At 43.5% G+C, this 71251-nt stretch overlaps 4 protein-coding genes and 1 pseudogene across 8 annotated transcripts; all 5 read left to right on the forward strand.

The window, feature by feature from the left end:
- Positions 1-11448: 11448 nt before the first annotated feature.
- LOC130106836 (blue-sensitive opsin-like) lies at positions 11449-16430 on the forward strand (annotated as a pseudogene).
- A 5316-nt stretch (positions 16431-21746) lies between these two features.
- On the forward strand, positions 21747-28904 carry LOC130106832 (blue-sensitive opsin-like). Of its 2 annotated transcripts, XM_056273101.1 has the most exons (6): positions 21747-21758; positions 25760-26126; positions 26581-26749; positions 27788-27953; positions 28297-28536; positions 28794-28904. In XM_056273101.1, the coding sequence occupies exons 1-6, from the start codon at positions 21747-21749 to the stop codon at positions 28902-28904; spliced, it is 1065 nt and encodes a 354-aa protein (XP_056129076.1). The 2 variants fall into 2 exon arrangements, with proteins under 2 accessions (XP_056129076.1, XP_056129075.1); XM_056273100.1 differs by lacking the exon at positions 21747-21758 and having other exon boundaries at positions 25745-26126.
- Positions 28905-32637: 3733 nt separating this feature from the next.
- Positions 32638-33900, forward strand: LOC130131657 (paraneoplastic antigen Ma2 homolog). The gene has a single exon (XM_056301433.1). It carries the CDS (start codon positions 32638-32640, stop codon positions 33898-33900), a length of 1263 nt encoding a protein of 420 aa, XP_056157408.1.
- A 7909-nt stretch (positions 33901-41809) lies between these two features.
- Positions 41810-48295, forward strand: gnl3l (guanine nucleotide binding protein-like 3 (nucleolar)-like). The gene is made up of 15 exons (XM_056273089.1): positions 41810-41878; positions 41992-42035; positions 42317-42418; positions 42517-42633; positions 42733-42816; positions 43269-43404; positions 43536-43639; positions 43774-43918; positions 44011-44098; positions 44190-44367; positions 44450-44592; positions 45092-45228; positions 45581-45747; positions 47646-47820; positions 48211-48295. The coding sequence occupies exons 1-15, from the start codon at positions 41866-41868 to the stop codon at positions 48276-48278; spliced, it is 1701 nt and encodes a 566-aa protein (XP_056129064.1). The 5' UTR covers positions 41810-41865; the 3' UTR covers positions 48279-48295.
- A 1307-nt stretch (positions 48296-49602) lies between these two features.
- Positions 49603-56960, forward strand: tfe3b (transcription factor binding to IGHM enhancer 3b). 4 transcript variants are annotated; one of them, XM_056273096.1, is made up of 9 exons: positions 49603-49655; positions 51725-51950; positions 52087-52311; positions 52811-52906; positions 53856-53967; positions 54124-54180; positions 54383-54458; positions 54627-54774; positions 55165-56959. In XM_056273096.1, exons 2-9 carry the CDS (start codon positions 51759-51761, stop codon positions 55618-55620), a joined length of 1362 nt encoding a protein of 453 aa, XP_056129071.1. In that variant the 5' UTR covers positions 49603-49655; positions 51725-51758; the 3' UTR covers positions 55621-56959. The 4 variants fall into 4 exon arrangements, with proteins under 4 accessions (XP_056129071.1, XP_056129072.1, XP_056129066.1 ...); XM_056273097.1 differs by having other exon boundaries at positions 49612-49745; positions 54130-54180; positions 55165-56960; XM_056273091.1 differs by having other exon boundaries at positions 49612-49745; positions 55165-56956.
- The last annotated feature ends 14291 nt before the right edge of the window (positions 56961-71251 follow it).

A 71251-nucleotide genomic window follows, 5' to 3' on the forward strand; every position in this document is an offset into this window, starting at 1 on the left:
GCCTTATGACTTTGTATTTGAGGAAGCGAGCCATTCCAGTTAGTGAGCAGTCACATGAGATTCTAGCTAAGCTTATGGGGAAAGCAAGGGACGTGGTGAGGATAAAGCTGCGCAACACATCTGTCGACCACATAGCGAACCCCCACATTATTTTTGATGTACTGAAGCAACACTTTAGTGACTTCACATACTCGAGCATGCCCCTGGCGGACTTTTACAGTACGCTGCCCAAGCCAGGTGAGGACGCTATGGAGTATTGGATTAGGCTTAATAAAACAGTGGAGGTGGCTGACGAATGCTTGAAGTGGCAGGGCCGTAGTATTGAAGAGCCAAGCCACGAGGTAAGCATGATGTTTATCAAACACTGTCCAGATCAGTCTCTTGCCAATGTTTTTAAGTTCAAGTCCGCAGGGAAATGGTCTGCTAGCGAGATCCAGGAGAGGCTTGATGAGCACATGCTGGAGAGGAAGTCCCGTGTTGCTGCAGGTGGACAACGTGAAGCAGGCGCGGTAGAGCGTAGGTTCCATTCACAGGTTCATGTCCCTGTAGTCGACATGGCTCCCGACTTGAGCACGACCGTGCCGGTGGTGCTATCTCCCGTCCCGGCTCATGCGTCATCTCCTATACCATTTTGTGCAAGGTCTCCTACACCGTCTCCTGCACCTGTCTCTGGCGGTGATGATTATATGAGGAGTTTGGTGAGCTTGCTAGACCGTTTGGTCAAAATGCAGACTCAGGTTCCAGTTAGCGCTGCAGTCCGGACACCGACGCAGACTCAACCGCCAGCTAGCGCCGCAGGGCAGGTGTCAGACGCACCGCGGAGGTTGTGCAGGGTTTGTAAGTCTCCGGATCACTCCACATTTTCCCACTGCAGCCGGGAGAACCGATGTATAAACTGTTTGTCTCCTGGTCATTGGAAGAGGGACTGTCCTCACCCTCAGCCGCCCAACCAGCTCCGTTCTCAGCCTGGTGGAAGAGCTGGTCGTCAGTCTCGTCCGTTAAACTACTAAACCCACACCTAGAGAGGGATGGTGTGGGTAATGTAGATGTATCCCTCACTGATGTCTCCGACCTGGCTCACTTGTATGAAGACAAGTGTGCCAAAGCACCTCAGGGTTCGCGTATGGTCATTCAGGCGACACAGAGGATTCAGGCTTTCAGTGACTTGTTCTATGCTCCTGTTCTTGTCAACCAGAGTGTGCAGCTTAATGGCATGTTGGATACTGGCTCTATGTCATGCAGTATCAGTGAAAATGCAGTAGAGAAGCTCCGCTCTGGGGGTGTTTTACCTGAGAAGCAGCAGCCTGAAGAGAACATTGTCTTGATTGGCTGCGGTGGTCTGGAGACTAGGCCTGATGGTTTTTATGACCTCAACATGCAGCTTTATGGTGTTTCCTTTGTCATACCCACTCTGGTCGTGCCCGGTCAGCATGATGATCTGATAGTCGGCACAAACGTCATTAAACATGTGGCCCATGTACTCAAGAGTGGTACTGAGTACTGGGACATCGCGTCCAGACAGGAACATCCGTCTAGTCCTGACGTTGAACAGTTCTTGTCCATGTTCACGAATGTAGAGCGCTGGAGGGGTGGTGCAGTTCCTGAGAAGATAGGTACTGTTAAGCTCACCCAGGCCGTGACACTCTTACCGAGGCACGAGCACTTAGTCTGGGGCAGACTTCCTGCTAAGGTGCCTATGTCAGCTGGAAGCACTGTTGTTGTGGAGCCAACAGACTCCAAGGCCATGCCACGCAGTGTCCTCGTAGGTCGACTTGTCACACCGCTCTGGGGTGATAGGTGGGTACCCATGACTGTTGTCAATCCATCTGACAAAGCCATCACACTGAAAAGGAACTGCAAGTTGGCTGATGTGTTTCCATGCTTGGCGATTGAGGACTTTAATGTTTTCCAGGGACTGCAATCAGTTGCAGGGAGGCATGAGTCCAACGCCACAGATAGTGCCTGTCCCCCTGTCCAGCTGGCTAGGAGTTTGTCAGAGCTCGGACTCAGTGACATTGACCTCAGCTCCTGTCAGGTTAGTGAGGCATGCAAGTCCCAGCTCACTCAGCTGCTCACCGAGTACCATGACATCTTCTCCAGGGACTCTCTGGACTGTGGCGAGGTCACAGGATACACACATCGCATCCATCTGGTGGATGAGTGCCCCTTTCGCTTGCCCTACAGGAGGGTTCCCCCAGCCCACTATCAGAAGTTGAGACAGGTTCTCACTGATATGGAGGAGAAAGGGATTATCCGGAAGTCCTCGAGCGCATACGCTTCACCGCTGGTTATGGTATGGAAGAAGGATGGCGGGCTTCGGATCTGCACTGATTTCAGATGGCTGAATGCTCGGACCTTGAAAGACGCTCATCCCTTGCCACACCAGTCGGACTGTCTTGCCGCGCTGGGTGGTAACTGCCTCTTTAGTACGATGGACCTCACCTCTGGCTTCTTCAACATCCCAATGCATGAAGATGACAAGAAGTACACTGCTTTCACGACTCCCCTTGGGTTGCATGAATACAATCGCATGCCACAGGGCCTTTGTAATAGCCCTGCAGCCTTCATGAGAATGATGATTGGGATCTTTGGGGATCTGAACTTCACGAAGCTTTTGTGCTATCTTGATGATCTTCTTGTCTTCGCGCCGTCAGAGGTTGAGGCTCTGTCGAGGCTCCGCACTGTGTTTCAGAGGTTGAGGGAGAACAACTTGAAACTGGCTCCGAAGAAGTGTCATCTGCTGCAGAAGCGGGTGCGGTTTTTGGGCCACGTGGTTGATGGCGGAGGTGTGTCTGTCGATCCCTCCAAAGTAGAGGTCATCTCCAACATGACAGTGCAGGATCTCATGGAAGGTGATGGGTGCACGCCTTCTGTTCGTAGGATCAAATCTTTCCTTGGTATGGTATTTTACTACCAGCATTTCCTCCCGAACTGCTCCTCCGTGGCTAAGCCCCTGTTCGCCCTTACAGCTGGACAAAAGAGGAGGGGGAGGTCGGCTAAGGATAAGAAGCCCCATGGCAGCTTCCGTAAGCTTACCTCCGCAGACTGGACGGTGGAATGTGGGGAAGCATTTGATCTGTTGAAGACGATGTTACTGGAGTGTGTGGTGCTTGCCCATCCAGACTTTGAGGTGCCTTTCATTTTGTCGGTCGATGCGTCTTTGGACGGACTCGGCGCGGTGCTGTCTCAAGTGCCCCGAGGAGAGTCCAAGGCCAGACCTGTTGGTTTTGCAAGCAAGTCCCTCAGTGCCTCACAGCAGAAGTATCCAGCTCATAGACTGGAGTTCATGGCGCTGAAGTGGAGTGTTTGTGAAAAGTTCAGCCACTGGCTGAAGGGTCAAAGCTTCACCGTTTGGACAGATAATAATCCGCTGACTTATCTCCTAACGAAGCCGAAGCTTGACGCGTGTGAGATCCGCTGGGTGTCTAAGTTGGCGTCTTACACCTTCGATCTCAAACACCTGCCAGGGAAGAAAAACGTGGTGGCGGATGCCTTGAGTCGCGACCCTTTTTCCAAGCCCGTCAGTCAGAGGCTACTTAGGGAGCCCTACCCGGCCCTTGTTCAGGAAGCCGACGGGGTTGAGGGGGACTCTGTGCAGGATGTTTTCAGACTCAGTTGCCAGTCCCAAACACTGAGTAGTGCGCGATCTGGGTTTGCTTGTGATGCAGCTGAGGTCAGGGCTTTTTGTCAAGCCAAATGTGACTGGCCTGATGCATCAGTATTCACAGCACTCAGTTTGGTCCAGCACGTTCAGCATCTGTCGGGTGGTCAGGATACACTGCCAATGTTATCCACCGAGGAGCTCAGGTTGAGTCAGGAGCAGGACCCCTGCATCTCCAAGGTGTTGCCCTTTGTCGCTGTTCGGAAGCGGCCATCGAGGCGTGAGAGGCATGGTGCTGACCAGAAGGTCCTCAGGCTGTTGAAACAGTGGGAGAAGTTGGAAGTCAATGATGGTGTCTTGTACAGGGTGACAAAGGACCCAGTGTCCAAGCAGAGGAGGTCTCAGTATGTTTTACCTCTGAGTTTGAAAGACAAGGCACTGTCTGGCATCCACGATCACGCTGGTCATCAGGGCCAGGACCGTACTCTCTCTCTTGCAAGGCAGCGTTTTTATTGGCCTGACATGGAGAGGGATATCAGAGCATATGTCAGATGCTGTCGGAGATGTGTGTTTGGGAAGACCCCAGAGCCAGCTGCTTGCGCGCCCCTGGAGAGCATTAAAACTTCCGCACCGATGCAGCTTGTGTGTATGGATTTCTGGTCCGCTGAGGACAGTAAGCAGCGGTCAGTCGATGTCTTAGTGGTTACTGACCACTTCACTAAGGTTGCTCACGCGTTCCCCTGCACCAATCAGACAGCGAAGCAGGTCGCCAAGAAACTCTGGGATCATGTATTCTGTGTTTACGGGTTCCCGGAAAGAATACATTCTGACCAGGGCACAAACTTTGAGAGCAACCTGATTGCAGAGCTTCTCAAGTTGGCGGGTGTAGCGAAGTCCCACACGACGGCTTACCATCCTATGGGTAATGGCGGGACAGAGCGGTTTAATCGCACGATGGGGAATATGCTCCGTTCCCTTCCGCTTCAGCAGAAGCAACAGTGGCCTCAGCAGATCCATTCTCTCACGCTCGCGTACAATGCCACTGTTCACGAGACCACGGGTTACGCGCCTTTCTTCCTGATGTATGGGCGTGTCCCAAGACTGCCGGTGGATGTTATGTTCAGGCAGGTTTTGCATGACCCTCACGTTGTTGATTATGACTCTTATGCTCAGTCTCTGCTTTCCTGTCTAAGGAGTGCAATGGAGATCGCTCAGAAGCACTCCACGGCTGAGCAGCAGCATCAGGCGCGACAGTACAACAGACATGCCAAGGGCACTGTCCTGTCTGTCGGGGATCGTGTTTTGGTTGCGAACCAGAGGGAAGAGAAAGTTGGCTGACAAATGGGAGAACGGAGTGTACACGGTTGTCGGTGTCAACCCCAATATCCACGTCTACAAGATTCAGGATGCAGAGGGGCACACCAAGGTGGTGCACAGGAACCGTTTGTTGGAGGTCAACTTCTTGCCCCTTCCTGAGTTAGATCAGGGTGAGGAGTCCAGTACAACCAGTCAGTTGTCTGACTGCGCAGAGTCCGATGAGGAGGACAGTGCAGATGTCCTGACGGTCTCAGGGGATGCAGTGGGGCTAGCAGTCTCATCACTTGGAGACTCGCCTAGATCTGAGTGGGCAGAAGCGGAAGAGTTCATTCCGTCTAGTCTGGTAGTCAGTCCTGTGGGGGCCACTGCTCAGTCTCCACCCAACACACACGCACCACACAACACACATGCACCACACATAGAGGCATCACACTCACTCGATGTAGGTGTTATATCTCACACTGATTCGCACACAGGGGCACCACCCTCACTCGATACAGATGTTGCAGCTCGCACTGTCTCACGCACACAAGTAGAGAGCGATGGTCGGGTTAGGACACGCACAGGGAGGGTGGTGAGGTCAGTGAACAGGTTAATAGAATCTATGGCTCAGATGCCATTTCTACGGAGTGTGAGGGTTTGAACTTTGATGGAGGTTGGAGTCATTCAAACTAGTTTAATGTGAGTTATAAGGTGTCTATCAGACAGGGTTGTTTTGGGCCAAGTGCATGGTGTGGCGTATCAGGCGTCACATTGATCTAGGGGAATACTGAGACTTGATCAACCTCATTATTTTCTGAACCTCGTAACCGAGGTAGCTCCTAAGTTGACTGGAGGACTAGGTCCTTCTTTTCACTTGTGCCAGTAGTCAGTGATGGACTTTTCCTTTCCTCTTTCTCTTTTTATCCTGCTGTCAGGATGTTGGTGAATTTCAGGAGGGGTGAATGTAACCAGGTTAAAATTAATGTTTTTATTTTATTTTGTTTGAGTATGAAATATCACCAAATCCTGTCTGTGTGCTGTTATTTGTGTTTACTACATTTTATTTTATGTCATTATTTACTTTTATGTATGTTTTCCAACGACCGTCATATACGTGTACTGTCGCTTTAAGAGAGAGGTCTTGTGGGTACACGGAAGAGGGAACGCGGGAGAGGCCATTTTTGTTTTGTGGGAGGAGTCTCAAGCAGCAATCGAGCCGAGCCAGACGTTTTTCTTACCGTGGGACAGTTTTGCTGGTTGAGGAGAACGTAACCTTGAGTATCCCTGTAAGAACATACTGCAAGCTGTGGGATAAAATACTTGTTTATCCTTTCTTACATCGGAGTCCCGTGGACGGTTTCTACTTCTAACGCACACGAGTGGAGTCCAGGCAGTGGTTGAACTTCGACCCCCACGTCCGTAAGAAACACCGCTCCCGCTGGAGGACTGGACGGTTGTCGAAGGGTTTGAAACCAAAATAAATGGCAAGGTGGGCCAAATAGAGTCCTGTGTGTCCCCGCTCCTTCCTTGATCATGATGATGATGAGAGACTGAGGGCCCCCCACAACACCTGGGGCCCCACCCAACTAGAACACAACGCAGAGCTAATGATGAGAGTGACGGGCATGCAGCAGGCTGAACAAGCACAGAACAGCATAGGACTGCCCCCGTTACATTATTCTGGTGTTAGTGTGATTCTTGTAATGTTTACTTACTGTGTGTTTTTACTTCAAACCCTGGTTTCAGACCAAATTTCCCTCATTAAACATTCGAGTTTTAAATTGATCTGAGCTTCATTGTTGTTTAAAGCTAATATTTATAGAACCGCTCTCTGGAATTGGAATCAGAATCACAGAATCAGTGTCAAAGTCAGAACAGTTTTATTAGCCAAGTATATTTGCACATACAAGTAATTTAGCTTAGTGGTTGCTTGTGTACTTGTTAAAGACATAAGAAAAATGATAAAGCACAATATAAGGCAATAAAAACAGTAGATAAAACAGAGAAACAGTATATACATACATATATATAAAATAGAATATAAACAACTCCAAAAACAGAGACAGAAGAAAGATGAGATGCGAAACAAATACAGAATACATTATTGCACTGGAAGTATAGTAGTTCACTGTAGTAATTGCACTGTGGAACGTTGCACTATGTTGGATAACATAAATAAATAAATAGATAGATAAATAAATAAACAGAGAGCAGTTGGTGGTAGTGGTGTGTGGTAGTAATGGGGGCGGGGGTGGCAGTAATTAACCATTTAGCAGCTTTATTACACATGGAAGTAGCTGTTCTTGTGGCAGGTGCTTTGAGTCTTTACATTCCAGATCCTCCTTCTAGAGGGGAGCGACTGGAAGATGTGATGAGCTGAGTGAGAATGATCACTGATGATCTTTTCCACCCTTCTTCTTGACCTGGAATTGTAGAGGTCCTGAAGGGTGGACAGGTCACACAGCCAGCAATCCTCTGCCGCTCTGACAACCTGTTGCAGCCTGGCTTCATCCTGGACATTGGCCGACCCATACCAGACAGATACTGAGGAGGAGAGGATGGACTTGATGATGGCGTTGTGAAACTGGACCATCGTCCTCACTGGCAGGTTGAATTTCCTTAGTTGCCTGAGGACAAACATCCTCTGCTATGTCTTTTTTGTGATGGTGCTGATGTGTTCCTCCCATTTCAGTTCCTGGGAGATTGTGGTTCCCAGCTGTGGTGACAACTGATGAGCCCTGGATGATGATCAGTGAGGGGGTGGGGGTGAAGGGGTGGGACTTTTTCCAAAGTCCAATATCATCTCTATAGTTTTGAGGACTTTTAGTTCCAGGTTGTTTTGACTGCACCATGAAGTCAAGTGTTCAATCTCCTGTCTGTATGTTGACTCATCATTGTTGCAGATGAGGCCAATAACTGTCATGTTGATTGAGAAGTATAGAGAAGGTCAGAAAGAGTTACATTGTGTCTTTGTGGATTTAGAGAAAACATATGACAGGGTGCCGAGAGAGGAGGTGTGGTATTGTTTGAGGAATTTGGGAGCTGCAGAGAAGTATGTAGGAATGATGCAGGATATGTATGAGTGAAGTGTTACAGTGTTGAGATGTGCGGTTGGAATGACAGATGGGTTCAAGGTGGAGGTGGGATTACATCAAGGATCGGCTCTGAGTCCTTTCTTGTTTGCAGTGGTGATGGATAGGTTGATGGACGAGATCAGGCAGGAGTCTCTATGGACTATGTATGATATTCGTGGATGGCATTGTGATCTGTAGTGAGAGTAGGGGAGCAGGTTGAGGGGAGCCTGGAGAGGTGGAGGTATGCACTGAAGAGAAGAGGAATGAAAGTCAGTCGGAGCAAGACGAAATACATATGCGTGAAGAAGAGGGAGGGCAGTGGAAAGGTGGGTGGAGCAGAAGGCATCAGAAGGGTGGAGGGGGTGGAGAAGTGTCAGGAGTGATTTGCGACAGAATGGCTTAAGGTAAGGCTACTCCTCTGATTCCATATTTTTGTAGTTTTATTAATAATAAGTCATGGTCAACCCGTATCAAATGCTTTTTTTAGATCTAAGAATACTCCTACAGCATATTCTTTCTTTTCTTTATCGGTTGTTATCTCTTCCACAAAATCAATGAGTGCAGATGATGTAGTCCTATTGGTTCTAAATCCATATTGTTGTTCACACAGTACATTATGTTTTGTGATAAAGTCATCCAAACTTGAGTAGAATATTTTGTCCAGTATTTTAGAGAATTGTGAAAGCAAAGAAACAGGTCTGTAATTTGAGAGTGTGTGTCTATCTCCAGCCTTGTATATGGGTATGACTTTAACCGTTTTCATTTTACATGGAAAAACACCAGTTTTCAGAAGAGCGGGTGGCAATGTCTGCGTTTTTCTTCGTCAAGTGCTCGTTGAGATACATATTGGTGCCTTTCAGCTTTCTTCCCTGATTGAGCAGTCCTGTTTTTTGTTTTCTGCTCACAAAGCGAATTATTATGGCTGGTTTCACGTTTTTATATTTTTGGGGGAGAGGATGACATACCTCGATATCTGTCCACGTGATAGTGACATACATTGTGATAATGACATACATTAGTTTATTGAGATTATTAGATTACTGAGATTGAGATTATTACAGATTATTGATTTTTATTAAATTGAGGTGGCAGAGAACTCCCCCCCCTTGTCTGTCAGTTTTTCTTTTTCTCTTTTCTATATGTATGTGTATATTATGAGTAATATGTATGGCAAGATATATGTGCAGCCTGTGTACTTATGTCTGTGTATATGGTTTAGGTATAATACATTTATGGATATATAGTATACATATATTTCATGGGTATGTGTATGAAAATGTATAGTGAAAATCAATAAAAAAAATTAGAGAATTAAAAAAAAATAATGACATGCATACCTAATTTTTCCTCATAACAATAGCAAATTCTTCCTGATGATAATAACATTGGATTCTCATGCAATGATTCTGATGCAGCACAATGAGTGCTCCACATTCTGCCTGAATTTGGTACAGGAATGATCACAGAAGATAAAGCTCATCTAGAGTAATACTAACAGCAAGCATCTTACTCCAGGACAAAATGCAAGTGATTAGTAGTCTTACCAGTAGTGATAAAGTAAATTAGCCTGTTCAAATGCGACTTTGTCCCTTGCAAATTGGATCCACTTGAACCAGCTTCAGAGATTAAAATTTGTGTGTGTGTGTGTGTGTGTGTGTGTGCCTGTGATTGTAATTTTTGCCTTATTTGAACCAAGCAAAGTTCCTCAGGGCTTTCATTTCCTCTGTTTTTTTTTTTTTGGCAGTAGGCTTGTAGGACGGTTTGATTTAGGTGGATATCAGGCCAATGCACGTCTTCAGAGACTGATATGTACAGTCAGACATCAACATGTAAGAAACGTGGATGGCAGGGACGCTCATATATGCCATACAAGTCACGCCTAATTGATACAGGGTGAAACTGAACAGTCAATACAAAATATTCATGTTATTTTGGGCAACACTGGTGTTGGATCGATGTATTTGCTGTTTTGTTTTGTTTTGTTTTATTGCTGTCTGTCTTGTATGCCATAGTGCATAATGTTGGCACATGTGGAGATGAAACGGAACCCTTCAGGATTCACACTGGAGTCAAGCAGGGCTGTGTCATTGCTCCTACCATGTTCTCCATTTCCATTTCTGCTATCCTCCATCTTACGGGTAAACACCTGCCTCAAGGAGTCAGAATCATGTACGGAACCAACAGACAACTCCTGAACTTCAACAGATTCAGGGCTAAAAGCAGAACCACCACCATATCCATCATGGAGCTGCAGTATGCTGATGACAATGCCCTCGTGGCCCATTCAGAAGAGGACCTACAGTGCATTCTGAGGAGGATAAGCGGTTTGGATAATGGATGAATGGATAGATGTATTTGTGATGGGCATGGAAATCAATGCCCTTACAGGTGCATGTACTATCCAATACAAGTCAATTTTATTTGTGTAGCCCATTATCACATCTTACAAATTTGCCTCAGTGGGCTTTACAGCAATACAACAGCCTGTCCTTAGACCCTTGCATCAGATAGGGAACAACTCCCTAAAAAACAAAAACAAAAAACCACACACACACAATTGTACACAATTTACAGAATACCACGTTGAAAGAGGATAACATAATTATAATGGAATTATAAGATATATGAAGAATGTGATGAAGAGGATGCCAAGCAGTGTCCAGATGCGACCTGAACAACCTAGGACCTGAGCCATGTGAAGCTGCAGTCTCATCTCAACTACATCCTTGTGAACTTGGTCACTGCCAACCTGTTTCCTTCGTGGGTTCCTTCACTGCCTTCCATTCCTTTTCCAGTAGATACTTGGAACACTAGCATGTAAGATTGAAGGATCTGTTGCTACTCTTGGTGTTTAGCAGAATGATGAGGCACAAGTTGAAAGCGAAGATGTACAAACCAATTGTCTAACAAACAGTGTAGAATTGGTGTAGTCGAGTGATGTACCCATCAACTTTTATGATACTTCACTATGAATATGCATAGATCATATGGATACTGGAGTGGTGATTAAAAAAAATCTTTTCAATGTCCCTCTATCATTACATGTATGATAAGCCTATGGTCTCTTGCCGCGGTAGCATTTGAAAGATGGCTGGTCGTTTGCAAGCCACTCTGTAACTTTGCATTCAAACCTCACCACACATTAGCCTGCTGTGCGTTTACATGGGTCTTTGATTTGACTGCCTCAACACCTCCACTGTTTGGATGGAGGAGTAAATCGTGATACACAGTAAAACACATCACAATTTGATTTATAAACCCACTGATTGTTGCTCTGTTTGCATTTACAAATTGCACACACACATGCAAATACACGCACACACACACATGCAAATACACGCACACACACATGCAAATACATGCACACACACACACACATATGCAGACACAGGTAAACATACAAACACAAACATATTACAAGAAAATAATCCATTTCATTTGACATTTGTACCCGATATACCAACGTGATTGTTGTTCTCCTGCAGGTACATCCCAGAGGACCTGCAGTGTTCTTGTGGACCACATTGGTACACAACAAGCAACACATACAACGAGTCCTATGTGATGTTCCTCTTCTGCTTCTGCTTTGCTGTCCCCTTTGCTACTATTATCTTCTGTTACACCCAACTGCTCATCAAGCTGAAAATGGTGAGGAAAAGTTAAAAAGGACACCCTAACTGGAATGCATAACTTCATGCAGCTAGGGTTAGTGGTTAGAGTTAGGGTTAATGTTTTGGTTAGGGTTAGAAATCTAGTGACTTCTATTTAGTCAAACAAAAAATGTATAAAAGTTGCAATTTATGCTAACGAAGAGTGACTGATCTAGGGTGATCTAAAAGCTATTTTAACTTTTTTTATATGCTATATTAATCCATCCATCCATCCATTATCTAAACTGCCTATCCTGGAGCCTATCCCAGCAGTCATTGGGTGGCAGGCGGGGAGACACCCTGGACAGGCCGTCAGTCAAGTCAAGTCAAGTTTATTATTTAGCACATTTAAAACAACCACAGTTGAACCAAAGACTACACAAGCTTAAATTACAATATAAAATAAGTGACACATATAAATATAAAAATACATATAAAAAGACATAATAAAATAAATAAATCATAATATAAACAATAAAACATAAGAGTAAAAGTATATTTCCACAATAAAAACATGGTGTCAAGCTCAACTTGAATTGAATGCCAGTGAGAAGAGGTAGTTCTTTAACCAAGATTTAAAAGTCTCTAGGGTCTGAGCAGATCTTATGTGTACTGGTAAGTTGTTCCAGAGATCAGGGGCAGCTACTGCAAAGGCTCTGTCACCCCTATTCTTAAGCCTGGATCTCGGAACATGTAAGAGCATCTGGTTTTTTGACCTGAGTGCTCTGACTGGTGTATGATGATGTATTAGTTCAGATAAATAAGATAGTGCCAGCCCATTCAAAGACTTAAAAACAAGCAATAAAATCTTAAACTGGATCCTAAAACAGACATGAAGCCAATGAAGGGAGGCCAGTACAGGCGTTATGTGATCACATCATTTCTTTCCTGTCAGCAGGCGAGCAGCTGCATTTTGTACAAGCTGCAGGCGACAAAGTGACGACTGAGCTACGCCAACATACAATGAGTTACAATAATCCAAACGAGAGGTAATAAATGCATGAATTACCCTTTTAAGATCATTTGGAGGGAGATAGGCCTTTACTTTCCCCAGAAGTGGTGATTGAAAAAAAACTTGTCTTGACTACTGAGCTTATTTGTTTATCAAAGTTACAAGAGCTGTCAAAAAATCACACCAAAATTCCTAACAGAAGAGTAACTGTAGGAAGCTAAAGGGTCAAGAGCGCTATCATAACCATCCAGCAGATCAGGTTGTCCATATACAATAATTTCAGTCTTATCTTGATTTAGTTTCAGGAAATTTAATTCCATCCATGTTTTGACATCCTTTAAACAACTCAGCAAAGCCTGTATAGAATCTCTGCTGTTTGTTTTTATAGGCATATAGATTTGCAAATCATCAGCAAAACAATGAAAAGACATTATGTTTTTTTTAAAATGGACCCCAAGGGCAGCATATACAATGAGAAGGGATGGGGCCCAACATGGAGCCTTGGGGGACCCCACAGTTAAGAGGGGCCATGGCTGAAGAGAATTAGTCTATATGGACAGAAAAGCTTTTATTTGACAGGTAAGACTTGACCCATTCTAGGGCTGTACCTTTAATGCTTACACATAGCTCAAGACATGATAAAAGAATATTATGGTTAACCGTGTTGAAGGCAGCAGTCAGGTCCAAAAGCACCAGAACAGCAGGGTTCCCAGAGTCCACAGTTAAAAGGGTCATTCCATCACAGGGCCCACTCACTCACACACATTTGAGGGGCAATTTAGTATGGCAAATTCACTTGACCTACGTCTTTCGATTGTGAGTGGAAACAGGAGTATCAAACCCACACAGACACGGGGAGGACATGCAAACTCCACACAGAGGACGACCCTAGACAACCCCCAAGATTGGACTACCCCGGGGCTCAAACCCAGGACCTTCTTGCTGTGAGGTGACCATGCTAACCACTGCGCCACCATGCCGCCGCTATATTAATTCCCATGGGGAAATTCCTCTCTTCATTTAACCCAGCTTAGCTGTGTAGCTAGGAGCAGTGAGCAGCTGCTGTGCAGCACCCGGGGACCAACTCCAGTTCGTTTTGCCATGCCTTGGTCAGGGGTACAGCCAGGAGTATTAACCCTAACATGCATGTCTTTTTGATGGTGAGAGGAAACCGGAGTACCTGGAGGAAACGCACTGCAGACACAGGGAGAACATGCAAACTCCACAAAGAGGACAACCTGGGATAAACCCCAAGGTTGGACAACCCCAGGGTTCAAACCCAGGACCTTCTTGCTGTGAGGTGACAACACTAACCACTGTGCCACCAATTTCAACACTCTGTCAGAACCGAATGGAACTGACGGGAAGGAGAGGCAAGAGGCAAGGATGCATATGGGCCTGCCCCTCCCTATTGGGGTTACACATACTTTCAGAATGACAGGAGATATAAAGCATCCCTGTGGCTCAATGAAAACCACTAGTCAATTTTCATTATATTAATGATATGACATTGCCATGATGAGTTAGAGGCAAGTGTCTGTGTATGAGCATGTTTGTGTGTGTATGTGTGTGTGCGTGTGTTTGTGTATGCGTGCATGCGTGTGTGTGTGTGTGTGTTCAACCAAACATTCCTCGGTTCAGCACCAAATAGCAAACCCTTTACAAAACACTCAACCTCACCTTAATCAGTTTTACTTAAACATTAACTTTAACTAATCTCTGGTCAGCTCAGACTCCTTGTCTGAGCCGACACACTGTGCATGCTATATCTCTTAAACATTCAGTTTCTCAAACCCAGGTATTGTGACACCCACGTCTCTCCGTCTTTCATAGGCAGCAAAGGCACAAGCTGATTCTGCATCCACCAAGAAGGCAGAGAAGGAGGTGACCAGGATGGTAGTGGTGGTGATGGTGCTGGGCTTCCTGGATGCCCTACACTTCCTTTGCTCTTTGGATGGTGAACAACCATGGGCAGCCCATTGATTTGAAATATGCATTTCTTCCAAGGCGTCTGCAGTCTACAACCCAGTTATCTATGTCCTCCTTAATCAGCACGTCTGTTCATTATCCATACAAATGCTGCATCTAAATCAGATTGGAAACATTATTGGCAGCCTGTCCAGGGTGTTCCCCTGCCTGCTGCCCAATGACTGCTGGGATAGGCTTCAACATCCCCATGACCCTGACAGCAGGATAAGCAGTTTGGATAATGGATAAATGGAAGGATATTAAAAAAGATTTAAAACTACTATGTATAATCTTTTCAGTGCAGTCAGACACTGAACTGAGAGAGAAACATTTTAATCCTCCATCTTCTGAAGTCTGAATACCAAGTGAAATTCTCTATTGGGAGGTGCTCCAGAGTCAGTAGGATGGAAATAACTACTCTCAGAGTTCAGTTTTAGTTAAGGATAATAAGACATACTGACAGAAAATATGCAATTCATATCTTCCCTTAGCCCTCAATTTTTTATTTATTTTTATTTTCCCCCATTTTTATTCACCAGTTGTATCCAGCCAATTACCCCACTCTTCCGAACTGTCCTGGTCGCTGCGCCGTCCCCTCTGTCGATCTGGGGAGGGCTGCAGACTACCACATTCCTCCTCCGACACATGCCAGCCACTTCTTTTCACCTGACAGTGAGGAGTTTCGTCAGGGGTACATAGCGCGTGGGAGGATCACACTATTCCCCCCAGTTCCCCCTCCCCCTTGAACAGGCGCCCCAACCGACCAGAGGAGGCACTAGTGCAACGACCAGGACATATACCCACATCTGGCTTCCCACCCGCAGACACGGCCAATTGTGTCTGTAGGGACGCCCAAGCAAGCCGGAGGTAACATGGGGATTTGAACCACCGATTTCCATGTTGGTAGGCAGCGAAATAGACCGCCGCACCACCTGGATGCCCTTTTTTTCTTTAAACGTTACTTATGAGAAGCAAAAGTATTGCTGAATCCACATGGTAGTATAAAACATTTGGCAAATGTGGTAATTGGTTTGCAGATTGGAAGAAAGGCAAAAGCTTAGCCTGCCCCGCTTCCGCATCCTGTCAGATCGCACTTGGTGTTACCTCTTCGGGCACAGCTCCGGGCAGGGCCGCAGTTTCTGGGCCTACAGGACACAGCAGACCAAGCTCTCCCAGTCGATCCAGCGCCAGCTCTCCCAGCCATCAAACAAAGACAAACGTATGCCCCTTTTCCACTACATGGTACCAGCTCAACTCGACTCGACTCGACTCGACTCGCAGAGTGTCGTTTTCCATTACCATAACAGTACCCCCTCAGTGTAGCTGGTCTGCATTGATTTTGGTACCCACTCCAGTTTTTTTGGAACGTCGACAAAGGCGGTACCAGAAAAGTGGTAAGTTACCAAAATGCCGGTACTTGCCAGTAATGGAAAACGAAAAAGTCAAGTCGAGTTGAGCCAGTATCATGTAGTGGAAAAGGGGCATTAGACACAGACATGGACAAAGACACTGCATGGACGGTACTGGGTGAGGCAGCTGCAAACGTGAATTTGCGCCCCCATCTTCCCACATCGGTACTGAGTGAGGCTGCTACAATCGTGAATTCTTGTCGCCATCTTCCCACACTGCAAGCGAAAAAATTATCAACTTTTGGTACTATTTTACTGTATAGTCGAGCGGTGTACCACTCACTTATACTTTTATGATGACACTTTTACTTTATTATCAATATTATCAACACTGCCGAGTCCATCTAATTTGTTTATCCACTTTCTGACTTACAGTTTTGCTCCTGCATGATGAAAATGCAGGGGATGGGTGGAGGTGATGAAGAGGAGTCATCAACACAATCAGTGACTGAAGTCTCCAAAACTGAACCTGCTTAGACGGCACATTCATATTATATTACTGTTGCACAGTTGATGTGTAGTGCATGTACTGTAAATATGTACACACGACGATGTTTTGTGAAACAGTTGAAGCTGTATGTTATTGTAGGGAAAGTTGAAACTATTTTTGCACCCAAAAAAGAAAAAGAAAAGAAAAGAAAATCACACCAAAAAAAGAAAATAAAGACAATAAACTACTTACTAAACACTGTGTCCAGATAAGCTGATTCAACTTTCTGGGAATAAATTACTTAAAACTTGCCCAAATGAAGAGCTGCAGGATTATTAGTTATACGTATATCTTGTTGATATAGAAGATGTGTTAGATGCACGATGTGTTCAGTCTTTTGGGTGTAATTCAAGACCATCATTTTGTTATTATTAACATCATTTATATTTTGTAATTTCTGTGATGTTCCAAAATATATAATGGTCCGGTATGTAGCATTATCCTAATCTTAGTCACCATCCTCCTCAGAAACAACCAAATAATATGTATTGCCCTTCCACACCTCGATCTAATTCCTGCACTAAGATAACATTCCCAAATCCTAATGTGCCCTTGCAGTGGAGGGAAGTGGGAAAAACTCCAAGACACATGTTGCAAATCTGGAGTTCAACTAGCAGAGTGGATTACAAATGGTTGAAATCCATGTGATTAGCTGCCTTAACTGTTTTGGTAACCAGATTATCAGATCAGGAACTGTGGTGGTCCCTCTTAAACAAATGGGATTATCCTTATCAAGTGGACTTAGATTTTGGGAATAGTTAGAGCCGGAACCCAGGGTGTGTACTGTGGCCTCTGCACATATTGTAATGCACATGCAGGTGTAACCTGTGTGTAACTTTCCCCTTGTAGTAGGGAATCTATCCTGGGTTTAGCATATACTAAATCTAAATCTGAGGTTCTCTAAAGTATCTTAGACCCAAGATCATACAGTTCAGTCAGTTCCTGCTGTTTAGATTTGCCAAGTGGGGTTTGCAAATAAAGTATTTTTCCATGAGCCAGCAGTTGAATTTTTTGGTGTTTGTAGAATATGCTCTGTTCTTGGCAAGCACCTTCCACGATATGGTATAGTTAATTCCTTTGTCCGCCAAGGACCAAATATGACAGCTTAGGGCTGTTGCATTCCTTATGTGGTTATTTCTCAAGCTGCACATGTGGGTGTTGTACCTGGATTTAATTCTGGCTGCATGTCAAGTATAAACCAGGTTATAACATCCCACAATGCAGGCACTATGGCCAAAAAAGTAACCCCCACCACAATCACCTCCAGCTGCAACTGCCGAGATAAGACATCATGCTCCCTTAATGGTAAATGCCAGGAAGAGAGTGTTGTGTACCAGGCATCGGTAACCAGAATGGACACTGGGAAAGTGGACAATTACATAGGTTTGACCGAGCACACTTTTAAATCCAGGTACAACACCCACATGTGCAGCTTGAGAAATAACCACCTAAGGGATGCAACAGCCGTAAGCCTTCATATTTGGTCGTTGGCGGACAAAGGAATTGACTATACTATATCGTGGAAGGTGCTTGCCAAGAGCAGAGCATATTCTATGAACACCAAAAAATGGTGGAACGAGTTACCAAACTCTGTTCAATCAGCAGAGTCCCCCTCAATCTTTAAGACTAAAGACCCACCTCTTTCGTGAACATCTCTGCACTTGATGGACTGGGGAAAAAAAGCTGCTTCTATGCATTGCCTCTGTGCACTGCCTGTTGGTACCTATGTCCTATCGGACTCGAACTTAGCTTTATGGCATCTACTCATGTTGTTGTCCCCTGCCTAGATCTTTGCTTGTGTCGTATCAGCTCTCAGATGTATGTCGCTTTGGATAAAAGCATCTGCTAAAGGAAATTGTAATTTGTAAATGTGAAAAAATAAAGATGGGCTGCCTTGTGTGCTGTGTATCTTATGCTTCCTTTGCTTTTTGGATAGCGAACAACCATGGGCAGACGCTTGATTTGAGACTGGCCACCATACCTTCATGTTTCTCCAAGGCCTACACAGTCTACAATTCAGTTATCCATGTCTTCCTAAATTAACAGGTTTGTTCATAGTCGTTTAAAAAAAACAATAACAGGCAAAATTATCATACCTGTTTTTCTTGCTGTAGTTCACGTTTAAATGTGGTTCACATTTTGGTCTAATATGTTTTGAATGCAAGGAAAGATGTCAACTGTTGCCAGTTAAAATTGCAATGAACTCCTGCCCTTGAATGTTGAGCATAATGAACCTGAGGAGGGCATGGCAGAGCAGTACACCATTGCGCTACCAAGCCTGCAAAATTAAGGAGGGAGCCCCATGAAAGAATATAAGGAGAAACTCCTCTTACAGTAGCTAATGATGGGTCACTGGGAAAATACCTTGTTAAAAGGTTACTTGTAAAAAACACTTTTTTTAATATGCCTAAAAACAAATAACTTTTTCATGGCTGGAAATAGAAATCATTGTCGTGTATCTGCAGGATAATCGAATTATACAACGATCAAGGTGTATCTTGGTCTTCCTCTTTTATTTGCTAGACCGTAGTAACATTACAAAACGACTGCATTAAGCAGGCACGAAAACACAAGACTGACTCTCTTGCACTTTCACAAGATATGTGACAGGACCAAGTGCCTTTACAATGCACCCAGGCACCCATTTAACATCCCTCCCCCCTGTGGTTTCGAACCAACACCTTCTGTTTTGGTAGGAAGTGTCTGACTTATGCCAACTTATCTGCTTGCTTGGACTGTTGACTGTCCTGTCTCTGTTGCATGGACTCTGTGAAATTAGGTTTGGTGAGAGACAACCTGGTTTTGAATTGATGTCTGAGAAACAATTCTGCAGGTGTTTTCCCTGTAGTAGACTGTGGTGTACTCCTATAACAGAATAGGAAATTGTGTATGCAGTGCTGCAATGTCATATTGCTACTCTTTCTCTTTTCAAGAGCTGTTTTCAGGTTCTGCACCAAACGCTCTGCAGCCCCATTAGAAGCTGGGTGGTAAGGAGAACTCTTCATGTGTTTCACCCCATTGTTTTTCAGGAATGTTTCAAACTCAGCAGATACAATTTGAGGTCCATTATCAGACACAAGTTCGTCTGGAAGACCCCAGGTGGCAAAGTATCCCCTCAAAACTTCTATGGTCTTTTCAGATGTAGTGCTACTCATCAAAGCTACTTCTGGCCAACGTGAATAGCTATCAGTGACCACTAGGAAGTTTAACTTTCCCTTCTGAGCATAATCTATATGTATCCTCTTCCAAGGATGGTTAGGCCAGCTCCAGTTGTGAACAGGAGCTGTGGCAGGTTGGTGTCTGTTTAACTGGCATGTCTGGCAACTGTTTACCAGTGACTCTATGTCAGAATCAAGGTTTGGTCACCAAAAGTGACTACGAGCTGATGCCTTCATCTTTACCATTCCCTGGTGATTTTCATGCAATTCACGTAACATCTGTGGTCTTAACACCTCTGGTATGATTACTCGCACACAGTCAGATTCAACAGTCAGTTCAGTGTTTCTTATGAAGTATGGCCTTAACTCATCTTCATTCAAATGCTTTGGCCAACCATTCAATGTGAAGTGCTTCACTCTCTGTAGTACTGCATCAGTCTTTGTCTGTTTTGAAATCTCTTGTGAGGACACTGGCACTTTATCCAAGAATGAGACCCTAAACACAGAATTATAATCTGAGTCTGTCTCTTGAGTCTGTAGTGGTAAATGCGATAATGCATCCACATTTGCATGTTGTAAGGATGGCTTGTAACGTATGTCATACTGGTATGCTGCTAAAATTAATGACCACGCCAATGTAGGCACTCCAGTCTTGGGCCCTTGTATCTTTAGGAGTGGTTTGTGGTCCGTAAGCAGAGTAAACTTTCGTCCATACAGATAGTCATTAAACTTGGTCACCCCAAAGATGATACTAAGTGCTTCTTTCTCTATATGAGAATAGTTGACTTCCGTTTTAGTGAGTGTTCTAGACACATAGGCTATAGGTTTCTCATTGTTGTCTGGAAACTGATGTGAAATCATGGCACCTATGCTGTAAGGCAAAGAATCACATACCAAAATTACAGACAGTTTAGGATCATAATGTGTAAGCACTGGCGCGGCTACAAGCTGTGCTTTAATACGCTCAAACGCCTCTTGACATTTTCTTGTCCAATCCCACTCTTTATCTTTATGTAGGAGCTCAGTCATAGGCTTAATCTTGCTGGACAGGTTTGGTATAAATTTGCCATAGTAATTGAGAATGGCTAAGTACGACCTCAATTCTATCACATTTTCGGCACAGGAGCTTTGTCAATAGCCTCAGTTTTCTCTTTAATTGGGCGCACACCCTCGGCATTTACATGCCCGAGGTAGGCCACACTGTTCTGAAAGAAGGCGCATTTCTCTTTGTTAAGCCTAAGCCCGTGTTCTACCAGTCTCTGTAACACTTTTTTAAGATTGCGCAGATGTGCGGTGGTATCTGTCCCTGTTATCAAAATATTGTCTAAGTAGCATACCACGCCATCAAGCCCTTGTAATACTTCATCCATAGTGCGCTGGAAAATAGCGAGCGTGCTAGCGACCCCATATAGCAAGCGGTTGCATACATCTCAGCCATGGAAAGAGGCTGTGTTGGATTGGCTACACGTCTACAGGGCCACTCCACACACCACCACTGCCGTCTCACCACATGAACTGCTTTATGGCAGAAGAATGCACACTAAATTGGATATACTGCCCATGCAACCTACTTTGACAGCACAGGGTGACTCTGTGCACAGAATGGTCCAAGAAAAGCAGGCCAAGATGAAGCGCTACACTGACTCCAAACGTGGCACCCACGTGCCTCTCTTTCAGGAGGGAGAGAGGGTTAGGATAAGAATACCTCACCACGTTTCCAAAGCACACCCAGGATTCAGTGGACCAGTGACTGTGGAAAAGAAGGTAGGCACAAGCACCTTCTTGCTTAGCGATGGGGGCAAAAAATTAATGCGTCCCACCTGGCTCCCTTCCCTGCTGCAGCTGAGTATGAACCTGTCAACAATCCTGCTCCAAAATCACATCACACGCACACTCCCCACATCCAGCCACGTGCAAGAAACAAGCCTAGTTGGCATAAGGACTATGTCTCTCACTGAAAGTTTGACTGTAGCTTTAAGCCATTAGATGGCTAGAAAAAGGCATGGGAAAGAGAAAAAATAATATTACAAGCAAGCCTGTTATAAGGGAAACATACTGTCGACAAATCTTTATTTGATGTATACTCTGGTTTTGAAGAATTGACCATGGCCTAGAGAGAAAGATAGTATCAGAAAAAAATGGTAAATGAAACATAATGTTATTGTAGGATTAGAGATGTTAAGGTATATTTTTTACACACTATTAAGTGTTTTGTTACTGTTACCTAATGTTAGTCCATCCATCCATCTATTGTCTAAACCGCTTAGCCTGCTCTCAGGGTTGCTGGAGTCTATTCCAGCAGTCACTGGGTGGCAGGCAGGGAGACACCCTGGACACACACACACACACACACACACACACACACACACACACACACACACACACACACACACACACACACACACACACACACACACACATTCCTAGGGACAATTTAGTACTGCCAATTCACCTGACTTACGGACTGTGGGAGGAAACCGGAGCCCCCGGAGGAAACCCATGCAGACACGGGGAGAACATGCAAACTCCACACAGAGGACGACCCGGGATGACCCACCAAGGTTGGACTATCCTGGGGCTTGAACCCAGGACCTTCCTGCTGTGAGGCAACCGCGCTAACCACTGTGCCACCGTGCCGCCAATGTTAGTCATACTAATGTTAGTCATCTTTGGAAAATAATAAGCAGTGATTACAGAATCGTACTGATGATGCTGATTTGGTAGTAACATTCTTTTACAGAGAGAGATGTTTTGTTCTGTTTATATTGACATTCATGTTACGCTCTTGCACCACTAGGTGGTGCTATGTTAATATGCTGTTTCCTGTTTTGACGTGAAGAGAATGTAATGACGGCTGCCTACATGATCCTTGAGTTAAGTAAACGTCCGTTCTAATCCCACCTGCCTCCTCGTGATTGTGCACCATCCCACACTACAGATATTTTAACAGACTATTCTGTGTAGACATACATAAACCACACATCAAATCATTACATTCTTCTCTATAACCAATATAAACCATTTTCTTAATAACAGGTAAGTCAAAGATGTAACGGTGAAATAATTATGCTACGCGCGCGGCTAACATCTAATGACGTTCTAGGTTATGGTAAGTTAGCAATCAGTTAACTCATGCTATCCGAACATGTAAATGCAGTATAAAAGGATGAAACTCGATTCATTTATCTAAATAAAGCTAGAATCTTGTAGTGAATCAGGGAGGCAGTCTGGGAACCGTCGCTACATTTAACCCATCCTATTGTATAGGAGCAGTAGGCAGCTGCTGACCCTAACATCCATGTATTTTTGATGGTGGGAGGAAACCAGAGCACCCGCAGGAAACCGGGTGGAGGGGAGAACATGCAAACTCCACAAAGAAAGGACCTGGACGACCTGGGGTTAGAACCTAGGACCTTCTTGGCGGCGTGGTGGCCCAGTGGTTCCACGCCGCCAAAAAAGAAGAAGCAACTAGAAACAACAGTCTGAGCCATATCAATATGATGGTAGACATTTGTATTCAACACACACATACACACACACACATACACACACACACACACACACACACACACACACACACACACACACACACACACACACACACACACAGAGTGAGTGATGCATCTAGGTCTGTCTGCTATGTGTGTGAAAGCTATAGTCATGTTTTTCAGGTCTATGTAAGTCAGATTATGAGGTTGCATGGGACAGTGCTGGTCTGTTTTGCATTCAGTGCTACAGTCCCATCATTCACAATGAAACAACTTTATAAATGTGCATGCACCACAGTACCGATCCCAGGCCCTTTTCCAAAAGGCAAGGTTGAGGATGTTAATTTTCCTTGTTCAAAATGTTTCCATTAGTCATTTGTGCGTGTTGTGGGAGAAGGAGTGATCTTCCTCACGGTGAACAATGTCTACATTGAGAGAATGGCTAGAAAACTTCAGGATGCATCTGATAACTTTCAAAATGTCATTGCAACACTTTGGGACTGGAAAATACATCGGATGATAAAATGAAATTATAATATAACTCAGCCATTCAGGGCTGAGCCCTGAAAGCCCTTTAATTAATCAGGACTCAGGAACACTTCGTCATTTCATTTCATGTACTTGTGTACATGAAATGAAACGAAATATCCTTTCCCCCAGCCCACAGCAGTGCAACACAAATACAAAAAACACATATATCAAGCTACAAAAAAAAAAAAAGAAAAAGGCCCTGGTCGAGGATGACTGTATGAACTGCTGGTCTGCATGGGCTAGCCGTTAGCTTAGTCTGCCCCGCCTCCACATCCAGCGCAGCTCCAGGGCAGGGCTGTGGTACCTGGGCCCACCGGACACAGCAGACCAGGCTCCCCCAGCCGATCCAACACCAGCTCCCCCAGCCAGACACACCTCCCCGCACTCCACACAACGATACCAAAAACACAGTGAATGCTAGGCGAGGCCGCCGCCAGACCACCCCCATTGCTATCGGAACTGCCGGTCTGCATGGGCTAGCAGTTAGCTTAGCCTGCCCCGCTTCTGCGTCCTATCAGACCGCCCTCGGTGTTCGGGCACAGCTCCAGGCAGGGCCGCGGTCCCCAGGCCCACAGCACACAGCAGACCAATCTCTCCCAGCCGATCCAGCGCCAGCTCTCCCAGCCATCAAATGAAGATGTGGACAGATGTGGACAAAGAAACGTAAGTTCGCGCCGCCATCTTCCCACACTGGTACTGGGTGAGGCCACTGCAAACGTGATTTCGCACAACCATAGTACTGCATGATACAGCGCCAATTAACTGTCGCTGTAGATACAAGGAAAATAAACTTAGACAACCTGAGTGACATATAGCCTCCAGCAAAAGCAAGAATGCACTCTAGTTGTATAATGTAGATCACTGTGTGCTGTTTTACCGCCTAATTTCGTCAATTAATAAATAAAACAGCATTCTTGCTCTCAAGTTACTGGTCGGTGGTTGACATGTTCTATTGTAATGCTACTGCTCTGCCGTCTTACTTGCCTTTCAATTACCTCACCGGCAGCAGAGGTAAACAACATGTGAAAATACAGGCAGTAGCTTTATGTACTTTTCATTAAGAACTTTATTTCTAGTCCCATTACCTCGTTGTCTTTCTTATCCACTTGGCATCCGTCTACCCTGGATGACAGATGGCTCCTCTTATCTTCTTCCTGACGCTTCTTCCGTTTTTTTGTTTTTGTTTGTTTTTGTTTTTGTTTTTTTGTTTTTGTTTTTTCCTGGGGAGGTTTTGTGTGGGGGTTTTCCTCATCCCAATTGAGGATCTGAGGATAGAGGGTGTTACTCGTTCTTTACTGTATCTGACTGTTTCTCTGTATGAATATTTAGTCCCCTGATACCGTAACTGTAATTTAGGGCTGTGCAAATAAATCCGACTTGACGACTTTGCATTAAATAGATGAATTTGAAAAATTAACCCTGAACTCCTTGGGCAGGCTGTTCGAATGACAAGGGGCCCAAATAAGCATTGACCTGGTCACCTTTCGTACTCAGCCGTGGCTTTCTCAACAATGAGTAAAGCCTAGCCAGTGGCTTTCTCAGGAACAATGAGATCGCCTCTGAACTAAAGCAGACTAGTAAACACAAGTGATTAGTGTCCTTAGCAGCACTAATGAGCAGATTAACTGGTTCACAAACAGTCTCATCTCAGTGAATCAAATTAGATCATCCTTTTTAGCTGGCTTTGTGAAATTTTGTCAGCTTAAAGATGGCACATCTTGTAATTGGATTTCATGATGCATACGTGTGTGCCGTGCACCCCCGTACGTGTGTGTGTGCGTAAATCTGTCTTTTGTGTGTGTGTGTGTGTGTGTGTGTGTGTGTGTGTGTGTGTGTGTGTGTGTGTGTGTGTGTGTGTGTGTGTGTGTGTGTGCGCGCGCTGCATTGTGTGACAAACCAAACCCTAAATCCTTATTACACACCAATTAAAAATGACCTCATTGATATTCTAAGATCCTATAAAAGGACAGCTGGCTCTGCATCAGAGGAAAGAAAAATTCAGATCTTCTTAAACACTCTAAGAGCATCAACTCAGCTTCACTTTAACTTAAAAGCAAAGAAAAAAATAACATCAAAAAGACCTTTTTGGGAAAGGTGGTCAAACAAACAGACCAGCAGAGAAAAATGAGGTCAAATCAGCGTGTGGAGGAGATACCAGAGGACTTCTGGATTCCTGTTCCTCTGGACACCAACAACATTACATCGATGAGCCCCTACCTTGTTCCACAGGACCACCTTGGGAGTCCAGCACTCTTTTATTCGATGTCAGCATTTATGTTCATCTTATTTGTGGTGGGCACCGCCATCAATGTCCTCACCATTGCATGTACTGTCCAATACAAGAAGCTGCGCACCCACCTCAACTACATCCTGGTGAATTTGGCTGTTGCCAACCTCCTCGTCTCCTCTGTGGGTTCCTTCACTTGCTTCTACTGCTTTGCCTTCAGATACATGATCCTTGGTCCACTGGGCTGCAAGATTGAGGGGTTCACAGCTACTATTGGTGGTGAGTTGTATAATACATAGTATACATGCAACCAAGGTACCAACAACTAAAGTCAGTATCACCAAAGAACTCATCATTTATGGCATACATGCCCTTATTCGTTGTCATTACTTTGTATGATTCACTTCAAATGAATGAGGAATGCTGAAAGCCTGAAAACTAATAAAAGGCATTAATTCGGAACACAAATTTATTCCCGCCCATTCCAACCTGGGCATCTCCTCTCCACACTCTGGCTAGCATCTTTGTAAAGTACACAGGCATAGATAGGAGATGTTATCTTTACAAAGTGCACATCTCCAATCGCATCTTTTTTCTTTCTTTTTTTATTATTATTCTTCTAAATATGACGGTCAATCAACTTTTGAAGAAACTAACAAATATCAGCAGGGTATTTATTATTATTTATCATTACATTCAAAACCAGGCTTTTACACCAATCATCTTTTTGCAGGTATGGTCAGCCTCTGGTCTCTCGCAGTGGTGGCCTTTGAGAGATGGCTGGTCATCTGCAAGCCACTGGGTAACTTTGTATTCAAACCTGATCACGCTTTGGCTTGCTGCACGCTCACTTGGATCTTTGCTTTAACGGCTGCAATTCCCCCACTTGTTGGATGGAGTAGGTCAGTGTTATACACCATATCACATAACCACACACTAAATCTGCACACGCTGTCTCTGTATATAATCCTAAATTTAATTTTAATTTTTTTTGGGGGGGGTGGTGTGCTTGTTTTTTATAGGCACTTGCTAAACTGTTTCATCTGTTTTTGCCCATATTCATATCACTAATTTTCCCTTCATTCCTAACAAATACTGGCCAGTGAGTGCACTGCTTTAATAAATGTTGTATACATGCAATTTGTGCGGTGAGCATTGAACCCTGAGTTAAAAGTGTACCATTCGGGCGTCCAGGTAGCGTACCGGTCTATTCCGTTGCCTACCAACACGAGGATCGCTGGTTCAAATCCCCGTGTTACAGGCACAACTGGCCTACAAACACAGTTGGCTGTGTCTGCGGGTGAGAAGCCAGACGTAAGTATGTGTCCTGATCGCTGCACTAGCGCCTCCTCTGGTGGGTCGGGGCGCCTGTTCGGTGGGAACTGGGGGGGAATAGCATGATCGTCCCACGCGCTACGCCCCCCTGGCGAAACTCCTCACTGTCAGGTGAAAAGAAGCGGCTGGCGACTCCAGATGTATCAGAGGAGCCATGTGGTAGTCTGCAGCGCACCCCAGATCAACAGAGGGGGTGGAGCACCGACCGGGTCGGCTCGGAAGAGTAGGAGAGTAGTGGGGAGAAAAAGGAGGGGGAAAAGTACCATTCAGCTTTACTGTTCAAAATCATAATCTTGGAAGTTGATTAAAGGATAACGTGCCTTTTCCGTTAGTTGTAGTTCATCTGGCCTACTTGTTAGCTCTAACTCTGGCTAAACTATCTGCTTATCAATTTCCTTGAAGAGTTCTTCTAAGTCTGGTGGAATGCCATTTACTGGCAAGCTGAAAAAAGAGAAATATATTGTTATTTTGCTCTCTCTCTCTCTCTCACACACACGCACGCGCGCACACACACACACACACACACAAACACACACAAATAATGTATAGCATATTGACGATATTGACTCTTGTCTGATATTATGATTGCTTGTTTCCTCCTGCAGGTACATCCCAGAGGGCCTGCAGTGTTCTTGTGGACCAGACTGGTACACCACCGGCAACAAATTCAACAACGAGTCCTATGTGATGTTCCTCTTCTGCTTCTGCTTTGCTGTCCCCTTTACCACCATTGTATTTTCTTACTCCCAGCTGCTTATAACACTGAAATCAGTGGGTAAACATTTCACGCAACAAAATCAGTTCATAGGTTATTGGAAAATGCTGCTCCATTATTTTAGCAACATTTGCCTTAATTAATTGTTTGGGTGCAATGCAAATACTCCACAAGTTAAATCCATGTTACCAAATATATTGCAAATGAAAATGAGTTGGGGGGGGAGCATTCTGGGTTAATGAGAGTCTTATGATGTTAAATATCTCAGCATATGGATGAAACAGTGATTATATATTTTTTTTTCAAGTATAAGTATGTAAGCACCACCATTTTTCAGATGAATTATGATGTATTTCGTGCAGACCATCTAAAAGACTAACTTCTTCTCTCTTTCAACAGGCAGCAAAGGCACAAGCTGATTCTGCCTCCACCCAGAAGGCAGAGAGGGAGGTGACCAGGATGGTGGTGGTGATGGTGTTTGGCTTCCTAGTGTGCTGGCTACCTTATGCTTCCTTTGCTCTTTGGACCATAAACAACCGTGGGGAGACCTTTGATTTGAGACTGGCCACCATCCCCTCCTGCCTGTCCAAGGCCTCCACGGTCTACAACCCATTTATCTATGTCCTCCTCAATAAACAGGTTTGTTCTCACTGAATTAATATGAATGATTTAAAAGTTATTTTCTGTCTGACGTTCTTATTTCCTTCAGTTAAAAGAATCCAATATATGCTGAGGAGAATAAACACTCTTACCATGGTTGATTTTATTTGGCTGGAAGAGGAGATGTTGCCCTGCTGCTGGATCTCTTCAAAACACAAAAAGTTCAAAAGGAAAATTGGCATAAAATTACCCACGTGTTGTGCTTGGTTTCTAATCACACAGTTTCTGGCTTTCAGTTCCGTTCATGTATGAGGAAGATGCTGGGGATGAGTGGAGGTGATGAAGAGGAGTCATCAACAACAAGTCAGTCATCAGTGACTGAAGTCTCTAAGGTCGGACCTGCGTAGAGTGAATACCCATATCTCATTATCACTGCTGCATCGACGACTTTAATGACCTCTGAGTTGTAAATAATGTTATGTGTACAGATGAAATACAAATGGAATATGTTATACACTGTTGTTCTTACAAGCACAGATAACACATGCAAAGCTTTAATAAAAAATAAAAATAAAAATAAAAACATTGTCAAGATTGAAGAACTGAAAATGTATTGGCTTCAGTAGTAGGTTGCATCTTTTAAGGACTCCCGGTCAGTATGCTTTAAAAAAAATTACATTATTTTGCCATTAAATTACTCTCCATGGTGATTTTTAATACTTAACTTTTTGTATTAGAATTAGAGTTGATTTACACAGTGGGGCTTTTTTTTTGCTCCATGTCTGCAATCAAATCAACCAGGTCCGTGAAAGCCCATGTTAATGATTTGTTCTTGAAGTGCTGCAAGCATACATTTAAAAATGTTTGTACACTACAGATAGAAAACCTTTCATCTATGTTGTTGACTCTACCGCCATCTACTGGCGGTGTGTTTTTCTCAATCGTGCACCCTGGCCTTTTCTGGCTCAGTTAAATACATGTGGAAGGAAAGTGTGACTTTTAATGTAGTAAAGTCATGAAAAATTGAGATTATTATCGTCTTGATGAAGGAGAAATTGGCACAATTTGGCAAAAATTCAGTCACCTTCTTTTTCAAAACTCGTCGTTGTAACTTGAAATGGAGTGTAAAATCCAGAAATATAAAGATAGCTGTGAGTGCAAGGTGATTTATGTGTGGTAGCAATTCATTTCTTAATTCATTCAATGCATTAATTTCATTCATTCAATTAATTCTTTATGGAGAAGCTCCAGAATTAATTACAACAATACAGATTTGAATGTTAACTAGTCTTTAAGGGTGATGCTGGACATTTCAATTAAGAGTCTCCAGTTGTTAAAACTGGTTTGGACAGGAGTATTTTTGCCCAGTTTTTCAGACCTTGATCGACTTGTGACGTTGGAATTGAAATCATTGCATGTTGACTTGGCAGGATTATTTACTTGATAAAAAATGGAAAGGGACTTTACAGTACTAGGTTAATATTTATGAAAGTGTCTCAATTTCATTTTCAATCCCAGAGGTATAACATCTCTCTTCAGGTATTCCTTACAAATTGGTGCCGTGTTTGAGTCAATGTTTTGTCTAAGCTTCACACGGCTGCAAAGGGCAAAGTGGAGCCCTGTATGAACCAAGCGCTAACCTGCACACAAACAAAAGCAGAAGTATGGCAAATCCATCCATCCATTATCCAAACCGCTTATCCTGCTCTCGTGGTCGCGGGCATGCTGCAATTACAAAATTATGAGATTTTATGACATTGGGAAAAATTTCAGATCTAACTGAATTATAGTTTTGTTTTTGTTGTTTTTTTACAATTGCTAACGAGCATTTTCCAATGCCAAATTCACGTTTTCAAAACTCTTCATCTCTCTGCACCAACACGCAGGTTGGTACAACAGTTCATTTCTTTGTGGCGAATTAGGGGGGGGGGGCAGTTCGGGAACCGCCACAGCCGGGACGCGAACCCGTACCTTCCACTCCGCAAGCGTCAACCAGTCGACTGAAGGGTCCGACCCGTTAGTTAAGGACCAACGTGTCTACTTATCCATGCACGTTACACTATGTTTATTGGATTTTTGACCAAAAATGAACAGGGTTGGGCACATATATATTCCACAATGCTACACATCAATGTGCAGAACAAGCAAAAACAAACAAAACCCTGTGGCAGTGACAGCTCTTCCCCCACCCCCTGATTATTTGGAATAATTCTAAGGCACAACGTCTATGAGTAAATAAATAAATAATATAGTTATTTCCATGGAGTCAGGTATTGTTTTTCATGTCAGGGGCCGAGTTAAAACAAATATCGTGCTTATATTGTTTGGATGTTACCAAAGTATGTTAAAACGAGTTCCCAGTTTTTATAAAAATAAAATTCTCTGAGCCACTGACTGAGAATCGCAGCATCTCTAAGCTGAGACGGGACATTATGTTTCGAAGCCACTGACTAAGCATGGGCAGGGCAGCATCCTTCCGTTTGAGCGAAATTGCGCGTCTGACCAAGAGCAAAGCAAAGGCCATCATGCGGCGCTCCGCAGATGTCAGATGAGAGTCATCTCCATCAGTAATGTCAAACAGGGCGATAAGGGCCTGGGTCTAGGTTTTGTTTTAAAATTGTATGTAACCCCAGTTAAAACATGTGGTTATAAGGGATGATGCTATAGTATAATTAGTGTTAAAAACATTTAAATAAGGTTTCGTTTAAAAGGGTTTAAGAAGGTTAAAATCATTTTATAAAGTGTGATGTGTTTTTGTTTATTAAAGAGTATAATGTTTTCCTGGAAACTGTCTAAACCAGCTTTTACGGGGGTTAATGACATGCTGCAGGAGTACAGGTCAGGGAGGTGTTTCGGCCCGGACAAGAGAGGGGAGGGACGGTGGACGACGGAGCCGGAAGGTAGCGGCGAGTGAGCGCGATACAGATAACTTCTGTTGTATGTTAAGTTTAGAGTGCCCAACCTATTGTGTAATTTATATCTTAATATTGTTTACACAGCAGTCGGGGTGAGAGTATAAATTATATATTGTCGGAACGTGAGGAATTTCTACCCGAAATTCAAAGAGCGTTTAGGTGTGTGCTACTGCTAATGCTAAGCGATCGACGTGTAGCCTAGAGTCGGTTCAGTACCCGTGAACGGACATTTGCTAGCTTAAGTTTCACTAGCTCAGTTGAACTGTTCGAGGGGTGAGCTGCTGCTTCCAACCAGAGGGCAGAGCAGAGACCTGGGACGAGGTTTGGAGCAACAGGGCTTCACTCAGCGTTTTTCTGGCGACGCGGGAGAGCGGATAGACGTCAGACGGTGACTGTGCGAGATGCCAACCTGCTGCTAAACCTGCAACCGGGGCGGGTGAAGAAAGACAAACCAGGAACATTGTCTCAGGTACCACACTTGTTCTTTTGCTCACGGAGGAGCGAAGGGGCCATTAAGTTTTGGGCCACAACGATCACAAGCACCGAACCAGGCCTGCAACTTTATATTTTGTGTTAACATAATTTTGGTTTTGCCGGCTTTAAGGGACAGTATCCAGGTGTGTGTGTGGGCCCACGAATTATATTGGTTGAATTTAAGTGACATTGAGATTCTAGGAGAATCAATTTTGGTGTTAAAGTGTAGTGTTTTGTTATGCACTTACAGTGTTGAAAAACATTAAGAGGGTTTTCCTGAAGAAAGGTAAATTTCAGTTTGAAGAACATTCCTATTATTTTTTTTTTCATTTTAAATCAAAACTCTTTCTTTAGTTATGTAAATAATTGAGACTTATTTTTCTATAAAACCTGAGTTGTGTGATTTTATTATACTTACCTGCTTAGAGGGAATGATTTCATATTGAAGGAGACATACAGACACATTTGGTTAGAAATCTTTATTAAAACCATAACTTTAAAGGTATCTTGAAAGGTAATTTCATAATAGGTAGGTTTAAAAAACTGCAGGTGTGTACTGTAAAAAGGGATCCAGGACAATAATTAAAACTGAGTTAATCAGGCTTAAAATTTATTAAAAGAACCCAAAAGCCCTGCCCTTATTAATATAGCTGTTGAGGGGAGCGCTACATAAAATGGAGGCACCGCTGGGATAGTCTTGGATTTCTCAGTTAAACTAAGTCAAAGTACAAAGCTAATTTACAGTGTTAAAATGGAAAGAACTGAATTAGTGCCAGAGCTAAAGAGCTGGTGCCGTGGTGAGGGTTTGGATGAGACTCATGCGCTGATGACCATTGTCCCAGAAGAAGTGGAGATCAGTGAAGTTGAAGAAACCCTTCAAACTTTCAAGTGTTTAGGATGGGTGCGTATCCATGGGAGGAATTTCAGTGCAAGACTAAACCGACAGATAGTCTTGTGTGAGAGCAGAGAGACTGTTAAGGAGGAGAGTGTTCCTCCTGAAGTTGTGCCTATTGATGATGGAGAGGCGTGGGCTATTATCTTAGGAGAGGTGCAGGCAGCCGCTGAAGAATTTAATACTAAACTAAAAGGGTTGCTGCAGGCTGAAGGAAAGACAGTGGAGGACCTTAAATCATTATTACCCAGTGCACCCCCGCCCACTAGTTCCACTGAATCCATCCTTCACGCCATCGGAGATTTGTTGGACAAGGCAACAAAACCAGCTGATGGTGGGAGTTATTGTCGACTACGCATGTTCTCGGGAGCCTTACCAACCCCACCAGGTGAGGAACCCTTTGACCATTGGCTAGAGCAAGCATGGCTTATGGTGGAGGAGACTGAATTCTCTGAGAGAGAGAAAAGACGCAGACTAATGGGAAGCTTGAACGGGCCTGCGCTAGAAATCGTAAAGGTAGCGCGGCACACCAACCCTGATTCCAGCCGAAAGGAGTGCTTAGAAGCCCTCGAAAGTGCTTTTGGAAGTGCTGAGTCTGGAGATGATCTCTACTTCACATTCCAATTGATGCAACAGCAAAAAGGAGAGAAGTTATCGGATTTCCTCAGACGTCTAGAGCGGTCTCTAGCTAAGGTGATTCAAAGAAGTGGCCTCCCTGCTAGCTACATGGATAGAGCCCGATTGGAGCAACTGCTGACGGGTGCTACAGCCCCAGACTTGATGCCGATCCAGCTGCGCTTGAGAGAAAGGAAGGCAGCGCTCCCAAACTTTCTGCAGCTTTTGACTGAGAATTGTGCTGAGGAAGAGTACGAAGCTTATAGGAAGAAGCTCAGTGCCTTAGTATACCAAGTACATGCTAATCCAGAAGTGTATATAAGGCAAGCTGAAATCCAGAGCTTAAAAGCTGAAATAAGAGAGCTAAAGTCAACCGTTGCCTCAGTAGTGACCAAATCAGCCCATGTCAAAGATGATTACATAGAGGATACACCCAGGAGTGCACCACCTGGCCCAGAGAACCGGCAGGACATCGAGCTGGCTGCCTTGAAAAAACAACTGAAATGACTAAATCAGAAAGCTAACAACAAGATGTCTGAGCAAGATGCTACAGTTGCAGTTTCGACCATGGAGGCTTCTAAACAGGTTTCCAACCCCCCGCCCCCCCCCCCCCAAAAAAAGGAGCATCAAAAAGGTCAGAGGAGAATTTCTGCTATCGGTGTGGTGAGAATGGACATTTTGCTACAAAGTGCCACAATCCTGAGAATCAACCTTAAGTTATCAAGAAGCTAATCCACACTCTGAAGGTGACAAAAGACAAACAGCAGTCTGGCGATGCCACTACCAGTAAAGTTAACTGTGAGGTCAAGTAAAGTGCGGTTACCACGTCAGGGCCTGCTGGTATCCCTGAAGGCTTGATTGACCCACCAGCATCGTACCAGTGAAGGTGAATGGACATGGTTGTGATGCCTTGTTTGATAGTGGCTCTCTGGTCACCATTATCTTCGAGTCTTGGTATCAAACTCACCTGTCTGATGTCCCAATACGCCCAGTGTCTGGTCTATCCCTGTGGGGGCTAATTGAATCTGAGCTCAGCTACCCCTACCGTGGGTATGTAGTGGTCGACTTTGAATATCCAGCGAAAGTTGCAGGTGCTGATCAGACTGTGACAGCCCTTGCTCTTATCTGCCCCAAGCCTCGAACCGCTGACCAGGCTCCTGTCATTGTTGGGACTAATGCCAGTCACATCCGACATCTTGTGCAGCAATGTAAAGAAAATGGCATTGACATCACCCAGACACTGGGGATACAAGTATGTTACAGAGATACAGAGCTAACACCACCCAGCACTGCAGCAGCCCTTGAAGAGGAGGATGATATTGGCTGTGTGACATGGAAAGGCCCCGGCCCACTGACTCTACCTCCTGGTGGTGACTGTAGTGCCATCTGAAAAGTCGAGTACAAACGCCAGATTGACAGAGAAATCTTAATGGTGGACTCATCGCCTGTAGCTTCACTCCCAGCTGGTGTACTACTTCAGCCCATGGTGGTGCCCAGTGAAGAAGTGAACGTCAACCATTTCAGAATCTTGGTCCAGAATGAATCCTCGACAGAGACCGTTATACCAGTGGGAACAGTTATTGGTCATATGTATCAGACAGATGCAGTCATTTCCCTCACACCATCCAAGACAGCTGCAACAGAGTTTGATGCTAACCTGATCAACTTTGGAGACTCACCTGTCTCGGAGGAGTGGAGAGAAAGACTCCGTCAAAAGTTATCCACAAGGTCCCAGGAGTTTTCTCTACAGGAATGGGATGTCGGGTTGGCAAAGGGAGTAGAGCACACGATCCGGATGTCAGATCCACGGCCGTTCCAGAAGCGCTCCCGTCGCCTGGCTCCAGCTGATCTTGAAGACGCGAGAAAGCACCTCCAAGAACTGTTGCGTGCAGGGATCATCAAGGAGTCTCGTAGTCCCTATGCATCCCCAATCGTGATTGTTCGCAAAAAGAATGGGACCATGAGGGTGTGTATTGACTACCAATCGTTGAACACCCCAACAATCCCAGATCAGTACACAACACCCTGTATTGATGATGTCCTCGACTCAATGATAGGGAGCAAGTGGTTCTCCGTACTTGATCTGAGGAGCGGCTATTACCAAATTGCCATGGCCGAGGAAGACAAGGAAAAGACGGCATTCATCTGCCCACTGGGGTTCTTCCAGTTCGAGAGGATGCCGCAGGGGATAACTGGAGCTCCAGCCACCTTCCAAAGGTTAATGGAGAAGGCTGTGGGTGACATGAACCTGCTCGAGGTCCTTGTCTACTTCGATGACCTGATTGTGTTTGGAAGAGCATGAAGAGAGACTTCTTAAAGTCCTTGATCGTCTGGCAGAGGTTGGATTGAAGATCTTGGTTGACAAATGTCAATTCCGCCTGCCAAAGGTTAAATACCTTGGACATATTGTGTCGGGCGACGGAGTATCGCCTGACCCAGCCAAGATAGAGGCAGTTACAAATTGGCCACAGCCCACACACCTGAAGGCTCTACAATCCTTCTTAGGGTTCTGCAGCTATTACCGCCGATTCATAGCCAACTATGCAGCCATTGTCAGACCGTTGTCTGAGCTCACAAAAGGCTATGCCCCAACCCAGAGGGGTAAGAAGCAAGACAAAGACAACACAAAGACTTACCTGAAAGAGTCTGAGCCCTTTGGTGAGAGGTGGGGCCAGCCCTGCACTGAGGCGTTCCACAAGATTATCTACTGCCTTACCCACGCATCTGTGTTGGCTTTTGCAGATCCTGACAAGCCATACGTCCTGCGTGTAGACGCCAGCTTAAAAGGGCTTGGAGCCGTCGTCTATCAGGAGCACAGTGAGGGTCTGAGGCCTGTTGCCTTCGCCAGCAAGAAGCTGAAAACATCAGAAAGGAACTACCCAATTCACCAGTTGGAGTTTCTGTCCCTTAAGTGGGCTGTCATGGATAAATTCCATGATTATTTGTACGGGGCCAGATTTACCGTACGTATGGACAATAACCCGCTAACCTATGTGCTCTCGACTGCAAAGCTCAGCGCTGTAGGGCACATATGGCTCTCTGCCTTATCCACCTACGACTTTGATGTCCAGTACCGACCTGGCAGACACAATATAGATGCAGACCTGCTCTCAAGGAATATGCCTGATGAAAGTGAAATGGGAGAACATTCCACAGACTGGTGTGAGATCCATCGGCAAACGAATCTGCATCCTGGCTCCGTGAGCAGTCCACCAAGATATGTGGACCAATTGGGAGCTTCTCCTGATTGTGTGCCTGACATTTATGCTTTCCCCACACACACACACTTAGAGTTAAAGTCATTGGGGCAAATGTCAAAGCAGGAGCTGATTAAAGCTCAGGAAGATGATGCAGTCATCAGATCTGCCATACAAGCTGTAAAACAAGGCAAATGGTCTGAGGAGAATGGATCCAGTCCAGAACTGTCTCATCTCAAAAAGAGATAGGGAAGCTGATGATGAAAGATGGGCTACTCCATCGCCTAAGCAAGCGGCCCTCTGGAGAGGAACTCACTCAACTCGTCTTACCAAGAGAGTTCAGAGAAGTTGTGCTGAAGGCCAAACATGATGATCTGGGGCACCTTGGCATAGAGAGAACTACAGACCTGTTGAGGAGCAGATTCTTCTGGCCTAAACTGGCATAGGATGTGGAGCAGTACATAAAGAACTGCGGAGAGTGTGTCACCCGAAAGACCCCTTGTCATAGAGCAGCGCCATTACATCATATTGTGAGCAGTGGACCTATGGGTCTTGTTTGCATTGATTTCCTGTCCATGGAGCCGGATTCTGCAGGCATTAGCAACGTGTTGGTGGTCACAGATCATTTCACACGCTATGCTCAGGCCTTCCCAAGCAGAAATCAGAAAGCGCAGATGGTTGCGAAGATCCTGGTGGGCAAGTATTTCATACATTATGGACTGCCAGCAAGAATTCATTCAGATCAGGGGAGAGACTTTGAGAGTCAGTTAATCAAAGAGCTCTTGAAGGTGATGGGAATCCGAAAATCATGGACCACTCCATATCACACACAGGGAGACCCGCAGCCCGAAAGATTCAACAGAACTCTACTTTCCATGCTGGGAACCCTGGGCTGTGAGAAGAAATGGCAGTGGAGCAAACACATTGGATACTTGGTTCACGCCTACAACAGTACCAAATGTGATGCTACAGGGTACTCACCCTATTTCTTAATGTTTGGCAGAGAGGCAAGGCTTGTGCTTTGGAACCTCACCTGATGGCAAAGCTGGGGGTTGCCATTCACGCTACGTAGCCAAGTTGAAAGACGACTTGCATAGAGCCTACACGCTTGCCACTGAAGCTGCCGATAAGACTCACCAAAGGAACAAGAGGTCCTATGATAAAAGAGTGGGATTCCAGACATTGGATATCGGCGACAGGGTGTTGCTAAGGAACTTAGGATTGAAAGGGAGACACAAACTGGAGAGTCGGTGAAGTCCTATCCCTTACGTGGTGCTGGGAAAGATAACCAACCTTCCAGTGTACAAAGTAAAACCAGAAGATGGAGGAAGAGGAGTCAAGGCCCTTCATCGTGATCATCTCCTGCCGATTGGACAGCTGGTGAGAATGCCGACATTGAAGACCGAGGACAACTCACACGTCAAAACAAGAGTTGAGACACGAAAGAGATCAAAGAAAGCCTTACCTAAAGCTCAGGAAGATCTTCAAAAGGTTCAGGAATTTGCTGATTCCTCTTCAGACTTGGAATATTGCGGACCCGAGAAACCCTACAGTACCTACCTGAAGGAGATCCTGTGAAAGGAAAGAAATACTGCTGGACAGTCAACCTTCATTCAAAATGACAGTGATTCTTCTCAACAGCCAGATGGAGATTCTGCTGAGGATGGCTTGTCAGAGGAGGACAGTTTAGAGGAGGAACACCGCAGTATGAGAGAAGAGGATGCAGATCAACACTCAGTCCCTGAGGATGAAAGTGATCCCGAGTCTGATAACCCTCACCAGGATGCACACCAGGAGTTAGCTACTAAGCCTGAAGTGATTAGCAGACCTGAAACCCATTCAAAAAGAATCGTGAAATTAGTCATTAAGTTAACTTATGATGAGCCTGGTATGGCAAAAGATCAGCCTCTAACCATTGTGCATAGAGGTGTTATCATTAAGATTGGCAAGAGTTAATTTAAACTACGTCATGCACCCTTTCCACTAGTTCACTTTAAAAAGTTAAGCACATTTGTTTGATGAGGACATCAAAAACAATTAGAAGGGGGAGAATGTAACCCAGTTAAAACATGTGGTTATAAGGGGTGATGCTATAGTATAATTAGTTTTAAAAACATTTAAATAAGGTTTCGTTTAAAAGGGTTTAAGAAGGTTAAAATCATTTTATAAAGTGTGATGTGTTTTTGTTTATTAAAGAGTATAATGTTTTCCTGGAAACTGTCTAAACCAGCATTTACGGGGGTTAATGACATGCTGCAGGAGTACAGGTCGGGGAGGTGTTTCGGCACGGACGAGGGAGGGGAGGGACGGTGGACGACGGAGCCTGACGATAGCGGCGAGTGAGCACGATACAGATAACTTCTGTGTTGTATGTTAAGCTTAGAGTGCCCAACCTATTGTGTAATTTATATCTTAATATTGTTTACACAGCAGTCGGGGTGAGAGTATAAATTATATATTGTCGGAACGTGAGGAATTTCTACCCGAAATTCAAAGAGCGTTTAGGTGTGTGCTACTGCTAATGCTAAGCGATCGACGTGTAGCCTAGAGTCGGTTCAGTACCCGTGAACGGACATTTGCTAGCTTAAGTTTCACTAGCTCAGTTGAACTGTTCGAGGGGTGAGCTGCTGCTTCCAACCAGAGGGCAGAGCAGAGACCTGGGACGAAGTTTGGAGCAACCAGGGCTTCACTCAGCGTGTTTCTGGCGACGCGGGAGAGAGGATAGACATCAGACGGTGACTGTGCGAGATGCCAACCTGCTGCTAAACCTGCTACCGTGACGGTTGAAGAAAGACAAACCGGGAACATTGTCTCAGGTACCACACTTGGTCTTTTGCTCACGGAGGAGCGAAGGGGCCATTAAGTTTTGGGCCACAACGATCACAAGCACCGAACCAGGCCTGCAACTTTATATTTTGTGTTAACATAATTTTGGTTTTGCCGGCTTTAAGGGACAGTATCCAGGTGTGTGTGTGGGCCCACGAATTATATTGGTTGAATTTAAGTGACATTGAGATTCTAGGAGAATCAATTTTGGTGTTAAAGTGTAGTGTTTTGTTATGCACTTACAGTGTTGAAAAACTTTAAGAGGGTTTTCCTGAAGAAAGGGAAATTTCAGTTTGAAGAACATTCCTATTATTTTATTTTTTCATTTTAAATCAAAACTCATTCTTTAGTTATGTAAATAATTTACTTAACTTATTTTTTTATAAAACCTGAGTTGTGTGATTTTATTATACTTACCTGCTTAGAGGGAATGATTTCATATTGAAGGAGACATACAGACACATTTGGTTAGAAATCTTTATTAAAACCATAACTTTAAAGGTAGCTTTAAAGGTAAGTTCATAATAGGTAGGTTTAAAAAACTGCAGGTGTGTACGGTAAAAAGGGATCCAGGACAATAATTAAAACTGAGTTAATCAGGCTTAAAATTTATTAAAAGAACCCAAAAGCCCTGCCCTTATTAATATAACTGTTGAGGGGAGCGCTACATTCAATTTAACCAAATACATAATTAACTAAGGAGGCTCTACTGTAGGCTCGGTTACCTTGCTAATCACGTTTGGACTTCCTCGAACAGTCTGTACATTCCACGACATTCATCGCGCTCTTTGCACCTTAAAACAAAACATCAGTCAAACTACTATATAGGATACAACTATTAACCTCCACACTATAGTATTTGATTGAGAGATGGCATCATTAAGGCATATTTACCCATGGATTTTATTAGATGGACTCAGAATGCATTTCGCCTGCATCTCTCAGCTTACTCAACCGGAAAAAGGACCAGAAACCCCTGAGCACAAGAAGAAATTCGCCAATCTTGCCCTCTAGTGGCACCAGATTGTAACAGCTAAGAGTTAACCCTTTTTATGATCTTTGTTGTTCCCTTAGGTACAATCTTACTTTTTAAAATGGTTTGTACCTATGAATTATATTTAAACATAACAATAACTTTAAATACCTCTTCCCTTGTACTTAGTTAAACCAAAATAAAATCTATTCTCATTTTTATACTGAACATATTTACACAGGGTACATGGAATTTACCACCTGGCTACACATGTTTGTGGCTTTTTTATTACACTTAATACATTATGCTGTAACGAGCACGAATAAGTGGACACGTTAGCATTTGACTAATGGGTCCGACCCTTTAGTTGACTGGTTAACGTTGTCGCTCGCGGTGCAGGAAATACGGGTTCGCGTCCCGGCCGTGACGGCGGTTCCCGGGCTGCTCCCTAATTCGCTACATTGGTGGGAAGGTGAGACAATCCCACTTGTGACGCCATCGGAAGCGCGTGCGCCCAGAGGCGTGAGGGAGCTGATATACTGAAGCGGGGGGGATAGTGCAACGTGCACGGATAAATAGACGCGTTAGCCCTTGGGTAACCGGTCAGACCCTTTAGTCGATTGGTTAACGTTGTCGCCCGCGGTGCAAGAAATACGGGTTCGCGTCCCGGCTGTGGCGGTTCCCGGGCTGCCCCTGTTAGAAGACTAGACTAATACTTTATGTCTATCTCTGCTCAGATGAAGTGGATTATTAAACCGTTATAAAGAATCGTACTGACTACCGAACTTCTGCTGGAGGGGAAAAATGCAGCCTTCGTTTATTCGGTAGGTTGGGGAGAAGAAGAAAATGAACCGCGTCTCAGTGACGTAATCAATCCGCGCATGCAAGCGCAACACCGCCCACTTGTGGACAAACAAAGTCGTAAACAAAATAATAGTACACAGTGACACATAGTCATACAAATACATTGGTGTCATATCTCAACAGCCCCCCTACCCTAATTCGCTGCATTGGTGTCAGGAGTGGGATGGTGAGACCGTGAGGCCATTGGAAACGCGTGCGCCCAGAGGCTTGAGGAAGCTGATATGCCGATGGCTTCACGATCTCACCATGACTAGTCGACTGGTTAACGCTGTCGCCCGCGGTGCAGGAGATACGGGTTCGCGTGGCGGCGGTTGCTGGGCTGCCCCCCTAATTCGCTACATTGTCATATTTTAGTTTGAAATTATTGTTTATGTTAGTCATATTCTTTAGCTTTTTGAGGTTGAACTGATGCCTAAACATTTCATTGTCAGCAATGATTGCCACAATGTATTGTGCGTTTGACAAGTATTTAACAACTTGAAACTTTATCTTGAACTCAAAACATTTATTTCGAAGTCCAACCGGATGTTGTTGATGGCGTCATCCTGTACACGTGGGCGGTTCCTTGCCCCACACGTGAAGCCGAGTAGGAATTAGCCTATCCCCCAAGAAATGTCCAAAGCCAGTGAGTTGTCGCGTAGTAACAACACATTTTACAACGGTATCTTCACGTTTTCTTAAGTCAATTAACACGATTGATGTTTTGCAGTAAATCTGGTTGTTTCTTGCATTTTACAGAACAGAAACGGGCGAAACGCCTCGGCTTCCGTGGAAAAGTCAAGGTAAAATGCTAACGTTAGCATTAGCTGACTTGTTGAGATTAGTAGCGCTGTTAGCTTCTCGGCGACGTTCTCAGAGGATATATTTGCTGGATGTGTAAAGCGCTCTGTTTTTCTTCGGGAAGGAAGAGAAATTGGTTAGAAATTGTTAGTGTCGAAGGGTGTTCACTAATGTTGAGGAGCTGAAAAGCCGAAGTGAGAAGCCACACATCTGAATTGCACTGATGGTGTCTATTTACGATATAGCTTACAATTGCGCTCGTTCTTGTATATCCCTTCTTAAGGCTAAAGATGGACAGATGACTGATGCTTCAGGACGGACAAGAAAAACAACTTTGCAGCATGTTAAAAAACACAAAAAGCAAGAAGAAATTAGGAGGCAAAGGGTGATTCGTCAAAATATTGTCATTGCTGGTTTGTAAAAGAAATTAATCGTGGGTTTTTTCAAAACCTGAACTTTTCAAATCAAATGTTTCACGATCAGCTCCAGGACCTCCAAGAAAAGCAAAGAATATCAAGAGAACAAGAGCTGATGAAGAGGAGAAATTTGTACAGCTTTCAGGATGACATCCTGCAGCGGCAAAGAGAATATGAGCAGAGGGTAAATATCTGACTACTTAAACGAAGTCAACCAAGATACAGTCTGTGGTCATTGTCATGTTTACCATTTTAGTGATTTTGTTTTCGTTTTTTTTTGCAGGAAGCAGACATGCAGAGTTTGGAGAAACATGTCAATTTTGAAAATGAGAATTCAAGAAAGGCATATTATAAAGAATTCAAAAAGGTGGGTAAACAGCAACAATGGCCACCTTCAAATATATCAAAGACAGCAAACACAGGGTTGGCCGTGGTTTATTTGATGAGAGCTACAACTTTTGACTTTTTGGCTTACAAATGGATGTAATTAACAATAATAACCCATTTCGTGTAATACTTACAAAGCTACTGTTGTTGGTTGCCAGTACGGATTTTAAGTAAGACAGAAAATAGGTACAAAATAAAAGTGAAATGTCAATGTACAATACCTTTACCACTAATTAAATTGCTGGCACATGAAGGCTATGTTCAGACTAGCAACATCTGAATCTGAATGCTTTTCTGCAGTCTGTACAGCTAGACGACACATGGAATCAGACTTTTTTGTTCAAATCATATTCTAACCACATCCTATCCCATTGTATCAGAACAGACGGAATGTGTACATTACCTGAATGTGAAATAAATGTGTCTTTCAAGGTGGTGGAGGCCTCAGATGTAATTTTGGAGATTTTGGATGCACGTGACCCTCTTGGCTGCAGATGTCCTCAAGTAGAGCAGGCAGTCATCCAGAGTGGAACAAACAAGAAAATAGTTCTAGTGCTTAATAAAATTGGTAGGTTAACTCAAAGAAATCATGCGTTCTGTTGGTAATATTGCACAGAATGTTTATTAATGCACCTCATTTTTTATTTCTTAATTTTACAATTAAGATTCTTTAAAAAATCACTTCTCTTCTTTATATAGATTTGGTATCAAAGGAAATTGTGGAGAAATGGATCAAGTATCTGCGTAATGAGTTTCCCACTGTGGCTTTTAAAGCCTCCACTCAGCTACAGAACAAGAATTTGGTGTGTGACCTATTATTAAATCTGTTTTTAATCATCTAAAAGTGTGAATGATGCATCAGAATAAGAATATGATTGATTTTAAGTTAAATGTGTTTTTGAAAAATCAAATCCTATGTTCTGGTTCTCATGAGTAGAAGCGCAGTAATGTACCAGTGACTCAAGCCACTAAAGAGCTTCTCAGTAGCAGTGCCTGTGTTGGAGCAGATTGCCTGATGAAACTGCTTGGAAACTATTGTCGCAATCTGGACATCAAGACAGCCATCACTGTCGGTGTTGTGGGTAAGCGCCACATCCATAGTAATATGTCTAAATGCGCTCTACATATACCAATGTTACAAACGGTGTCATCACCAGCTGCTTATGTTTTACAGGCTTTCCCAATGTGGGAAAGAGTAGTTTGATCAACAGTCTGAAACGAGCACGGGCGTGCAGTGTTGGAGCCACTCCTGGGGTAACAAAGTAAGTTTAAATTATTGACACTGTACACTGTATTGTTTTGCAGGCCTGCCAGATGTTTTCCTGTACTCCTAATATACCTAATGGATTGCAGGTGCCTTCAAGAAGTGCATTTGGACAAATACATAAAGCTTCTAGATTGCCCTGGCATCGTCATGGCAACTTCAACAAGCGATGCAGCAATGATCCTTCGTAACTGTGTAAAAATCGAACAGCTCGTAGATCCTATCCCCCCTGTTGAAGCCATTCTTAGACGCTGCAACAAAGCACAGGTATGTAATGTCATATTTCCTGTCATCTGTTACATGATAGTACATAACAAAAATCTACGCAACCATTTTGTTTCAACCGCAGATTATGGACTACTATGGAGTTCCTGACTTCCACACAGCACTGGAGTTCTTGGCGTTGCTTGCTCGGCGCCAAGGCAAATTGAGGAAAGGAGGACTACCAGATAGTGACAAAGCAGCAAAGAGTGTCTTAATTGACTGGACAGGGTCAGTAAAATAAAAACAAATTTTAAGGCAATGCAGGTTTTAAAGCATATTTCATAAACAAAGGGAATTAGAAGTGCTTTATATAAATGTATGAAAAGACTGATAAGAAATACAGAACAAGAAGAAATTCAATACGAAGATATGAAAACAATAAGAAAGAAATGTAAAAGAAGGGATAAAAACAAATAGAATAAAAAGAGCTAAAGTGCAGGATCAAAAAGCTAAGTGAAAAATGGTCAAAGTGCAACTGTCAGTGCAACTGAAGATTCAGTCAAAGGCAATAGCTAATATAAAAGTGTTTAGCCTAGTTCTAAAAGTGATCAGAGTAGGGACAATTCGTATATCATCCGGAAAATTTGTTCCAGCTATTTGTGACATAATAGTCAAATCCTGCTTCACCGTGTGTGTTTGTTGTTTATAAACTGTTGGAAATTAGTCCATGCCTTTCTCCTGTCACACCTTGTAATGCTTTGATTTTTACATATACTTTGTCAAATAGTGGAAGAATCAGTTACTTTACACACCCACCAGAGACGCACACGCTCCCCACCCATGTCAGTGCTGAGATTGTTGCAGAAATGGGCAAAGCTTTTGACTGGGATGAGCTGGAGAGGGGAAATCACGAGGTTCTTGCAGGTGTGTTGCACATGATCCAAAATAATTTCATTAAAATTGCTTTATTGGTCATGGAGTTAACTAAGGGCAATAACATTTTTCATTGTTTTATTGAGTGAGTTGCTTCGTTCTACCCTCTCTAAGAAGTTTACTTATTTGGATCTTCATTGGTGCTTATGATGAACTGATATGTTAGTTGAAGTAGAATTAATACATAGATTTTAGCTGTAAACAAAGGCTGTGCTTGAGATGATTTGAAAGTTGTAAGAGCATCAATCTCGGAAAGTTATAAGACCTGAAAAAGGGCACAAATAAATTGGTTATAGTCTTTTGTATACAATATTAATCTACAAAAACAGGTTATCTTTTTCAGACTCATCCTGTCTCGATGTCCAAATGGGATTCTGTATTGAAACCTCTGGAATGACTCAGGGTGGTGAAGGTGAAGCAGCACCTTTCAATTTGGGAATGGGAATCTCTGCAGATGATCCAGAACTTAAAGATGAAACTGAATCTATGGAGGATGACCAGGACCCAGAGGTAGAGTAGTCCTTGCAACCAAAATTATTTAAAGCTACAGTCCTGAAGATTGTAATTTTTATTTCAAGATTTAAGTAAGCATTTATTTGGCCTATCTCAGCTCACACACATTTTGGAAAAAAGAGGTGTAGAACAAGAGGAGGCCTGCAGGCGGAAATGCTGTAGTGGAACTAGGGCTCACACAAGGTATTTAAAGTAATAATCTCAGAAGACACATTTAAATAAATGTCTGTTAAGTTACTATATTTTGCCAAATGAGGTGATACAATGATGGTTCAGATAGACAAGTTTATGAATTTAGCTTAGTGTGGTAATTACTTGTTTTGCATTGTCCTTGAATGAGAAAGTCCTTTTGTTTCCCATAATGCCTGGATGACTCCTGTGCAATGCCACACCCTACCTTTTCGGAAATCTTTTGAAATTAATTTTGCTGGCTAACACCATCATGTTGCCTTTTCTACTCAGGTGATTTTATAGGTCTAACGGGCTGGACCCCATGTTTGTTGCTAATGTAATATGTGTCTTTTTTTATTAGTGGTATGCAAGGTTATTATAGTTAACTAAAACTAACCTAAAACTAGGTGTGAAAATTTTTTTTTCGTTAACTGAAATAAAATAAAAACTAGGCTTAATGAAAACTAACTGAAATTATATTGCGTACTTACAAAAATAAATAGAATAAAAATATACAGATTTTTTTAAATTTCATTTTAGTTATTTTGTTTGGAAAATGTCTTAATTTTACTGTTTGTACATTTGGTCAAATTTGTCAACACAACAAGCATGAGGAGGCATTGGTGCATATGTTTACTGAGACTGGGATGTCTAGATGACTGAATCACTTGCCTTCACAAAGGGATTTGTTTGTATTGTAATACCTATTCTGACCTCTTAAATCTTTCCCCTGACAAATTAACCCCCCCCCCATATTATAACAAAACAAAAACTAAAGCTAACAACAATGTTTTTATCTGATTGAAAGCGGTTTGGTAAATTTATCTTGGTTGTTAAAGTTGTCTTGGTTACAGTTTAAATTATATCCAGTATTGATAGACTTCATCAGTTAAAGGTAGAACAAGTAGGATTTGTCTGTTACGGTTTGTAAACACAACATTCAAAGTTGGCCCCTCCCTCCCGGCTCAACGACACCAGAAGGACATGCCCCCTGACCGCAGTTGCCAGAACACATCCCAGTGTACAGGCCAACTCCGCATCACTCTTCATCCCCATTCTCTCCTTCGTTGCTTGCCAGTGAGTGAAAGTCAACCCCAGATTCAATCTCGTTTTGGAACGAGCTTTGTTTGCCTGGCGTTTCACCTCGCTATATCTGCGTCTTTTCGGCGCTATGTCCGCCATTGTTGTAGCGTCCTCTTGGATTTGTGCTTACAATCTCAATCTGGCTGCTGCGTTTTTAGAGTCCCGCTGGTTAATGCCCAGAAATGTCAAGTCAAGTACACAGCAAAATAAGAAAAGTAAGAACATATAGGCGGAGGACAGGGTCTCTGCAGATACAGACACCACCACAAACGTCTAGTGGGTCATAAATTATAATTGAGAGGGATTATTTTTGTATGAGTCTATACATTGATTTTTAGGAAAATACTTCTCGTTCAACCTGTCTACAGGTCCAATTTTTTTTTCAATTTGCATAAATGAGTGTCTAAGAAAGCATTAATTATCTGGTTAATCTCTGCTTAACTGTATCTGAAATATACCAGCAACTGAACATATCATATAAGACATTTGTTTTCATGTATATCTAAGCGATTGTGGTTTTACATATTTTGTGACTTCGTGTCCTTACTTTTTAGCACAAGGACACTGAATTTGAACTGAATTTTAATCAGATTGTTTACTTTTAGTTCTCCCTGTATTCTTTCCTGTCTGGTACAAAATAGTTTGGACCGATGACCGTGGAGATGAAATCTCAAAAGTCAAAGACGAGTGTCTCCACAGATGAGGCTACATCCAAGAGCCTGAATTTAAAGGATATTTTGAATGTAGACCCCCTTCATCAAGGCCAAGCACTCCTTGCTGCCAGCAAGAACAGGAAAAAACGGCAAAAAAGAGCTGGTTTGTTTGAAGGCGTTATATTAATAGAAGTGCATGTCTTAAGCTAACATTTGTACATGTCCCCATATGTAGTGTTTTAATTTATTACATTTTTTTTATCAATTATGTGCTATCAGAGCCAATGCTTATACGGGACATCATTCCAGACTCGTGTTAAAGCAGCTGATTTCACAAATTTGTTCATTCCTGTCATAGTGAAGGCATTCTTGTTAATAGAATTAGCTGGTTAGTCTTTGGAATAACAATTTGCATAAATATTGACCCTCTTACATACAAGCCCCCACATTCAAGCCCCCACTTATGATAATACATTTATTTTTTAGCAATTGTTAAATTACTGGAGTCATAATTGCATTTATTTAATTAGACTCTCCTCTCCTTTCTTTGCAGACAAAATTGCTACCAAACTCTCAGATACCTTGACATCTGCAATGAACTTCACATTTTCAGATAGCTGATGAAAATAAACAACTCAATTATATTTGCTGTTGGATTTATGTGTCTTCACAAATGTGATTTTTAAGTACTCTGCACAAACCTTTTTCCTGTGGATCAAAATTGACATGATGGTGTTACTTCTGTTGATTGTGTGGGTTCACTAGTACTCAATGGCTGGAGAATGTTTACACCAATATACAGTACACCAATACTATGCTGTTGCATATTGTCGAAATGAGACAATATCAACTGACTGTACATCACTAAGCATAAACATGTCATACGAGGAATTAAGAATGGCCTACACACTATGTGATGTACCCTTTGCATCAGTACTTGTTAGGGGTCGCCACAGCAGATCATCAGTTTCCATCTCTTCCTGTCCTCCGCATCTTCATGCGAGTCACCTGCATGTCCTCCCTTCCCACAACCATAAACCTCTTTTCTTCTTGCCTGACAGCTCCATATTCAGCATCCTTCTCCCAATATATGCAGCATCTGTCCTACGCACGTGCCTAAACATCACCTAAAAGAACAAAAGATGATTGCTCTAATGTATTCAGTGCCAACTGTTAAAGAAACATTATGTAACCTTTTTACCTTAAAATAACAGCTTCAAAATCATGTTGATGGTACATTGACTTGAGAACGGTGCCTCTTTCATTCCCAGTAGCCCCGAACGCCTATTCTTACACTATGTTAACTTGGGTTGAGCGAATACGAGCTCCCGCAAGCGATTTTTTTTTTTTTTTTTTACTAGGATGGCGAAGACATGGCCCAACAAACTAATTCTGACTGGCTAGTACTCGTTGGTGTTGGCTATGTTGGTTGGACGCACGAGGGTAAACGAATCAGGCCGAATGGGGCGGGTCATGCCTTTGCCATCCTAGGAAAAAAACCGTTCGTGTCACTCAAACCCAAGTTACGTAGAGCAAGAACAGGCGTTCGGGGCGCATAGTAGGAATGAAAGGGGCACAATTCTCCCCATTACAAGTTAGTGTACCAGCAAAATTATTTATCTCTGTTATTGTAAGGTTAAAAAAAGTGACATCATGTTTTACGTGTCAGAGTTAGCGTTCACCCAATAGCACAACAGTAAGCTTGACTGGTGTACTGTGCTTTTCATCACATTTGAGTAAATATATTCTTGAAGTAGTTTTGCAGCCTATACTTAATTCAGGATATGGGAGCATCATTCATAGGAGAATAATTAATGTTAAACTTTTTTCCCTCAAAAGACAACGCAGTCAATTTCTCGGAAATTAATCAATAACGGAAGTTGACTTTTATTGTGAAAATGTCATAACCTGCACCGATCAACAAGTTCCGGGTAAACGTGTCAAACAAGCCCAGGCTGGAGTAGTAAACAACAGTCGGTAGCTGAGCGGCGATCGACGGTAGATCAGTTTGGCTACACAGGGGGGGGGGGGGAGAACACGAAATGGCGAAGAAAACGGAAGATTTGGGGGCTTTATGGATGTGATTAAGTAATAGACGCAACCTCCTACAGTATACTTTCATTGTTACCTCCGAGAAATGACGCGGTTCTATGTAGCTACACTAGCTAGTTAACGTTGACTAACGGAAGCGATTGCTAACGTTAAGTAAGGTTTGTTATCAAGCAACTTAATGTTTTCACTTTGCCTAGCCAGCTGAAAATCAAGAGAAAGTCCACTACTTTTGAAACATAGCTGTTGTCGGTATGGGGCTACGTCCACCTAGTCGACGTAATCTCGTTTATTTAACGCTGTAAAGTAGCTAATAACCACATTTGTGGGGATTGCTACCCAGTGACATGTCTAAAGCTAGGTTAGCTTTTAGCTGGGGCTTAAGTTGGCAACCAATCACCACGCTAGCCTGGGGAGCGCGTTGGTGGCAGCAGCCCCGTCACTAGTTTAGGTCATCCTTGCTAATACAACCCTCAAGCTAGAATTCTGATTTCGGCTAATATAAAGGTTAGTTATAACGAGAAGGGCCAAACTCAAATTAGTCAGTTAGCCGACGTCGTCTATCTGTCCTAAAAGATGGAGATATCAGTAGTAATAGATTTAAGCTTGACTCAACGCCAGACTTGTCCTCTTGCAGAAACAGATCGCAGGATCCGTCCTATGATCAATTTCACCCTGCAAAATAATTTGGTGGTCTACCCCACACAAAGAGTTTAAAAGAATTATAGATAAGCTACGGTTGAGGAAATCTCAAGTTTTAAGAATGCATTGTTAATAAATGGAGAGAGGTGTGAGGCTAAGGATGAGTTCAGAGATATGTGAACCTTCAGAGATTGTGGGTGGTATCATATGTGAACCTTAGGGCTGGTTGAAGTAGGGAGCCACACATATTTGTAAAAGACTGCCAAGATGACAGGAGAACTCAGTGGACTTAATGGATTTGTACTAGCTTCCATTAGCAAATCTTTGGAAGAGAAAGGGAGACATACGAAGATACCAGACTGTAGTGGAAGCTGTGAGAGTGCATTTAATTATTGATCAATAAGAATGAACTGGCAAGGGTCGTTAAGACCATGTGTTAGGCTGGAGGTGGTCTTATCTGAGCCACTGATCCCAGGGATAGATCAAGAGAATTGGGCAGGTTTTGTTTAAGAAGTCGGTCCTCAACAGTTTTGAGTGTTCAGCTTCCGCTTGTTAGTATTACACCGTAATATGAGGTTGGTCATCTCCTTCATGTGTGTCAGGGGGCTATCATGCACAGGCTTGAGTGTGGGATAGATGGGTAGCTGGGGGGGGGTATAGGCCTGAACACTGGTGCAGAGGTTGTGGTGATGTTGGAGGGGAATCATATCTCTGTTTCTGTGCTGTTTGCAGAAATTGCAGAGAAGTATTTGAGTCAGGACATTCGAGGTATAGCTGGGATGGGTTTTGTAGCACAGTTTCAGAATGGTGGTATTAAAAAGAAAGCACTTGTTTCTAGCCTGTCTGCACCTACTCAAATTTTGAAAACAGTTGAATGCAAGGGGACAGTAAATGCACCCAATTTATTGTTAAATTTATCATGAGGGCAGTCGGTTCTATCATCCTAGGCCCATATCAACATGTTTCCAGCACACAAAAAAACAAACAAAAAAGAAGTTGCTGCGCCTTTAATAGGTGTGGAAACACATGTTTAAAATATCATTGACTGACCAAATAGAACTGCGGGTAAATCGCAGATGGTCATGGGATGTGTCTATAATGTTTAATTTAGTACAAAATTAGAACCTCAAAGGTCTTTACCATGTATGGGTTTAGTGCCACAGGGGTAAAGTTGGGGTAGCATAATGCAGCAATAATAATAATCCTTTTTTTTTTAAATTTTTTTAAGAAACCATATTGGATAAAAAAAGAAGACTAAAACAGCAGCTAATTTCATGCGTGAAGAACTAATCGCAAGATAAAGAACATGGCAGGGGTTAAATATATGGCTATTCCATAATCTAAAATGATCTTTTGTGTGATACTTTTTTTTCCAGCTCCATCCTCAGCTCTGGTTCAGCACCTTGAGCCATGTCGTCACGCGTATTGCTGCGCCAGCAGCTTATGCGAGAACAGGCCCAGGAACAGGAGAGACGTGAGGCCCAACAGCAGGCCTCTGCATCCCAGCTCAGGGCCACTGACTCCACTCCAGCTATCTCTGTCACGCTTCCCCCAAATGTTGCCCGTCCACCACCAGCACAGGTTCCTGTGGAAGTGCTAAAAGTAAGGCTTTCAGTGAGGCAGCAATACTGCCTGGGCTTTTAACTCTCATTTGTATGTTCATCACAGAGTCTCTTTGCCCAGTAGTGTTTGGTTATTTATAATCATATGCAGTAAATGGTTGTTTGTAAATGATAAGGTGCAGTCCCATCTGGAGAACCCTACTAAGTACCACATCCAGCAGGCACAGAGACAACAAGTGAAGCAGTACCTCTCCACCACTCTGGGCAACAAGGTAGTTCCTCAGACCCTTGGGGTGTCCCCTGTACCACAGTCCAGTTCTGCCCCTGAGATGGCCCCTTCAGCCAACAGTGCTCCCAACAGTCCCATGGCTCTGCTTAACCTGGGATCCAATAAAGAGGAAGTACGAGATACAACCTTTCAGTTGTCATTGTAGCTCTGTAAAGTTGGCACACACACACACACACATATATATATGTATATAAAATATAATTTGTTGGAGTTTAATGTCTAAACTACTATCCACCTCTCACTTAATTACTTTTTGTTTGTTCCGTAGTTGTGTGTCCAAAGGTCTCACTGTGATAATGTGTGCCTTCTTTTTTCATCTTACACTTGGTGGCCTGGTGTCACAATATGATGTTAAATACTGCACCTTCAGCTTAATGATAGCAGCACCTTACTTGCACACATGCCTCTGCTTTTGAAATCGGGCTGCATTCAAAACAATCTTCTCTGGTTACATGCTTTGTGTTAGCTTTTTTATATAATTACAATCAAAGTTATTGTAGGCTTAAAAAAATCCAACCGATACACAATGTTAACAGCCTTTACATATTTAATTGTTTGGAAACTGTCTTTTTTGTACTAAGCATTGTTTGTCTATGCTGCTTCCTCTCCAGATTGATGGTGTGATCGATGATATTATTAGTCTCGAATCAAGTTTTAATGATGACATCATGACGTTAATTGACTCAGGTCTTCAGCTGCCTAGCACGGTAGGACAACAATAACTTTACAGAACCTTGGATATTTCCTTTTTTGGATTACTCTTAGTTTAAAAGTTCAATTTAAAGTGAATATATTCATAACAATATGTTGCATTCCAGGTTCTTTAATCCTAGATTTTGAATACCTTTAGTATCGTTCTTTGGCTGAACTGGCTCTGTTCGGCATAAAATTCTGAAACAGGATCCAGTGTTGGTGTCAGAGTAAATATATACTTTTGGCACTGAGCTACTATATGTCAGGGAAGTGTTGCCTGGGTAGGATAGACTATTCGAGAAGACAAGATCGAGAAAAGGAGCAAAGTAGATTGTGCTCATAAAACATGCTCTTTTACCAGTTGAACCAGTAATTTGTCAGAGAGAGGGGACCTTCAGAAATTTTGCTACCGAGCAGAAAATGAGGATTATGGTAATGCTGTTGGATGAAAAGAAAAATAAGCAATGTGAGGTAAATGGATTTTGTGATTTTGCTGTGATGGATATTTATCATGAATCTATAGCAGTGTTTTATAAATGGTTGAATTTTGGAAAACAAATGTGCTCTTTCCTCCACCCTGCAGAATAACTATTGCAACTAGAAAAGACTTGGATTTTATGAGCACATGAGCAGCAATATACTATTTCTGAATTTTCTTTACCCATTCATGTCGGTTTTCTGTTCAATAGATTGGGATACATTTTTTGTTTTTCAAATGTATCCTGATTGCAGGCTTTTTTGTGCCGTGTAACATGCACCATTCCGTTAGAGTTGTATGTAGCAATTCTACGTGTGCAGTTATAGCGATCAACTTCCAATTTTCATTTTATTTTAGGAATGGAGGAACTGTTTACTGTAATGATCAACTTAACCTGAAACAGGGGGTGTAGATGACATCCTCTCCACAGATTTACTGCTTTTTGGACTTGTTGCCATACAATTTAACATGTTTTGTCTGAAAAGCTCCCCGGGAATCTCTTGGATGTATACCATAGCCCTGGAATGGCAGCACCTACTCTCACTGTCAGCAACTCTTGTCCTGCTGATCTTCCAAACATCAAAAGGGAAATAACTGGTATATTAAAATATGTGCTACAATTTTGGCATGTACACATCATTCCCCTTCAAGTGTTGCAAATTTTTGTCAAAAAGAATGTTTTGATATGGTGGGCTAAAATTTTTTGGAAACATGATTTTATGTGTTTAACAAAACCCAGTATTTGTCTGTCAGATGCAGATGCCAAAGCACTAATGAAGGAGAGGCAGAAGAAAGATAACCACAATCTCAGTAAGTCAAGTCAACTCTCTGCCATTTTGTCTGCAGTTTAATTTCTTTGTTCCTCTCCAGAGTGGAGCTTGAACACTCTTTGGATTATAAAAAGTAGAAGTAAAACTCAATGCTCTTTCTTTTGGAGTAAAAAAAAGAAAAAGAAAAGTGGAAGTAACGTTCTTTATTTTCACTCTGCTCTGTCACCTCTGCTTCTCTACAGTTGAGAGGAGGCGGAGGTTCAACATAAATGACCGCATAAAGGAACTGGGTGCACTGATACCCAAGTCTAATGACCCGTGAGTTCTACCTTTTTATCCCCCTAAATATAAACATATTGGTTAGTTTATTCACTTGATGTCTGTAAAATCCCCATTGTTTCATTTTCCAAATCTGACTTCTGGAGTTGTTGGATAGTGTTGTGTTTTCAATGTGTGCAATAATCTATGACATCCCACTGGCAACAGGGAGATGCGTTGGAACAAAGGTACCATTCTGAAAGCCTCAGTAGACTACATCAGGAAGTTACAGAAGGAGCAGCAAAGAACCAAGGAGATAGAGATGCGTCAGAAAAAGCTGGAACATGCCAACCACAGCCTCATGCTACGCATCCAGGTCAGCATTTCTTGTCTGATTAACTTTATTAGAAGTACTATCTGTTATAATTTAGTGCCATGGAAATTGAAATACAACAAAATATCATGATTATCGAATTGTTAAATGAAATACTCATCAGACTTAAATAGACCACCATAATGTTATGTTGCAGTTTCTTGACTAGTTGTTTTTCAGTTCCATAGCATGCATGATAAATAAATCTACTCAGTGGTCATGTTCACTTTGGTGAAAAAATAAAATATCTCAAATGAAATACGTGAGTTGAGCTAAGTGATCTTGCATTGTCCAAATGCACAAAGAAGTGGTTCTGGGAAATAACAGCCATGTCAAGTACTGCCAGGTCTTGATCTAAAGGAAAATAAAATAACCTCATGCTAATCTGTTCAGGAGCTAGAGATGCAGGCCCGGCTCCATGGCCTCTCCACCACCATGTCGTCTGACCTGAGCACCAATCCTTCTCTGCTGCAGCAGCAAACACCTCAGAGTGGCCAGCATCTCCCTCCCAATGCAGGGGAAGTCTCCTCCCAAACCCTCCTCAACCTTGGAGCCACAGCCATGGGACAATCTGTCCCCGCCTCCTTCCTTTCTCCGCCCACCTCCGACTCCCCTGCAGGTGTCACCATCAGCAGTCCCCTGGACCTGGGCAGCCTGAGCTTTGCCGAGCTGGACGAGGCCTCTGCCTCGGCTCTCTACCCAGAAGTAGGCCTGGGAGACATTCTCATGGATGAGGGATGTGCTCTGTCACCAGAGAGGATGGCAGAACCGCTGTTTTCTCCCCTGTCACCAGGTGCCTCCAAAAGCAGCAGTCGCCGGAGCAGCCTTGATATAGATGAGGACTTGTGACAAGCTCAGACTCGTGGTCACACAGCCAGAGAGGACAATGCTTCAAGTTGGGAGGATAGTCAGGGAAACGGCACTCCTATGTAAAAATGGCATGAATCAGTTTGAAGGACTGTAGATTTGAACAGAGAAAATAAGCAACCAGCACAAGGATCAAAACTAATATGAATAGTACATCAGCATAAAATCAATTGCGCTCAAGTTTTCTGCCATATGTAGGCTTAATTGCTCTTGTTTGAAGAGACTGATGATTATTATCTGGGCTTATTAATTATCTTATTGAAATGGAATGGTGTATAAAGGGTCAGGGACTTAGCAATAAGAAATGAATGGTAAGTTTTCCTTCAGAGTTTTAAGAGAAATATATTTGCCTGAATATATTATGTACTCATTTTTAGATGGCTGTGAGGACTTTTTTTTCATGGCAATGATATGGCATGACAAATTAAGATGCCAAGACTTTTTTTTTATTCACTGGATTCAGGGTTTGTTAGCAGCAGTCACATGCTCAAAGGTTTTTCTGACAAGCAGTTACCAAAGGGATGTTTGCAAAGTAAATTAGCACACGGTGAAATATTTACTGCATATTTTATTACGAGTATATTTTACTTTGAACATTTTATTGCACCTTACTTTATGGTCTATGCATTTTGTAAAAGCTTTTGTCTTTTGCATTGAAATTTCAGACAGGCAAGCAGTTGATACCCAGGTTGCATGCCTAATAAATAAGAACCAGAAAAGGGGAAAATCTCCTGCTGCTGTAGAGTAAGCCAAAGCAGGATGTCTTTATAATGTAGCCAGAGATATACAAGTCTGCATTTTCATTGTGTCAATAGAAATGTGGAAAAGTATAAAAAATGTAAGATCATAAAAAATGAAAGAAAAAAAATGAGACGAATTGGACATTTACCATTTTCAAAAGTACTGTAGTGCATCACCTTTTTTTAAAATTGTTTTGAAACTAGAATAATAGATTAACGATCTCTCCTGACTAACATCTGTTTTGTTGGTGAATATCTACAAGATTTTATCCATGTTGATCACTGGGTGATTCCCCCCCCCCTTTTTTTTTCAGATAAGCATGATCTACCAAGGTAGTTTTTTTTTTAATTTCTCAATCTTTGAAGAAAAAAACTGATAACTATTTTAAAGCAACCACTATCCTCACCTCTTTTAATAGTAAGTTATAACTGTTTGTTGTGTAAACATTTTTACAATACAATTATTATTCATTATGACAGCAACAAACTTTAGAAAGGCATTGAATTATGTAAAGTTGGTTCAATAAATGTGTGTTTGAAGAAATACGTGCTCGTTTTCCTAAAAACACATTAAACCAATGCGATAGAGATATTACAAATAACTGCTCGTAGCTACACAGCTAGGATGGGTTAAATGTAGAGCGTAATTTCCCCACAGGGATTAATATATCAAAATCAAATCAACAGCAGGGATAACGGACAAATAGCAGATCATTTGTAGACAATACTACTACTACTACTACTTGTGGCTCCTCACGTTAGGGGTTGCCACAGCGGATCATCTGTTTCCATCTCTTCCTATCCTCTGAGTCTTCCCCTGTCATGACAGCCACCTGCATGTCCTCCCTCACCACATACATAAACCTCCTCTTTGGTCTTCCTCTTTTCCTCTTCCCTGGCAGCTCCATATTCAGCATCCTTCTCCCAATATACCCAGCATCTCTCCTCCACACATGTCCAAGCCATCTCAAGCTTGCGTTTCTTGTTTTGTCTCCAAACCGTCCAACCTGAGCGGTCCCTCTAATATACTCGTTCCTAATCAAGTCCTTCTTCTTCACCCCAACGAAAATCTTAACATCCTCAACTCTGCCACCTCCAGCTCCTCCTCCTGTCTTTTCGTCAGTGCTACCATCTCCAAACCATACTACAAAGCTGGCATGGTATGATTCCAGACACCGAAATTTTCTAGACACCCACATGGCCATTGAAGTTAGTTAACGGTCATGCTCATATTTGCGTATGAAAGTTTCGGTCTTTATGCAACTATTGTTTATAAGGGTGGGGATACCTGCAGTCAGTTTAGACTCAAGAGGTCCCTTAGATGAGTGATGATGTAGCAGCCACCAGATGCAGTTTATGTCCTTAATTAAAATACCTCAGTAGCCATGTTTTGATTTGTTGTTTGATTTGTGTTTAAAGTTTGTCAGTTATTTCAAATCTTACTTTATTCAGACACAAAGGTAGGTCCATATTAAAGACAACAACAAAGAAATACAACACAGTACAAGAACACAAAAATATAACTAAAAACAGCAGTTCAGAAGTCCACAATGATTAAAAGCTATACAGACATTTGTTCCAATGTTTCCAGAAACAAGAGGGGTACTTTGTGTCACTTTGTGTTGGCTCGATTAAGGGCATTATAATTACATTCTTTGAATCAATTAATCGACACATAAATTTGTACATAAAATTCCTCAACACAGCATGAAAAGTGGGAACATTACTAGTCACAAACATATGACCTGCACTTGTCTATCTTGGAAGCTTGAGCAAGATTCTAAATGCATCATTATGTACTACCTGCAGCTTTTTCATTTTTGCTTGGCTATAATTGCACCACAAGTGGGCTGTATAGAGTGGAGTACAATAGGCCCTAAAAAGAGCAGTTTTAACCTCATCAGTACACATGAAATTTGCGTGCCAGCATATTGGCTTGTGCATACAGTTTGCAATACTGGCGCTGCACATCATCGTCATCATATAGCTCATCCCTGATGATGTGACCCAGAGATCTCGTTTTGTTCACCACATTTAGTGCTTGGTCTGCCAAGAAGAATGAGGGAAACATTTGTTTCTGATCCTCCTTGGTCTTAGCAATCATGACAACACTCTTTTTAGAGTTAAATTTAATGTCACGCTGCACATCATACCTTGAGCAGACTGAGCAGTTGCTGTAAGCCAGCACGACTAAGTCATGAGCATACATCAGCTGGTTAATAAGAATATCCCCCACCATACAGCCAGTCCTACACTCTTTTAACTTTTTGGAAAGATCATCTATATATATATATGGTAACACTTTAGTATGGGGAACATAAAAAAACGTAATTACTAGTGAATTAGTAATGATCAAGTTGTCACTTTAGTATGGGGAACATATTCTAAGTAACAAAAACTTAATTTACAGTAATTTAACACTATTAACACTTGTAGTTTTGTGTTTTGTTATGTAAGAACAGACCATATTCATTAAGTGTTAGTAAGGGAGAATAACTTCTTGTGGTACTACCACCTTATAAAGTCCATACTAAGCAAAACATATTGAGATGGTACTACTAATAAGCAATAATTCTGAGGTAGAGGGAAAACTCATAGTTAATGGCTTGCTGGTTGTATAATAAGGCCATGCAGAATAAGGCATTAATGAGTATGTAATAATGACCAATTAAGAGCCAACATGTTGCTAATTTGCATGCTAATAAGCACCTAATTAATGGCGACTACGTTCCCCATACTAAAGTGTTACCAAAGATTTTAATATATGTATGTATGTACGTACGTATGTATGTATATGTGTGTGTGTGTGTGTGTGTGTGTGTGTGTGTGTGTGTGTGTGTGTGTGTATATACATACATATACATAGAGCGTTTTTTTCCCGAAACCGTCAATGGTGTTGTATGGTGTTATAAGCGCACGATGAGTGTGAGACGCACTCATCGTGTGTGTATATATATATAGTTATATATATAGTAATATATAGTTATATATATATATATATATATAGTTATGTTACATGTATAGTTGACATTGATTTGTTTCTTTTCTGCATGAGTTTCTTCCTTTGTTTCAGATTAGTTAGTTGGCTGCTGAGTGTGAGGAGGCAAGTGGACTGATTGGGATTATCTGTTGCAGGTGTGCTGCTCCGTGAAGCTAAAAGCCCTGTCACCTGTGTGCATAGGAGGTTGAGGGGCATTCTGGAGTTGGAGCAGCACGGAGAAGGTGTTACGACCTGAAAGCTTTTTAAAGTTACTATTTATTCGTGTATCACAACTTTGTTTAATCAAGGTTTGCTGATCTTAATGGTAAGAATTTTATATCGCTGTGACGGCACCCCGGACGGTGCAAGTGAGACACACTTAATTGTGTGATGTCGTACTTTTTATCATCCGATTCGTGCTGTACCAATTTTCTACTAGTACTACCACTTTCAGCTGCTCCCATTACGAGTCGCCACAGCAGATCATCCGTTTCCCTTTCTTCCTGTTTTCTGCATCTTCCTCTGTCAAACCAGCCACCTGCATGTCTTCCCTCACCACATCCATAAACCTCCTCTTTGGCCTTCTTCTTTTCCTCTTCCCTGGGAGCTCCATATTCAGCACCCTTCTCCCAATATACCCAGACTCTCCTCCACACATGTCCAAGACATCTTAATCTAGCCTCTTTTGCTTTGTCTCCAAACCATCCAACTTGAGCGGTCCCTCGAATGCAATCGTTCCTAATCCTGTCCTTCTTCGTCACTCCCAATGAAAATCTTAGCATCTTCAACTCTGCCAGCTCCAGCTCCAGCTCCACCTCCTGTCTTTTTGTCAGTGCCACTGTCTCCAAACCATATAACATAGCTGGTCTCACAACCATCTTGTAAACCGTAAACCTTCCCTTTAACTCTTGCTGGTACCCTTCTGTCGCAAATCACTCCTGAAACTCTTCTCCACCCACTCCACCCTGCCTGCACTCTCTTCTTCACCTCTCTCCTGCACTCCCGTTACTTTGGACAGTTGACCCCAAGTATTTAAAGTCATATGCCTTCGTCACCTCCACTCCTTGCATCCTCACCATTCCACTGTCCTCCCTCTCATTCACGCATAGGTATTCCGTCTTGCTCCTACTGACTTTCATTCCTCTTCTCTCCAGTGCATACCTCCACCTCTTCAGGCTCTCCTCAACCTGCACCCTACTCTCACTACAGATCACAATGTCATCCGCGAACATCATCATCCATGGAGACTCCTACCTGATCTTGTCCGTCAACCTGTCCATCACCATTGCAAACTAGAAACGGGTCAGAGTCGATCCTTGATGTAATCCCATCTCCACCTTGAACCCATCTGACATTCCAACTGCACACCTCACCATTGTCACACTTCCCTCATACATATCCTGCACCACTCCTACATACTTCTCTTCAACTCCCGACTTCCTCATACAATACCACACCACCTCTCTCGGCACCCTGTTGTATGCTTTCTCTAAATCTAAAGACACAATGTAACTCCTTCTAGCCTTCTCTGTACTTCTCGATCAACATTCTCAAAGCAAACATCACATCTATGGTGCTCTTTCGGGGCATGAAACCATACTGCTGCTCGCTAATTGTCACCTCTCCTCTTAACCTAGCTTCTATTACTTTTTCCCATATCTTAATGCTGTAGCTGATCAACTTTATACCTCTCTAGTTGCTACAGTTCCACACATCGCCCTTGTTCTTGAAAATCGGTACCAGTATGCTTCTTCTCCACTCCTCAGGCATCCTCTCTTTCCAAGATTGTGTTAAACAATCTAGTTAAAAACCCCACTGCCATCTCTCCTAAACATCTCCATGCCTCCACAATATATCATCAGGACCAGCTGCCTTTCCACTCTTCATCCTCTTCATAGCTGCCCTCACTTCCTCCTTGCTAATCCACTGCACTTTCTGATTCACTATCCCTACATCATCCAACCTTCTCTCTCTCTCTCATTTTCTTCATTCATCAGCCCCTCAAAGTACTCCTTTCACCTTCTCAGCATACTCTCCTCGCTTGTCAGCACATTTCCATCTCTATCCTTGATCACCCTAACTTGCTGCACGTTGTTCGCAGCTCGGTCCCTCTGTCTAGGCAATAGGTACAAGTCCTTTTCTCCTTCCTTAGTGTCTACCCTGTCATACAACTCACCATACGCCCTTTCCTTTGCCTTTGTCACCTCTCTCTTTGCTTTACGCTGTGTCTCCTTGTACTCCTGTCTACTTTCTTCATCTCTCTGACTATCCCACTTCTTCTTTGCCAAACTCTTCCTCTGTATAATTTGCTGTAACTTTCTCATTCCACCACCAAGTCTCCTTGTCTTCCTTCCTCTGTCCTGATGACACAACAAGCACCTTCCTAGCTGTCTCCCTCACTATTTCTGCAGTGGTTGCTCAGCCATCCGGCAACTCTTCACTACCACCCAGTGCCTGTCTTAACTCCTGCCTGAACTCCAAACAACAGTCTTCCTTCTTCAACTTCCACCATTTGATCTTCGGCTCTGCCTTCACTCACTTCCTCTTCTTGGTCTCCAAAGTCATTCTACAGACCACCATCTGATGCTGCCTAGCAACATTCTCCCCTGTCACCACCTTGCAGTCTCCTATCCCTTTTAGATTGTGCCTTCTACATAAGATATAGTCCACCTGTGTGCACTTCCCTCCACTCTTGTACGTCACCCTGTGTTCCTCCCTCTTCTTGAAATATGTATTCATCACAGTCATTTCCATCCTTTTCACAAAGTCCACCACCATCTGTCCTTCCACATTTCTCTCCTTGACACCATACCTACCCATCACCTCCTCATCATCTCTGTTACCTTCTCCAACATGTCCATTGAAGTCTGCTCCAATCACTACTCTCTCCTACTTGGGTACCCTCTCCACCATGTCGTCCAACTCACTCCAGAATTCTTCTTTCTCTTCCATCTCACACCCAACTTCCGGGACATATGTGCTGATAACATTCAGCAATACACCTTCGATTTCCAGCTTCATACTCATCACTCTGTCTGACACTCTCTTCACCTCCAGCACACCCCTTGACATAATCTTCCTTCAGAATTACCCCTACCCCATGTCTCCTCCCATTCGTACCATGGTAGAAGAGTTTGAACCCACCTCCGATACTCTTGGCCTTACTCCCCTTCCACCTGGTCTCTTGCACACACAATATGCCTACCTTTCTTCTTTCCATCATATCAGCCAGCTCTCTCCCTTTACCAGTCATAGTGCCAACATTCAAAGTTCCGACTCTCACCTACACACTTCTACCCTTCCTCTTCTCTCGCTGCCTCTGGATATGCCTTCCCCCTTTCCTTCTCCTTCACCCAACAGTAGCGTAGTTTCCACCGGCACCCTGCTGGTTAACAGTACTGGTGGCAGTCGTTGATAAGCCGGGCCTCGACCGATCCAGTATGGAAATCTTATTTATGATCCGCATATTTGATTTGGCAAAGATTTTACACCGGATGCCCCCCCTGACGCAACCCTCCCCATTTATCCGGGCTTGGTACCGGCACTAAGAATGCACTGGCTTGTGCATCCTCAGTGGCTGGGTTATTGTACCAATTTTATGTCTTTTAATTGAGATGCATCTCTTTTAATCCTGATGTAGATTGAGGGGTTCCTTTGTTAATTGACATTGTTTAATGCCTGGGAGTGCTCTTTAGTCCACTGTCAAATAAAAACTCCCTTTTTCCAGCTGATAATTGCTGTTTCTATTGATGCTTGGCTACACACTCACAACCTCACTGCAAGAATCTGTGTTTAGCGTTTTACAAAAGTTGCCCCCCGCTTTTCTTAATAAGGAGTGGCGTTGTCGGTTTTTGTTTTAAAATTACTCTGAAACACTAGCCAGCGGCTACAATGAAACATATCTGTCAATAAACGTTGTATCCGGATTAACTGATTCAACTTTCTTTGATTTTCTTACCTGGATTATTGAGCATGCATAAAGACATGTGAAATTACTAGCTTAATTGAGAAGCCATGAGTTTTTTTTTTTTTTTTAGGTAGACATTTTGATCCACTTTTTCCATGGGTTGCGCGGGTTTCCTCCGGGTGCTCCGGTTTCCTCCCACAGTCCAAAGACATGTGGGTCAGGTGAATGTGCTCTTTGCACAATCATTTCTGCATTCTACCTAATATTGCTTGAGTGTTTCCGGTCTATCGATGGCGCTGTTTTACACCCGTCCTTTGCAGGAGCACCCAAAGCTCAAAGTAACAGATGTCCACAGAATTTGCCAGCAAACAACACCAACACCAACCAGCAAATTGGACAAGGGTTTAGGTTATATGCTGCATACTACATTCACAATTATGAAGGTAAGAAAACAACTATTCATGACTAACCACTGCCTGTGTGACCACTTCATTCATCTTGGTAGCTGATTTGGCTCTTGAGAGCCAGACCATTTTATAAATGGAAGGCTCAATCAAAAACCAAAACGCCATCAGGTGGTCATAGCTTGCAAATCTATTCACAAAAGACATACCATTAATTAACACTCAATAAAATCATGCACAGTCACCAAAATCATGTTAATTGTAACAAGTATCGTGTCATCTCGTATGTTACCCAAATCAACATTCGGATAGGGTGTTTGTATGTATCGACTATTTTAACCACCAATGCATCATCGTTGAATACAGAGAAACATTGTCAGTGGTCACACCGTATAACTCGTGGATAGAGCACAGGGTTCCCAATGACAAAAGTAAACAAACATTAGGCTACACTGACGACAGGATTTTTATAATTTAATTTATGTGCAATGTTAATGGTTGATGTCAAACAGTTAGCTAACATTAGACAAACAGTTACATACAACTTGGGCAACTTGTCTCGCACTTCTCTGTTGATGACTCTGCACTTATCCTTCTCAGTGACTTCAACATCCACACTAACAAGCTAGATCCTCTTCTCTCTTTCCTCTCCTCCTTTGACCTTCACCTCTCACCCTCTCCTGCTACCCACAAGGCCGGCAACCAGCTGGACCTTATCTTTACTAGACACTGTCTTATTTCCAATCTCTCTGTTACTCCCCTCTAGCTCTCTGACCACTATTTCATGTCCTATTCACTCTCCCTCTCTTCACCCCCCTCAGCCCCTTCCCCTACCCACATGGTTTCCACCCGTAGACACCGCCACTCTCTCTCCGCCACTGATCTTTCTTCCTCTGTTACCTCTATCCTCCCTACACCTGAATCTTTCTCTCTCCTACCTCCTGAAACTGCTACTGATCTTCTCTCTACCCTCTCCTCTTCTCTGGACAATCTCTGTCCCCTCACCTCCAGGCCTGCATGCCCAACTCCACCTGCCCCTTGGCTGACCAACTCAGTACGTACTGACAGACGGAGCCTGAGAGTGGCAGAGCGCAAATGGAGAAAAGGCAAACTCCCAGAGGACCTTCTCAACTTACAGTCTCTTCTTTCCACTTTCTCCTGCTCTCTTTCTGCTGCTAAGGCTGCCTTCTATCGCTCTAAAATCCTATCCTCTGCCTCTAATCCTAAGAAACTCTTTGAAACCTTCTCTACACTTCTTCAACCCCTACCTCCTCCTCCTACTTCCTCCCTTCTCCCTGATGACTTCGCTAACTTCTTTGACAAGAAGGTAAACGACATCAGATCATCCTTTTCTCACCACCCGGTTAGTGCTGCTTGCACTATCCCACCCTCTGAACTCTCCCTCACCTCTCTCCCGACGAGGTTCTAAACCTCATCACATCCAGTCGCCCCTCCACATGCTCCCTTTACCCGGTCCCCTCCCCTCTTCTTCAGTCTATAGCACCTGAACTTCTCCCCTATTTAACCCACCTCATCAACACCTCCCTCCTGGCGGGATGTTTTCCATCTGCCTTCAAGACTGCTAGAGTCACCCCCCTACTCAAGAAACCATCACTTAACTCCTCTGACGTCAAAAAATACAAACCAGTTTCCCTTCTATCCTTTCTATCCAAAACTTTCGAACTTGCTGTCTTTAACCAACTTTCTTTGTACCTCCACCAGAACAACCTCCTGGACCCCAACCAGTCTGGGTTCAGGGTGGGTCACTCGACAGAGATGGCCCTCCTTGCAGTGACAGAATCGCTGCACTCTGCGAGAGCAAACTCTGTCCTCTGTCCTGATACTCCTGAACCTGTCAGCTGCGTTCGACGCAGTGAACCACTAGATCCTCCTCTCTACTCTGGGTGTCACAGGCTCTGCACTCTCAATGTTTGCAACCTACCTGACGGGTCGCTTCTACCAGGTCACATGGAGGGGATCTGTGTCGGAGCCTCACAGACTGACTACAGGCGTTCCACAGGGTTTGGTTTTGGGTCCTCTCATTTTCTCCCTGTACACGACATCCCTGGGTTCTGTTATTCGCGCGCATGACTTCCCTTACCATTGTTATGCCGATGACACCCAGCTGATCTTTTCCTTTCCTCTCTCTGACACACAAGTAGAGACTGGCATTGCTGCGTGCTTGACTGACATCTTGGAGTGGATGGCGACACACCACCAAAAGCTCAATCTGGACAAGACAGAGCTGATGTTCCTCACGGGGAAAGGTTGCCCACACCAAGACCTGGCCATCACCATTGACAACACTGTGGTGACGCCAACTCCGACTGTGAGGAATCCGGTTGTGATCCTGGATGACCAACTGTCGTTTGCTGAAAACGTTGCATCAGTTGCTCGCTCCTGCAGATTTCTCCTCTATAACATCAGGAGGATTCGCCCATTCCTCACGGATGAGATGGCACAGGTGCTCATCCAGGCTCTGGTCATCTCCTGGCTGGACTACGGCAACTCCTTCCTTGCTGGCGCCCAGGCGTCGGCCATCAGAACTCTGTAGCTTGTTCAGAAAGCTGCAGCTCGTCTGGTGTTCAACCACCCTAAGTTCTCCCACACAACTCCCCTTCTCATGTCCCTACACTGGCTCCCAGTAGCTGCTCGCATCCAGTTTAAGACTCTGGTGCTAGCCTACAGGGCAGAGAAAGGAACAGCTCCTTCCTATCTCCAGGCCAGGTCAAGCCCTACATCTCCACCCCACCACTTCGCTCTGCTGCCTTAGGACGCCTGGTTGCCCCATCGCTCAGAGGCCCTTGCTGCCAATCAACCTGGTCACAGCTCTTTTCTGTCCTGGCCCCACAGTGGTGGAATGAACTCCCCACTGATGTCAGGACAGCGTAGTCGCTGCCCATCTTTCGACACAGGTTGAAAACTCACCTCTTCAAGAACTACTACCCTGTTACTTGTTCTTAGCACTTATTGTATTCACTCATTTAAAAAAAAAATCTCAGTCTTGCACTTTTACTTTAGCACTGGTTTTGCTCTTAGATGCTTGTTTAGATGCACTTATGACCTCTGATGATTAGTAGTTCTCCTGATTTCCTACGTTAAATGCACTTATTGTAAGTCGCTTTGGATAAAAGCGTCGGCTAAATGACTGTAATGTAATGTAATGTAAATAGTAAAAGAAGCTTGGAAGAGAGCAGTTCAGATGAAGACAGGAGAGTTGTTCGGCAAAAGGTTGTGAGGGAGGATTTTAAAATAATGAGCATGTTCACCTTAGTCCAGTAGCATTGTCTAGACTAGACAATTAAAAAAGAAGCTCGGAGAGATGGAAATGGCTAAGATTCTGAGAGATGGAAACCTGTTAATAGCATGTAAAATGGAAGAACAGAAAAACAAAGCCTTGGATATTGAACATTCATTCATTCTTCATTCATTCATTCATTCATTCATCTTCAGCCACTTCTCTGGGGTAGGGTCGCAGTGGCAGTAAGCTAAGCAGGGCACTCCAGGCGTCCTTTTCCCCAGCAACGCCCTCCAGCTCCTCTTGGGGGCTCCCAAGGCATTCCCAGGCCAGATTGGACATGTAGTCCCTCCAGCAAGTACTGGGCCTACCCCGGGGTCTCCTCCCAGTTTGCCGTGCTCAGTAAACCTCCAAAGGAAAGCGCCCAGGGGGCATCTTAATCAGATGCCTGGACCACCTCAACTGCTTCCTTTTGATGCAAAGGAGGAGCGGCTCTACTCCAAGCTCCCTTTGGATGTCCGAGTTCCTCACGCTATCTCTAAGGCTGAGCCCAGACACCCTATGGAGGAAACTCATTTCAGCCGCTTGTATCCATGATCTCACTCTTTCGGTCACTACCCAAAGCTCATGACAATAGGTGAGGGTTGGAATGAAGATTGACTGGTAAATTGAGAGCTTTGCCTTCTGGCTCAGGTTCCTCTTTACTACAATGGTCTTGTACAAAGTCCGCATTACTGCTGATGCTGCACCAGTCTGCCTGTCAATCTCCCGCTCCACCCTACTCTCACTCGTGAACAAGACCCCGAGATAATTGAACTCCTTCACTTGACGCAACAACTCATCCCCAACCCGGAAGGAGCAATCCACCATTTTCTGGTAGAGAACCATGGCCTCAGGCTTGGAGGTGCCGACTCTCATCCCAGCCATTTCACACTCAGCTGCAAACCACCCCAGTGTGCGCTGGAGGTCGCTTTCTGATGAAGCCAACAAAATCACATCATCTGCGAAGACCAGACATGCAATTCTGAGGTTCCCAAAATTGACACACTCCTCACCTTGGCTGTGCCTTGAGATCCTGTCCATTAATATCACAAACAGAATCGGAGACAAGGGACAACCTTGGCGGAGTCCGACACCCACCGAACACATGTTTGACTTTGGGCCGAGAATGTGGACACAACTCTCACTTTGGTTATACAAGGACCGGATGGCTTGTAGCAACTGCCCCAGTACCCCATACTCCCGCAGTACCCCCCACAGAGTGCCCTGGGGCACACGGTCGTAAGCCTTCTCCAAGTCCACAAAACACATGTAGACTGGCTGGTCAAACTCCCCTGCCCTCCTCAGCACTTCTGCAAGGGTAAAGAGTTGGTCCATTGTTCCACGGCCAGGATGGAATCCGCATTGTTCCTCCTGGACCCAAGGTTTGACAATCGTTCGGAGCCTCCTTTCCAGCAACAGTTCCCCTCCCCGGCTGAACACAGCCTGAATCAAGCCCTGTTTCCCCTTTCTGAGTCGCTGGTTTGCCAAGAACCAAGACAGCCCAACAATGTCCAGAGCCTTCCTCATCTCAGGGCAAATCTCATCCACACACGGCGCCTTTTCACCAAGGAGCTTTTTAACTATCTCAGAGACCTCTGCCAGGGATCTGGGCAGGGCTTCCCCTGAGTCTCCCCTCCGAGAATCGTCACCCCTCCAAGAATCGCCACCTTAAAATGGTGGAGGGGTTTGTGTGTAGCCCCTGGTAGGGTCTCCCAAGGCGAATTGGTCCCAGGGGAGGGGCCAGACTAAAAGCTACTCCCAAATTACGCCAGCAGAGTTATAGCACCTCGCCCGGAAAAGGGAAACCGGGGCCCCCTCTTGGAGCCAGACCTGGGAAGGGAGCTCACCAGCAAGCATCTGGTGCTGGGCCTTGGCCCATAGGGCCTGGTCAGACCTAGCCCAAAAAAAACAACATGGAAACCTGGCTCAAACCAGAATTAGCATTTGTTATCAAAGATGGTTTCTGCAGAGATAGAGGGGAGGGCAATTGAGGAGGGTGTATCATATTTTTGAAGCAAGGGGTGCAATATAGAGTTTTGGGGAAAGGAACAGAGTTGGAATATTTGGTAATTGAAGTTTGGACAAGAGAGGGAAATGTTAAAGTTGTTCACTTTTACAATCCATGTAAGAAGCTTTCGATAGAAATGAGCTCACTGTACATTTAGTAGGGAAAGTGATATGTTGTGGTGATTTTAATGCTCATAGCACGTTATGGGGTAATGGTAAGGATGATAATGGAATGGTGATTGAAGAGTTAATGGAGAATAAAAACCTAGTGTGCCTAAATGATGGAAGTGGTACATGAATTAATATCAGAACAGAAACACAATCGGCATTTGATCTTACACTAGTGTCAGATTCATTGGCAGGTGTTTGCTCGTGGGAAGTAATTAGAGGAATGACTGTAGGAAGTGACCGCTATCCTATAGTGATTGAAGTAGGGTTGGGTTTGAAAGAACATGATAGTGATGGTTTACAGAAAGGATCTTTCATTGGTGCTGATTGGGAGAAATTTACAGTGCATCCGGAAAGTATTCCCCTTCATTTTCCCCACATTTTGTTATGTTACAGCCTTATTCCAAAATGGATTAAATTCCTTTTTTTCTCATCAATCTACACACAATACCCCATAATGACAAAGTGAAAAAGGTTTTGTAGAAATGTTTGCAAACTTATTAAAAATAAAAAACTGAAATATTGCATGTACATAAGTATTCACACCATTTGCTATGACGCTCAAAATTGAGCTCAGGTTCATCCTGTTTCCACTGATCATCCTTGAGATGTTTCTACATCTTGATTGGAGTCCACCTCTAGTAAATTCAATTGATTGGACATGATTTGGAAAGGCACACACCCGTCTATATAAGGTCCCATTGTTGACAGTGCATGTCAGAGCAGAAACCAAGCCATGAAGTCAAAGCAATTGTCTGTGGACCTCCGAGACAGGATTGTATCGAGGCACAGATCTGGGGAAGGGTGCAAAAAAATTTCTACAGCTTTGAAGGTCCCGAAGAGCACAGTGGTCTCCATCATTCATAAATGGAAGAAGGTTGGCTCCACCAGGACTCTTCCTAGAGCTGGCCACCCAGCCAAACTGAGCAATCAGGGGAGAAGGGCCTTGATCAGGGAGGTGACCAAGAACCCAATGGTCACTCTGACAGAGCTGCAGCATTCCTCTGTAGAGATGGCAGAACCTTCTAGAAGGACAACCATCTCTGCAGCACTTCACCAATCAGGCCGTTATGGTAGAGTGGCCAGACGGAATCCTCTGCTCAGTAAAAGGCACATGACAGCCCACTTGGAGTTTGCATGAAAGCATCTAAAGGACTCTCAGACCATGAGAAACAAGATTCTCTGGTCTGATGAAACCAAGATTGAACTCTTTGGCCTGAATGCCAAACATCACATTTGGAGGAAACCAGGCACCTATCATCACCTTGCTAATACCATCCCTACAGTGAAGCATGGTGGTAGCAGCATCATGCTGTGGGGATGTTTTTCAGCGGCAGGAACTGGGAGACTAGTCAGGATCGAGGGAAAGATGAATGGAGCTAAGTACAGAGAGATCCTTAATGAAAACCTGCTCCAGAGCGCTCAGGACCTCAGAATGGGGCGAAGGTTTACCTTTCAACACGACAACAACCCTAAGCACACAGCCAAGACAATGAAGGGGTGGCTTCGGGACAAGTCTGTTAATGTCCTTGAGTGGCCCAGCCAGAGCCCAGACTTGAACCCCATTGAACATCTCTGGAAAGACCTGAAAATAGCTGTGCAGTGACGCTCCCCATCTAACCTTACAGAGCTCGAGAGGATCTGCCGAGAAGAATGGGAGAAATACCCCAAATATAGGTGTGCCAAGCTTGTAGCTTCATACCCAAGAAGACTTGAGGCTGTAATCGCTGCCAAGGGTGCCTCAACCAGGTGCTGAGTAAAGGGTGTGAATACTTATGTACATGCAATATTTCAGTTTTTTATTTTTAATAAATTTGCAAACATTTCTACAAAACCTTTTTCACTTTGTCATTATGGGGTATTGTATGTAGATTGATGTGAAAAAAAAGGAATTTAATCCATTTTGGAATAAGGCTGTAACATAACAAAATGTGGGGAAAGTGAAGGGGTGTGAATACTTTCCGGATGCACTGTACGTATATCGGTGAACAAGAAATTCAAAAAATTGATATTGATGAAGATATTGATATTTTAAATGTTTCTGTTTGTAAAACTATTCTAGAGGCTGCAAAGAAGTCCATTCAGATGAAGGGAGGTAAGCACAAAAGGAAGGTTGTACCATGGGGA

Source organism: Lampris incognitus, chromosome 2 (genome assembly GCF_029633865.1).
Source record: "Lampris incognitus isolate fLamInc1 chromosome 2, fLamInc1.hap2, whole genome shotgun sequence".
Lineage (NCBI taxonomy): Eukaryota > Metazoa > Chordata > Actinopteri > Lampriformes > Lampridae > Lampris > Lampris incognitus.

What these genes read in the sequence shown, in the direction of transcription:
- gnl3l (XM_056273089.1), top strand. An exon ending in AAAGAGAATATGAGCAGAGG is followed by an intron (nt 42,634 to 42,732) that starts GTAAATATCTGA and finishes TTTTTTTTGCAG; the next exon opens with GAAGCAGACATGCAGAGTTT. An exon ending in CATCACTGTCGGTGTTGTGG is followed by an intron (nt 43,919 to 44,010) that starts GTAAGCGCCACA and finishes TATGTTTTACAG; the next exon opens with GCTTTCCCAATGTGGGAAAG.
- tfe3b (XM_056273096.1), top strand. Translation starts at nt 51,759, where the DNA reads ATGTCGTCACGCGTATTGCTGCGCCAGCAGCTTATGCGAGAACAGGCC. An exon ending in TTCCTGTGGAAGTGCTAAAA is followed by an intron (nt 51,951 to 52,086) that starts GTAAGGCTTTCA and finishes GTAAATGATAAG; the next exon opens with GTGCAGTCCCATCTGGAGAA. An exon ending in GTCTTCAGCTGCCTAGCACG is followed by an intron (nt 52,907 to 53,855) that starts GTAGGACAACAA and finishes TTGTCTGAAAAG; the next exon opens with CTCCCCGGGAATCTCTTGGA.
- LOC130106832 (XM_056273100.1), top strand. Translation starts at nt 25,745, where the DNA reads ATGAGGTCAAATCAGCGTGTGGAGGAGATACCAGAGGACTTCTGGATT. An exon ending in CCACTTGTTGGATGGAGTAG is followed by an intron (nt 26,750 to 27,787) that starts GTCAGTGTTATA and finishes TTCCTCCTGCAG; the next exon opens with GTACATCCCAGAGGGCCTGC. An exon ending in TGCTTATAACACTGAAATCA is followed by an intron (nt 27,954 to 28,296) that starts GTGGGTAAACAT and finishes CTCTTTCAACAG; the next exon opens with GCAGCAAAGGCACAAGCTGA.
- LOC130131657 (XM_056301433.1), top strand. Translation starts at nt 32,638, where the DNA reads ATGGAAAGAACTGAATTAGTGCCAGAGCTAAAGAGCTGGTGCCGTGGT.